The following is a 72,089-nucleotide window of genomic DNA, read 5'->3' on the forward strand; positions in this document are numbered from 1 at the left end:
CGCACACACACACACACACACACACACACACACACACACACACACACACACACACACACACACACACACACACACACACACACACATCTTTATTATTAGTAGAGATTGTTTATTATTAGTAGATATCTGCGAATAATATAACATAATAACTGATCATATTATGTTAATATTTGGTATTTATAACAAAGTTGACAAAATCTGTTTATCTATCAATACGTTCAATGCCTCTGTGCAGGTCGGATTAGATGAAATGCTTCTGAGAGAAGCTGGGAGTTATCAGAAAGTACGATGGGAAAAGTCAGTATTCTGAGAATGTTCTGGTTGAGTCTTGTAGATGATTTTACTAGAAGAATATTAAGAATAAAAGGACGAATCAAAGGCCAAAAACTTTTTTTGAGAAAACTTTTTTTTTGGTTTAAAGGTTAGTTTTTCTCCGTTGATGGACGTAATACCGTTGTGTGATCAAGTTATTTCCACTTTTGTGATTGGACTTATCTCCTACGGGTGTGGTTGCACCGCAATCGATGATAACCATTTAATTGATACTTAATACCAGCCTCTGAGATGTAGCATCAATGATAATTTAACTACCCCAGATCCTTCTACAGGACGGACATCATTTCTTTTTGATTATCAAGAACATAGATTTGACTTTGTACTATTTATAGTTACATTAAGCGAAATTTTAGGATTCCTGAACCAAAATTGTCATTTCGGACCCTAAATTTTTGTAAAGCAAAAGCAAAAATAAATAAATAAATAAAAATAAAAAAATCTTTCTGCATTAGTTTCGCGTGAATTTTTATCTTTCAGCATATTTTTGCGCGTTTCTTCTCTTTTTCTTTCACTTTTCTTTTATCTTCCACTTCCTTTGTTTAACTAATTACTACACTAATACGAGATGGCAATTTACCTCAAATACAGAACAGGGCAGAAACTTATTTTTTAATAAATTAAATAAAAAGAAAATTTGTTCTCAAATTTTGTTCAACACATTTTTTACAAATTTTAATCAATTTCAATCTCGATCGATATTATTCGTTTTAAATTCCTCATGAAAAATCTAGTTAATATTCGAAAAAATATATAAATTAAAACCCATATAATATAATGAAATACTAAACCCCTCTCTTACTCTTCGCCCCCCTCTAGTATTCTATGCTTGATTATTAGATTTATTCCATTGTTAATTTAGTAACAATCATTGGTTAAATTTCAGTTGTTATTGGATACAGAAGGTTTCAACAATCACCCTTATTATTGTTGTTAGCAGAAATACTGTTTAATGTTAAACAAAGGCACAAAATACAAACAATATAATAGATGAAACAATGAATCCATCTTCTGTTGCTCTGTTAAGAATCATTTCTCTTTTTGCAACTGATCGTTGTGTGACTTTTTTTTGCTGAGCTATGCTTGGTGCGTTTTGTGAACATTTCAATGAGGCTACGGCCATCGTTGGATGGATCGTCTTTTGGACGAACTTGGAACTGTTGAAATATTACATGTTCCCTCACTTACCCTCAATCGGAGATTTGTTTTTCGATCCCGATTTGGATCAAGATGTTGATACACCATCTGATCCACCTGCGACTAGAGTAGAATCCGTCCCAGTGGTTCGCTCCTACACAGTATTTAGGATTTGCCAGGCTTTAGAACTTCCAGCGAAACTGGCTCCATCTGCAACCCAGAAGTTAGATATCCCTGTTGTAGAATCCTATACGGTCTACAAGCTGTGCTCTGCTCTGGGTTTGCCTGCACGGATGGCTCCTGTCGGAGTGCCAGTTGTAGAATCCTTTGTGATCTACCAGTTTTGTTTAGCCTTGGATATTCCAGTGAGATACCGGTCGCAGAAGGACGCAGTTTAACATCAAAACTGTCGTCAGCTGCCCGATGCAGTTTTCAGATCAGAACTGTCTTCGGATGCAGCGATGGAGGGTGGGTGGGCGGGGAACAGAAGTAGCCCACCTCCACGTGGTGTTCCCTGGGCAACGGTGCAGTTCTTTGGAACTGCATCGGCTAAGAGGCTACTCAAGTATAAACAAATAATGGACTTTTTATTTAGTTTGACAAAACTACACACTTAATTTTTGATTTTGCGTTTTAATGCAACAAAATTTCATCACAAGCATCAAATTCAGAACATGTATTTACGGTAGCAACAGCTACAATGTTTTTTAGACACACGTAAGAATGATATATTTTTTATCCTAAAAAAATAAAAAAAGAATTTAAAATATGTTTTTGATAAAGAATTGTTGTCGAACTCACACATGCAGAAAATCGGCAGCGTTGACAATCATAAATATGATGGAGGAATTTTAATGATTTAAATTTGAAAAAGTATAGTGACAAAAATTTACAAATTCATAACAGAATTCGTCGCCATATATTTATAGCCAGTTATGACAAAGTAAATTAAAGGTTTTATGATCAGAGCCGGTCTTCTCTTCAAAGGGGCCTGGGTGCAAGAAGTCATTTGGGGCCTTAATTTTTTGTAAAGCAAAAATAAATAAAAAAAAAATACAAATATGAACATATATCATTAATGCATATTTATTTAATGTGTGCTTTTTTTTGCTAATACATCAATTACTTCAGAAAAATTATAATTTTTTGTCATTTCTTTTTAGATGCTTAATAACAGCAAGTGCATTTAAGCGTTCTGAGCACATTCTTGACCGAAGATAATTCTTTATTAATTTGAATTTACTGAAAGAGCGCTCAGCACTTGCTGTAATAACTGGCAACGTAAAGAAAAGTTTTAACACAATTAATTCATTTATTACTCATTATAATTATTATTTAGTATGCATTGCAATATGTCTTGTGCGTTATTTACATCTCTTTCATTCAAAATCAAATCTCGTAACAAACAAATTTCTTGGTTAGGTTTTCATCTACATCTGTGTTATAAAATTTTATAAAGTTCTTGGAACATTTCTATTATTAATATTTTTCTTAAGTTGTTATATCAGTGATTAATTTGAAATTAGAAATTCTATTTTGTACACTTTTAAACCCATCTTCTATTTGTACAATAACAGTATCAATTACAGTGTTAAAAAATAACATCTAAATTCCTCTACTGGTTTATTTTTTTATATAACTTCGGAACATAATGTTTACTTTTTCGTATTCGTTTTTCAGGAAATTGTTCAAATTATGTTCTATCACTTTTGCTTCATCGAAAAATGTGTTAAAGTTTGTTCTTATATTTTGGATTTCAGTTTCAATTTTATTGACTAAATTGATAGCCGAGTCAAGAACAATTGTTTCTGCTTGAAATAGTTTATTGATAGTGTTAAATTTGGAAAATATTGCAAACAATTGAATTAAACATAAAATAGATGACATTTTTTGCACCTAATAAATTTTTAGCTTCGGATACCACTGTATTAATGTTACTTACATCATTTAAACATCAATAAGTTCTTCTAGAGTGTTAGGTATTACAAGTTCGTTCAAACTGTGTATACACTGCTTTAACCTAATCTTAATTGCAGAAAATAAGAAATATAAACGTTGTAATATACGAAGAAATTTTTTTTACTATATATACTGCTGGAAGCGGCATCACAAATTAATAAATTAAAGGAATGTGATAGGCAAGAAACATGAATTGCATGCGGATTTAGAGAAAGTATTCTAGATTGCACTCCTTTATATTTCCCTTTCAATGTTATTACCGTCGTCATATGCTTACCCTCTAAAGTCCAGTAAATCTTTTAAAAAGAGTTTTTGTTAGTCCTTCTCCAGTCACATCAGTTACTTAAATAAACCCTATAAATGATTGACTCATTTATAGTTAACCTTTTATCTTCAAATTTTACATACCTATCAATGATTAAAGTTTGTTCCTCATGAGGAATATCAGAAGTACAATCCCTTTGAATACTATAGTACATGGCTGCTTTTATATCATGTTTCATTTTGTTAAGGACTCCATTTCCTAATGCAGAGATAATTTGTTCTTTTGAACTATGTGCTAAATGATGTACAACTCTATTTTTCGAATTTATTATTTTGTTTATTTGATCCTTTAGCACAGGGTCGAATTTACTTAATAATTCGATGAAACATAAAAAATTTCCATTATTAGGCTATTCTTTTATTTCGAGATTTCCTCGAAGTGGAAGATTAGAAAAATAGAACCATTTAACTTGATTTGTTTTACCAATAGTTGAACTTAAATTTAGTCAATTTAGTAATTCTTCCCAAGGAATAAACGAATTAAAATGACAACTAGAACGCTCATGATCTTGTATTACAGTTGACAGCTTTCTTCAGTTATTATAACCACCTATAAATCGCCTACTTCGGTCTTTTTTAAAAGAGTATACAACAAAAACAAAACACGGAGTCTTGCGTTTTTGAATAAATTAACCATCTGCGAAGTTGGGTTTCACCATTTGGCATTTTTTAAAAGTAGTATGCAGTGGGAAATGATCTACCTTCAGCATTTTTAGCAAAAAATTCCTTGTGTTGTATAGGTCTGCTTTAACACAAAACATTCTAAATTTATCAGTTATAATACTTGGCCATAAACTAAGATCATTTATACTCTGTTGATCGTATTTGTTATTGCCATTTCTGTCATTATTTTCTGATTCGGTCATATTTGTATAAACACGCAGTTCTTCAACAAATTTCACCGTTTCAGCGTTTTTATTGCTAGACTATGTACTTTGCTCGGAACTTTCTTCCCCAGTTGAAGTCTGAATTGTAATTTCTGAAATTGAAACAATTTAATTGCTAGAATTACTTCGTAGCCAAGAAAACAGATCTACTTGTGACTTCTTGAAGTTTAGTTTTTCTTCTTTTTTCCCTTTTCTGCTAATCTTCGTTCTTAACACCCAGAGGGATATTTCCTTGCCGTGGACATGATTAAATCTAACAGTATTAAGGAGTTTATAGAATGAATGATCAAATTACTATATGCTGTGTTATAAGCTGTTACCTAGTAAGTGAGGTAAGTAATTGTAAATCTATTTACCTTATATTAATAATATTTTGCACTCACACTTGCACAAGACTACAATATATGCTATCAACATATATTTCCAAATCCGCCGACTGTTCCATTTAAACATCTTCCTTAATTCTTTTCATTCCGGTCATGGCCGGTGAAGCAGTAATGCAATGTGCATTGCTAGGATTGATCGTTTAATTTATCTTCGTTTTACTTTTTGTTTGAGCAACTTAATATAAACAAACATACATGGATGCACGCATAAAAAATATTGCATTAGATTTAGAAAAAAATAAATAGCTGATGATCCACAAGTCCATTTGAACCTAGCCTCAGCCTGTATACCTCGACTTCTGCCGCCGCTAGCGCCCAGAAGTCGCGCCGCTCTGTCCTAACATGTCTGAAGGGGATTTCTTTATTCATAAATCAACTCCCCCCCCCCCCTTTTGTAGGTGTCACTGCAATTATTGCGCAATAACGGCGTCATTCGAAGCTCAGCCAGCCACGTGGAAACAAACATGTATACCTATATAATAATACCTAATAAACTGTATACCTAATAAACATATAACACTATATTAATTCTTAATCACGGTGGGGCCACCCACAGTCACGGGGCCCGGGTGCTTAGCACCCGCCGCTCCCTCTAGATGGCCAGCAATGGCGGGAACTAAGATCGAGTCCTAAGAGCCATTTTCGGCCACGGTATAACCCCTCCCTAAGGAGGCTCGTCCTTCAAAAGTAAGGGAGTAGCTGACTCCCACACCTTTTCTGTCCCCACCTGGAGGTGGGAATAAATCACAAATTGTTGCATAAATTAATTGAGATACTTTGTAAAAGTAATCCTAAATGGTAAAATGAGATTGTTCAGAAGCGCAGAATTAAATCAATCATAGTTTTTTTTTCCAATTATTCGCTTTTGATGCTTATTATAAGCAAACCGTAAGTAAACGAGGAACCAAAAACAGAGAGAATAAGTTCCCGCCTCAATTCCAAGATTCCTCCAGCCGTCATGGTAGAGAATTTTGTTTCCATCATCATGCCCAAGAGGGTTATTGTTCTTTCATGCACTTTGGACCTTCGAAATAAATTACTGCGAATACTTTGCAGATTAGCCTGGATGCTACCAATTTGTGATGAGATTTTTGACGCGCATAGGTTGATTCCAATCAAGGATGCTGGGATCAAAGTCACTGCCGGGATCCACTGCCACTTGATGCTGATCGGAGCGCTGTTGAAATTAAATAGAACAAAGCTGGCAAGTGCGATGTACATCGATAAAATCTGGCAGAAAAGAAGGATGAGAGCAATTGGAGATAGAGTATTCTCGATATCTCGAGACATTTTGTTGAGAATGTCGTAACATTCCATCAGTTTCAAAGCTAATTCATGTGAGATATTCCCTTTGCCATAAACTCTGATTTTTTCATAGAATCCGGCAAGCACTTCGCTGTAGTGATAATAAGTAGTCCCACAGACAACTGCTACGAACGCTGGAAATCCAAACACAGAAGAATAGCACAGAGCTGCAAGAATAGCCCGGAAGATAAAGGCATTTACTGCATTATCTTTGAAATCAATAAAGAAACTGTAAAACTCTTTGTGTTCGTCTACACTTTCGTGCAGAAAGGCGGCAGATATAATTGCTGAAATAATTGGTATAAATACTGAGAACATTAAGCAAATGTCGATGGTTCTTTTTGGAATGTTCGGAATTATCTTGAAAAAGATTAAAATTCTGAATCCTTGATATAAGAACTGTCCGATAGCGATTCTTCTTCTGTACACTATGTACCATAAAAGTAAGGAACAAGTATTCGTCACAACAAACGATGCATACAAAATAGCGTAAGATGACGGTTGGAAAAGTTTATGTATTGCCATGATAATCAAGGAAATTTGAATGATGAAACAAAGAATGATGGGCAATTTTTTTACAACATTCTTTGCTGTTAGTTTTTTAACATCTAAATCTCTCTCACTTCTGTATTCTGTAATATTTAATCCAGAGATCTTTAGAAAATATAACAAAAGTCCGAATTTCTTTAAGATTGGAAGATTTTCTGCACTTCTTGGAAAATATTTCGATTCCATAGTCAGACTGTTAACAAGGGGAAAAATGACTTGTAAAATTTTCTTGAGTAATAGAATTTGAAGTTGGACAGAAATTTCTATGTTCTTTCATTCAAATGCAATTGATTTCTGCTGTTATGCCAGACTCAACTTTTTTTTCGCCACAGACATTTTTCAAAATTGAGTAAAATTTTGCCTTCAATTTATTAAAAAAAATGACCAAAAGCACGCAAGTCACATATCACTAAAATAATTTATTATTAAGATTTTTTAATACAATACATTAATGTTGCATGACAGTCAGAAAATTTTCAATTTATTGATCTTCTTTTTCTTTTGAAATAATTTATAAACGTTTTATCATGTAAATTCTTATTCTCAATAATTTATTGATAATAGGATGCTATTATTTTCCCATTCGTCTTTATACGCTATGGCAAAGATATCGATAATCAATATCGGACAAAAAATCATACCTTGGATGATGCAATCCAATAATATTTGATAAAAGGGAAATCATTTCAATAACTGGGGCCGTACCTATTATTTCTATGAATGATAACATTATTTTCAATTGCTTTCGTATTTAATAAATGCAATTCTCTCAGAATTCTGTAGCTATACAATATTTGAATTAAATTCGGGGTATACAATCTCTGCTAAATGGAAGGCGATTAGTTTTTTAAAAATTAAATGATAGCTTTATTCTTTTTCATGATGATTAAGAAAAAGTGTAGTTTTTAGATCCGTTAAAAAGTTTTTTTTTCTTCTCAAATTCATGAACATGTAGCCCACATTCTGCACAGTTAGGCAAAAAGTTGGGAAAAGAAAAGGATTTCTGATAGCATTCATTGTTCATATAGTTTCAATAGGGGCTGACTTTATAATCAGAGGAATAACCATTTATTTTAAGTGCATATATTTCACGTGATATTGTGACTTCACATATGACAACTTAAGTTACAAAAGTAAACTCTGTGAAGCCATATATCTGTTCAACTCATAATTTAACCCTTAATTATAATAATTCACCACTCAGGTGATAACAGCGCTTTGTCATTTCTTTCGTACGTTCACGTGGGAAGTAAAAAGACGGAACTCGCTCTCTATGAAATGTTGGCACCATTCCTTATCAGTTAAGCATCAATAACCGAAATCTCTAGTGATGTATCATTGTCTTTTGTACTCAGTTTTGAATATATTGAGCCCAAAAATGAATGAAGAATATTCTATAAATTTCGATAGTGAAAGAGGCAGTGAATGTTTTAAGAGCAGTTCTCAAAGTGATTTTGATTCTAGTAATGAGATTAGCTGTGACATTATAAAATTTTAGACAAACTTTATCCAGAAAATATACTTATGCAAAAATTAATTAATGATATTTCAGAATTATATAACGGAAATTGAATCTAAAGTAAAAATTTCATCTGTAGAATTATCACACACATCTCCAAAATAATATACAAATTACAGGATTCCACCAAATGATAGTGCGTCACAATAACGAGAGTACAAGATAGGGGTATATATAATGGTAAAGAAGTGAAATTGTTCACAAGCGTTCTGTAAGCCGCTCAGCACCATAGCTCAAAAGTTATGAAACAGAAGACACATTTGGGTGATTCTTTTTACGTGTGTCTTAGTATTATCGGCTATCTGGTATGAGGAAATACTCATACAAATTTCATCTGCAGAATTATCACACACATCTTCAAAATAATATACAAATTACAGGATTCCACCAAATGATAGTGCGTCACAATAACGAGAGTACAAGATAGGGGTATATATGATGGTAAAGAAGTGAAATTGTTCACAAGCGTTCTGTAAGCCGCTCAGCACCATAGCTCAAAAGTTATGAAACAGAAGACACATTTGGGTGATTCTTTTTACGTGTGTCTTAGTATTATCGGCTATCTGGTATGAGGGCATACTCATACAAATTTCATCTGTAGAATTATCACACACATCTTCAAAATAATATACAAATTACAGGATTCCACCAAATGATAGTGCGTCACAATAACGAGAGTACAAGATAGGGGTATATATGATGGTAAAGAAGTGAAATTGTTCACAAGCGTTCTGTAAGCCGCTCAGCACCATAGCTCAAAAGTTATGAAACAGAAGACACATTTGGGTGATTCTTTTTACGTGTGTCTTAGTATTATCGGCTATCTGGTATGAGGGCATACTCATACAAATTTCATCTGTAGAATTATCACACACATCTTCAAAATAATATACAAATTACAGGATTCCACCAAATGATAGTGCGTCACAATAACGAGAGTATAAGATAGGGGTATATATGATGGTAAAGAAGTGAAATTGTTCACAAGCGTTCTGTAAGCCGCTCAGCACCATAGCTCAAAAGTTATGAAACAGAAGACACATTTGGGTGATTCTTTTTACGTGTGTCTTAGTATTATCGGCTATCTGGTATGAGGGCATACTCATACAAATTTCATCTGTAGAATTATCACACACATCTTCAAAATAATATACAAATTACAGGATTCCACCAAATGATAGTGCGTCACAATAACGAGAGTACAAGATAGGGGTATATATAATGGTAAAGAAGTGAAATTGTTCACAAGCGTTCTGTAAGCCGCTCAGCACCATAGCTCAAAAGTTATGAAACAGAAGACACATTTGGGTGATTCTTTTTACGTGTGTCTTAGTATTATCGGCTATCTGGTATGAGGGCATACTCATACAAATTTCATCTGTAGAATTATCACACACATCTTCAAAATAATATACAAATTACAGGATTCCACCAAATGATAGTGCGTCACAATAACGAGAGTATAAGATAGGGGTATATATAATGGTAAAGAAGTGAAATTGTTCACAAGCGTTCTGTAAGCCGCTCAGCACCATAGCTCAAAAGTTATGAAACAGAAGACACATTTGGGTGATTCTTTTTACGTGTGTCTTAGTATTATCGGCTATCTGGTATGAGGGCATACTCATACAAATTTCATCTGTAGAATTATCACACACATCTTCAAAATAATATACAAATTACAGGATTCCACCAAATGATAGTGCGTCACAATAACGAGAGTATAAGATAGGGGTATATATAATGGTAAAGAAGTGAAATTGTTCACAAGCGTTCTGTAAGCCGCTCAGCACCATAGCTCAAAAGTTATGAAACAGAAGACACATTTGGGTGATTCTTTTTACGTGTGTCTTAGTATTATCGGCTATCTGGTATGAGGGCATACTCATACAAATTTCATCTGTAGAAATATCACACACATCTTCAAAATAATATACAAATTACAGGATTCCACCAAATGATAGTGCGTCACAATAACGAGAGTACAAGATAGGGGTATATATGATGGTAAAGAAGTGAAATTGTTCACAAGCGTTCTGTAAGCCGCTCAGCACCATAGCTCAAAAGTTATGAAACAGAAGACACATTTGGGTGATTCTTTTTACGTGTGTCTTAGTATTATCGGCTATCTGGTATGAGGGCATACTCATACAAATTTCATCTGTAGAATTATCACACACATCTTCAAAATAATATACAAATTACAGGATTCCACCAAATGATAGTGCGTCACAATAACGAGAGTATAAGATAGGGGTATATATGATGGTAAAGAGGTGAAATTGTTCACAAGCGTTCTGTAAGCCGCTCAGCACCATAGCTCAAAAGTTATGAAACAGAAGACACATTTGGGTGATTCTTTTTACGTGTGTCTTAGTATTATCGGCTATCTGGTATGAGGGCATACTCATACAAATTTCATCTGTAGAATTATCACACACATCTTCAAAATAATATACAAATTACAGGATTCCACCAAATGATAGTGCGTCACAATAACGAGAGTATAAGATAGGGGTATATATGATGGTAAAGAAGTGAAATTGTTCACAAGCGTTCTGTAAGCCGCTCAGCACCATAGCTCAAAAGTTATGAAACAGAAGACACATTTGGGTGATTCTTTTTACGTGTGTTTTAGTATTATCGGCTATCTGGCATGAGGGCATACTCAGAAGGAAGGAACTTGGACTCATTCGAAGTGTCTTATTTGGCAATTTTTCCAAGATGATGGAAATGTCATCAGACATTACAGTATATGATGCCCCTCCCTCGAATTACAACGCCAAATGACGACCCATAATTAGCAGTAGCTGTCCCCCCAAACTTTTTCTTTTGTTTAATAAATGGGCTTTAAGAATAATTCACGCTTGTTTTGCTTTTAAACATTTATTTGCCTGAGCTTAGTTTATGGACTATGTCACTAATTGGGAATCTGCATGAGGGTTCAACTGAGAGATATGGAACACCATCAACAATAGACAATGAAGAAAGTTTTGATGGTAAATGTACATATCTTGCAACTTGATGGTCAAGGAAAACATAAAGATTGCTTTGCATATTCGAAACGTCAGTTGTCTAGAGAAGAAAAACAAAAGTATACTTCTATGAAATGTGTAACAGGAAACCTTTCCTTCATGTTGGAGACTATTTAAAAAATATAATATAGTAAAAACTTATAAATAATTATTTGAAACTCATATATTTGTAATACTCCTTCAATAAATAAATAAATTCTATCAAAAATGCTATTCTTATAATACTGAAAATATTTAATATATTTACCGAAATGAACTGCAATCTAGTGAAAATCACAAATAAAAAGCTAGGTTCCGAAATGGTTAAAATACTTCTTAAACTAATTTTTGAATTTTAAGTGACTGGGAAAGAAGTATTTTTTTGAATGAGGTTAAATTTAATTTATTAGATACATAAAATGTCGTATTGAAGGTCCATATAGAAACTTGCTTAAAAAATAAGCTTCGATATCGTAAAGATTGAAAAAAAAACCTAAGCAAAAATAAAAAGTCAAAACAAAGATATTAAAAATGGAATGATTTCGTTTACGTTTCCTCGTACGTAAAAGTTTTCAATTACCGACGAATAAAAAAATGATGATTTGTAAAAAATAACAGTTATCAGGTTTTTCTGAAATATTTTGTAAGAGATAAATCATTGATATGACTTTTACATGTTTTCTGTTTTGAGATGCAATACAATATTATCCATTAATTTATTCTCTTCACACTTCTAATACTTAAACACAGTCAATTAAAATGAAAAAGTTATGAGCTGAGCATAATAAATGAAATAATAATTTCTAATTTTTTTTACCAGGTGCCCCCAAAATGACTGACGAATTTTGAAAATGAAATGAAAACCAACGGGACTGGTCTCCCCAAAACTTTCCTGCACGCTGTGATGGCATGAAAATACTGCCGCGTGAATAAGCCAAATTTGTCTATTAAATTTGATTATTTATAACATCACAGTCAGATAAAACACACAACATAAAACACATAACATAAAAACATTCTCAAACATATAAACAATAGGAAATTCATACATTGCAATATTTGTAAATCCATTTCCACGACCATTCTCTTAACCCGCGAAGACGCGCGCCTCTGTTGTGACTCGAAGATACGCATCGGGCTTCGCAGGTCCGAAAACGTTTTTCGTGAGAAAAACGCAAATAAAATTACATTTACGTTACCGAAAATCTAAGTTTCACAAAAGCATACTACTGAAAATACAAAATAATGTTTTTCAGATAAATGCCACTTTCAAATTACACAATTACAACTAGTTTAAGTACAAAATATTTAAAATAGTTTAAAGGTTCTTTACTCTTTAAAACTGAAAATTACAAAACATACATGAGACATAAATTATTACTAGTATTTATTAATAAAAATTATTTCTACATTAGTAAATTAAAATAAAACTTACATTTTAGAGACATTTGAAGCAAACAACGCTGCTATGTTCCCAGCATACATTTTTTTTACACGCATTTGGGATTTTTTGTCCTTTGTACTGGGACATACATGGCATCTTTTTCTATAAATTTTTTGCTTTTTTTTGCGGGGGAGTATCACAATTTTCACTGCGGTTACAATTCAATTGGTCACGCAATTGACGGGGAAGAGTAGCCTGCATACTTCTTTCTTGAAGGTGGTCCTTCAATAATTCTAAAGAAAGATCTTTTATGAATAAACTTCTTTTCTTATACTGAACGGGTGGCGTATTTGATGACAGTAATATGATACTAGAATTTACAGTAGCAATATTCAGCATACTGAAAAATATGACCATAGGCCATCTTTTACTTATCCTGGCAGTAGAATATGTAGCTGACATTTCATCCACTACATCAACTGCGCCCTTTGTAAGGATATAAAATGTTATAATCTCTGGTTTCTTTGCTTCTCCTGTAGAAGCGTCAATTGCACCACCATTATGCATTGAGGATAAAAGAACAACACATTTGTTTTTTTTCGGTAAGTAAGAAACCAGTGTCAAATTTTTTTGGAATCCAAATAATGTTGAATATTGTTCTCGTTTTTTTCCAGAAATGAATTCCTTTGGAAGCTCTCTTTTATTTTTTCGGACTGTTCCCACAAGTGTAACTTTTTTCTTCAAGAGGTCTTTTGCTAAATCATAACTTGTGTACTAATTGTCAACAGTTAAGTTGCGTCCTGAATTGAAAATAGGTTCTAGTAATCTCTTTACAATTTTGTCTGGGTCATTTTCAATGTTATATGGTCCTGCTGGTTGAGTTCCTGCATAAATCTCTAGGTTCCATGTATAACATGTTCTCGCATCTACCAAGGCAAAACTTTTTATTCCATACTTGGCTGGTTTATTTGCCATGTACTGTCGAAATGAACACCTTCCTCTGAACGTTTCTAATTTTTCGTCGATTGTCACATATTCTCCAAGAGTTTGAACTTTTTGACAATTTGCGACGAACATTTCAAAAATATTTCTGATGGGAGCAAGTTTATACACTTCTCTTCTAGAAGAACGATCTCTTATATCATCAAATCTGACACACCTCATCAGAAATAAAAAACGTTTATATGACATAGTACAGTGGAATATGTCAATTCCTGTTCCATCAGTAGCCCAGAGGTTCTTTACATTTACATGGGAAGATTTGTGCAGTCCACCAAAATAGAGAAGTCCTATAAATGCCTTTATTTCAGAAATTTTTGTAGGATAAGCGTCTCTTTCTCTTCCAAATTTACATGCAATTGATCGAATATAAATATTCGTGCACTCGACAATAATTGATATCATACTTTCATCAATCAGAAATGTCCAAGAATTTATTGGCGAGGATACATTTTTTGTTTCGCCAATATTTCCAGGCAGTTTTGAAATGATATTGTGAACAGGAGTTCTCACATTTTTCCTTGGCTCCTTTTTATGCCATATCGTTTTACCGTCTTTCCCAACGTAATCATCTGTGGATTCACAAACGTACACTTCACTGTCTGAATCTAGCTCCTCTTCTGAATTCGATTGATGATCACTAATTAATTCTTCATCAACAATTTCTTCATCTTCTTCATTAAGAGATTCTTCATCTGTTGAATTATTAGTGGAATAATAATTTTTGCAATCTTTCGCATTCCTCTTTATAACTCAAGTATCGAGATATTATTGCGACCGTTTCCACTGCTTACAAAAATAGCTATGCGAACGCGCGCATCGGGCTTTCGAGGTTCACGCAGCTGTTTCTGACAGCAGGTGTTCCATTTTCCAAGAAACGAGAGGGTTGAAATTCCTAGAATGACTGGGGTCAGGTGGCAAATGACCTTAGACGCAGCTACTTGGGAACTTGAGTTTCTACGCTGAAAAACCGATTTTCTGCAGAATTTTTTTCAAGTCGCGGGTTAATCCACAAGATAGAACACCATCACAAGGCATCAATGCTTTTTACTTTCAACACAACACAACATCACATAGCACAACACCACGCTGACTTCCGCTGAAAAAATATTCATCTGCCAAACGTACTACCGTCTTCGTCTGCCAAACGTACTACTTCGTACTTCGTCTGACAAACGTACGTGATGTCATCACATTTTTTATCTACATCAATACGTTGCTGCCATCTATCTTCTGGCAGTTTTCCTGTCAAATTCTTTACAATACTCTCTAATAAGTTTCTCACTCCATGCATGGCATTGGAGTACAGTAGTAACGAAATATTAACTTTTGGCGTGAATTTTACATTTTTACTGAATCTGTCCTTGGAAAGTTATTTTTAGATTAATCCTTGGTATGCGTTAACAGTATCCAAAAATCGAATTTGTGTTTTAGATATGTTTTTCCTCAATTGATTGAAACCAAAATTTGACAGAAAAACTGCACTTATAGTCACAAAATCTCATACTAAATTTTACATATTACCTTTTTGAATGATCGCGTTGACATACTTTTGAAAGTACAGACCGACAGACAATAAACCCTTAGTTTGATTTGGCTCAAAATTTGGCAGGTGTCTACACTATATATATTAAATCTGTTTACCGAATTTCATATATCTAGTTCATTTTGTGATTGTCACGTTAACTTGCATTCGAACAATGGAACTTTCTCTGAACAGATTTTACTCACAATTTGACAGAAACCTGCAAATATGGTGTGAAGACCGTATATCAAATAAAGTAGTCATTAAATCCTACACCAAATTTGATATATTTAAATCATCGTGTTAAGATTGAATGATCGCATTTTCATGATTCTGAAAGTATAGACCGATTGACAGTCAATCCATTGTTGGATTTGGCTCAAACTTTGACAGATGTCTACACTATAGACGTTAAATCTCTGTATCGAATTTTATGTATCTTGCTCTCTTTGTTTTGTAATTATCGTGCTCATTTATACTCGAACAACAGGACAGACGGACTTTCACTGAACAGATTTTACTCACAATTTGACAGAAATCTGCAAATTTGGTGTGAAGACTGTATATCAAATAGAGTAGTCACTAAATCCTATACCAAATTTGATATATTTAAATCATCGTGTTAAGATTGAATGATCGCATTTTCATGATTCTGAAAGTATAGACCGATAGACAGTCAATCCATTGTTGGATTTGGCTCAAACTTTGACAGATGTCTACACTATAGACGTTAAATCTCTGTATCGAATTTTATGTATCTTGCTCTCTTTGTTTTGTAATTATCGTGCTCATTTATACTCGAACAACAGGACAGACGGACTTTCACTGAACAGAATTTACTCACAATTTGACAGAAATCTGCAAATTTGGTGTGAAGACTGTATATCAAATAGAGTAGTCACTAAATCCTATACCAAATTTGATATATTTAAATCATCGTGTTAAGATTGAATGATCGCATTTTCATGATTCTGAAAGTATAGACCGATAGACCGTCAATCCATTGTTGGATTTGGCTCAAACTTTGACAGATGTCTACACTATAGACGTTAAGTCTCTGTATCGAATTTTATGTATCTTGCTCTCTTTGTTTTGTAATTATCGTGCTCATTTATACTCTAACAACAGGACAGACGGACTTTCTCTGAACAGATTTTACTTATAATTTGATGGAAATCTGCAAATTTGGTGTAAAGACCGTGTACCACATTTCATCAGTCTGGATCAAAAGTTTTTGAGTTATCTTTGTCACAGACAGAGAGAAATTTTTCAAAAATATGTTTTTAGAACTAAAGGGAGGGGGGGGGGGAGGGGGTCGAAACATGGATCTCGAACAAACATCTCGCCAAAATCTGGAGTTGAATTTTCTGACAATCACTCCACTTTCTCTACATTACGTATACGAGAAAGTAAAAAGCAAATTTTTATTCAACAAATGAGCCGATAAATATTTTTATAAAAAGAAATATTGTAAATCTAGGCTCTTTTCATTCTACAGAATAAAGATATTTGCGTATAAAAATGCAAATTCAAACAATTTTAAAATAACTGCTTCCGTATAAATGAATGCTGTTGTCCCAATAGTTATATTTTATGTCTGCCTATAAATTTTTTTAAATGCCTTGATCGGCCACACGTAAATAGGCAGTTTTTCCTTTTCTCATTACAGAAAATGAGACAGATATTTTCAAGGCGAGGTATCTGTTGATTTCGATTTTTGGATGAAAACGCGCTTTATAAGTTGAAACGAAATACCAGGCCCTCATAAATTTCATATTTTTGGAACTCAGAGTTTGCTTATGGTATACTGAATATTTTAAGGTAAGCTTTTTTGTATTTATAAAAACATTCAACTATTTTTTCGTGCTCTATGCAAGTGACTTTTTTTTCTTCTTAATTTTGTTTATTAAAAGAAAATGAAATAAAAAGATTTTGTTGCTCACGATGATAAAAGTAGATTTAAAAATAATAAAATGTGGTGAAATTCTGCTAATTTACGTGTTTCTAATTAAAATTCGTTTTTAATTCAACTTTTTTGTAGTTTCCTAGTTTTGTAGTTTTTTGTAGTTTAGCATTTTCTATGATTATGATTTTAAAATATCGTCTGTATTTTGAATTTATTTTGGCAGAAATGAAGGAAAATCGAAAAGTAGCAAGAGGTTGCTTTTACTTTTCAATTATTTAAAATCATTTATTAAATTAATGTATAATTATATGTAGAATGAACAATATAATAATTCTATATATAATTAATACACATAATTTTCTATATATAATAAATTGCTTATTGGATATATATTTCTGATTTAAAATAAACAAATAAAATAAAGCGAAAAAAAAAGCGAAATAAAAGCGAAAAATAAGCGAATAAAATAAAGCGAAATAAAATAAGCGAATAAATAAGCTCCATTTATTCGATGTACAATGTATTTAACACAACTCCATAACGTGCGATACAATGTGTTTTGTTCAAAAATGCGATAAAAAATTTCTTTCTGTTTTTTTGAAAAGATTTTGAACGCATTAGATGAGAAATATATTGTTTAGTTTGAAGATTTATTGTGCAATTATTGTACATATTATTGTACATAGTTCAGCATACTGTTTATTTATTTAATTGAAACTAGTTTTCTTTAATTATCCTCATTTTTTGATTATAATTCTATAACTTCATTTATTAATATCATTGTTTATTTGTTAGTTATATGATGCTTATTAAAACTGCCAATATTAAAAATAAAGCTCTACTACCTTTGGTAGCTTTAAAATTGTTACTTTCTCTTACTCTATTTATTGTTAGTAAATGCTCTAATTAAAATTCTACCATATATCTAATTTTTATACTAAAATTTGAATTTTTTAATAAAAAGTAAGATGTATTTGAAATAATAATTTCTCTAGAAAATGATTTATTTAAATAAAGGCTTTTTAATTTTTTTATTCAAAAATATAGGGATTATTTAAGTTTCTGTTAATTTAAAATCTATTCTAAAGCTTGAGATTTTTTTTTCTCATTAGGATATGCTTATATGCACATGTGATAGGAGCATTAAACGAAGAATAGCATCCCGAATTGGATTCTTTATTTAAATTACGAAATAGTTTCAACTTTCAACTTTGTATTCGGAAAAACTAGCTTGTTAGGTGGAAGAAAATATCATGCAATTATAAATTTAGGATTTAAGTTAAGCTATTTTAATAGTTCTAAAATACATGGAGTATCGCTTATCACCATTATTTCATTTCGCATTATTTTGAGGGGAACGGTTTTTATTTTTCATTTTGTTACATAATAATACTTTTCTGGTATTGTTATTTTTCCTGTTTACCTGACTTTTTTATAACTCGAACATTTATGACTTTTTGTATAGTATATTTTCTATGCATTTATTCTGATTAAGGCTGGTGACTACGCTAAAAAGTCCATTTTTCTCGCAAAATTACTAATTTTTTTAATTTAATATTCTTAATGTTTGCAGGTTTCTTTATAAAATCGTTAGAGTTTTGTTTCCGAGTCGATTTTTTGGGAATTTACACTGATTTTTATGTTTGCATTGACATACATTTTAATGCCGTTTTACATCGTTAGATGCTATTTTTTCGAATTATAATTTTTGGAAGAATTTTCGTACGAAAAACTTCATAAATTAAAATCTAATGCATACCTTTTATTCAAATTTGGTATAGTAATTCTTCAATATGTTCTGCAGTTCTTGAACTAGAGAAAAAGCAATCGATTCATTTAGGAATATATTATAGTGTTTTTAGTGCTTCAGAATGTGAGAAAGATTGAAAATTTCCTGTTATCTATCAGTCCAACCTCAGTATTTAAAGAATGGATAGAAATACAGCTTATTTTTTAGTTCAGGAATTAGATAATATATTTCTTGCAATTCTTTTCTATTTGTTAGCAAATCATTTGATAATAATTTTGAATGTATTGAATGAATTTTTCTAGTCCTCTAAACTAGAAGATTTTTGTTTATACATCTTTTTACTCAAAAAAGCCCTTTTTTTCAATTGTTTTTAAATCTGCCATTTAACTCATATATTTTGGTTTCATAGATGTTTTTCAAACGTTTCTAAAATAATAATAATAATAATTTTGAATGTAATCTTATACCTTAATGACCCATTTTCGATTTAGCAAGATTTTCGTATATATTGCTTTGGTTACAATATTTTTTTATGGACTTTATCTTCTCAAAGTTAGTCTTTTCAAATTATGCGACAATTATTACTTTTTAAATAGCACTTTGGTTCAATGGTATGGTTTAATGGTAATGGTTTTTTGGTATGGTTTAATATCCAATGAAAAGAACAAATAAAAGGTTGTTAAAATAACACGGCTTTAATGTCTGTCACAGTTTAATTCTTAAAAAAAATACTTTTTCAGATAATCATGAACATTAAGATATACATACGCGATTTGAATGAAATTAAGCTTTGAAAATGTTTCCGTTGGACCAACTGGCCGCCAAGGGCGGCTATTAACAAGAAACATTATAAAACGACGATTTTATTATTGTATTATAAATGAAGAATAAAAAGACAGCTGGTAACATGTTACATTAATAAAAAGAGGATTTTGTTTATGTGCTGAAATATAAATTTAAAAATGTAGATAAAACAAAATCGCAAAAGCGTGAATTTTCGAAAACAAAACCATTAAGAATAATAGTTTGTTTTATGTGCTTGGAATAATGGTTTGTTTTTTGTTTAAAAGTGCTTAAATCGTCATTGAAAATTAAACTATATTACAAATGAGATTAAAAATTTAATTTGCAGAGTATGTTTTCATAATCATTATATGAAAAACATTTTTCTTTTTGGCTCATTAATAAAAACTTTTTTCAAAAAACGTTTGCATCGCATTAGACATATGATAATCATTCATAATCTCATTCATAAACGATATATCACGAAATCTTAAGAAAAAACACTCCAAGCAACGAATTCTCACCATCGAGATATGGGTAAACATCTTTCCACCTCTAAAGATGCAGTAAATATTCAGATGGAGGACCGCAAATAAAAATGAGGAGAACGAAGCTCCATTCAGACGGAATCATAAATCAAATGAGGAATGCGTGCACTTTCGGTTGAGAATGCCCATGTTTCTGAAACTGCGCGTTTCTTTTTCGAATACCATGCTGTTCGGGGTGTGGTGAGAAATTTTTCCGAGTAAGGTAAGGTTTTCTTTTCATTTCGGTATTCATAAATAAGTAGGTTTACTTCTTCTTTGTCATCTCACTTTTCTTTTCTTTACTTTATTTTTTTTTCAATAATGTTAAAAATAAGCAGAATAAGTTCCTAAATCGGTGCCTCGTTACATATTCTTTACTTATTCTTACTCATTTCCGTCATAAAAATTGTATCAAGATCTGAAACTGGAAAATAAATAAGTGAATGAAAAAAAAAAAATAAATGAAAGAGTGTACTTGTAGCGAAACTTATTTGTTACGTCATTCGCATCACTACATCGCCTTTCCTAACCATCATGTCCAAACCAATAATGTTCATTTCAGTGATGTGATAACAAGTATCTTTATAACATTGTTAATATTCGATGAAATATCGCCTAAAACAATAGAAGTAAATAGTTTTTAACAACTATGATGTACTTTACAATAATTTAATTAGAATTCAGTGTTCATAAGTCTTTATAACGCCGTTGATATTCGATAAACATCGACTATGAATAAAATTGTTTTTGAGGATTGATTTAATGACATTCCAAAATAAACATCAGGCCAATGCAACGAATTTTAATTCCGTTAAATTAAAAAAAGTGGGAGAATGTGGTTTTGGTCATTTATTTTCTTTTATACTGAAAGATTTACAAAAATTGATTGAAGGACTCTGAATATAGTGTTAATAAATAATAGTATTTTTTAATATCTTTGTAAAAGAAGGCCTGAAAATAGTGGCGGAACTTTGACTAGGCAGCTGCTTTGCGTCACTGGGCTGAGAGGGGATGCAGACATCTTTTCTAATAAATGCTATTGGCTGTTTGCAAAATAAATAAATCAGCAAAAACGCAAATTATGTGAATTATAAAATATTAGGACTACAAAGTATGTTTACATTGAATATATAAAATAATTTATTGCAGTTAATTATTTTTTTATAATGTATTGAAATATCAATTATTTAGGGAGGATTAGGTTGAGAAATAGATTTTTGATAAAAACATGATATATATATATATATATATATATATATATATATATATATATATATATATATAAAATTCAATTTCCTTAATTTCTGCTTAATTTAATTAATATTAATTATATTAATTTAATTTAATCTATTTTAATCTACTTTGAGATTAAAATAGATTGTGTCCCCATTCATATTTTGATTCCAAGGATTTCTTATATCTGCACAATCTATCCTTTAATGCTATTTTACATCTTTAAATACTGTTTTCTAAAATTCTGGTTTTAATAAAATTTTTATGCAAAGAAAAAAAAATTCATATATATAATATATATATAGGATAATAATATATATATAATATATATATAGTGAATAGGATTTGTTCATATGATTTCGCATCATGTTCTGCAGTTGCTGAACTGCAGAAAAGTCATTGAATTCTTTCAGTTAGAACAAAAGAATTGTTTTAATTCTTTGCTGTGCGACAGAAATGGAAAATTTCTTATTATTTATTATTCGAAACTCTATACATAAATTTTGGATAGAAATAAAGTTTATTTTTAAGTTTAGGAAATGGGTAATATAATGAAATTCCTTTTATAAACTTCTACACCAGAAAATATTTTCTTTATATTTCTTTTTAACAAAGAAGCCCATATTTTTTCTAATTTTCATAAAGGCTTTACCTTCAGACTGGCATATTTTTTTTCATAGATGTTCAATCTATTTTGTGTAAAATTTTAAAAATATAAGTTTTTGTAATCAGTTTTTTTAAAAAATTAATTCTGGACATAGTCACATACTTTAAATGTTTTTGTTAAATTTCATTTTTCAAGGCACGTGAAATAATAATTTTTAATGTTTTGTTTGTTTGAATTTTATTAATTACTTATAATCAATCATAATAATTAAATGCTTTTATTTGTAAGTAAGGAAAACAATAAATAATAGTTATTTAATGGTTAATATTTCAAAAATTTAATTGCTTTAGTCATTTTATTTATCACATGTACATGATAATAAATAAATAAAACCATATGTATATTTTCATAAAATTACTAAAAAAAATCGAAGTAAAATAAATCATTAATTTATTTATTTAATTAAAATGAAACATTAAAATAAATTTATCAGTTATGAAACGAGCGGAAATAATTTCTCGGAAACTTTTTCTTATATTCCGTAATAAAGTTGTTTCTCCTCACCCCGAGTATGAATACCATAAATACTGAACAAGATTGTGAACGCTACTAATGCTCAGATATCTATTTTCATAGTCCCATACATGAGCTGTTAATGCTTCAATGTATAATGAAGAAAATTATGTATGTATTTTGTATTTCTTTAAAACCAAAATTTGACATGGGACTACATCATAGATGTTACGTAAGCATGTTGCTCCGCCTCTCACTTGTAATGCCCTCTAGCGGTATATGTAAAAAACCATCAGTCTTTGTAACATCATCGACGAAGCAGCACGCCGAAAGGCAAGGCTCAAACCAACTCCCGAAAGCGGAGAAACAATAAAATCTTTAAAAAACAAAAAAAGGTCCGTCATCATTATCGAACCTCTCCAATAGAAAGCTTCCTCAATTTTTGAAAATCAAAAAATGATTTTTTTTACTTGTTCTCTTGTAACTAGTGTATGCTTTTTTTTTTTATTTAGAAAGACTATAAGAGATGTTTACAAAATATTGGGGTGTAAAACACGCGGTAAGTTAAATTTTGTACAGTAAAACTGGTTTTTTCTGGTTAAGTTTTCTTTAAAATTAAAAAAAAATATATTTAAAATTATTGTTAAATAAGGTGGGCATTAAAAATAAGAAATTTAAAAACTAAATGAGCTGAGCTATTTGCCTTAAATATTTTTGAAACAAAATTTTAACAATAGTTGAAAAATCGTCGTAATTGAGGTTGAATTCGCATCAAGAACATCGTCTTGATGCTAATCGTTATCGTCATCGTTTATCATCATCTTTCCTACTTAACTTGTACCATTCATTGATAAATATACTACTGATAGGAGACACAAAGTGGTACCTTTATTAGTGGAGTCGCAAGGATTGATGGCGCCAAATTTTAACTTGTCGCTCTCATGTCCGCTAAAATACAAAATGTTTTAGTTTCAGTTTTGGCTTAAAAAAAAAAAAACACTTCTAATGCGTTGCAACAGAAACACATAAAGTTAAAAGAATTCTGAATGCTTAAGTGAGATTGGATTCCCTTCTCCCATTTTTTTCTCACACACCACACAATAATATTAAATCATTACAGCTTCAGACCGTTCACCTGAGATTTTAAAGGTTCTTGAAAATTATATTACGTTATATAATACAAGGCTGCTTTAATACGAAATCGAGAATTTTTTTGCCAACCCTTCAGAACTGATATCTGATGCGAATTTCAGTTCCTATGCCACTGGTCTTTATTTAATCGATTATTTATGGTGTAACAATCTAATTTGCATCATAAAATAACCTGCGAAAAATGAAGTTAGATAAATAAATAATTTTGGATTCTGTAGCAAGAAGTGATAACATTGCTTATATATATTTTAACAGGCACTTATTATTATATTTATTTTGAAGTTATTATCATGTATAAATAATTAGCGAAATTTTTATTATTTTATTATGGTAATGAGAATCTTAAGAATTTAACAACCAAAATCATTTTTAATCCATGAAAAAAGATGAAAGAGTGGTACAGTAAAAGGCGTGAAGTCTTTTTTTTCCCAGTTTTTCATGTACGAAATATAAAAAGAGAACAAATTATAATCGAAAAAAAAAAAATCAAGATTTTCATGAAAGTTCTAAGTTTTAGACCTCTCTGAATTCGAAAAACCCATTTTTCGAATTATATCTGCTCAAAAACGTTTTGAGCTAAATGTTTGAAATTTGGTACATGGCGTTTACACAAAATTTTTAGATTTCTATCAAATGATCAAACATAATCCTTAAAGATCAAATACGTCTCCCAGGATGCCCGAATACAAGTGAACATGATCGATATAAAACGTAAACAGCTAGACAAATGAAATTTAGAGCATTGATTTTGCATCTAAAATGCAGATTCTTTTTTCTTTTCAAAAGAAAGCAAATCAATTATATTTATGGAGGGTTTATCTTTACCTTCATCAAATTCCTATTAATGATTCTGAAGTCGTTTAATATTTTTTAAAAGCATTTTTACAAAAAAATAATCTTTAATATTTTTTAATTAAATAGATGTATCATATCTAAGCTACTTTATGAATACTTTGTGGAAATATTCTTTAAAAATAATTTTTTTTCTTAACTATTTCATACTTTCAGATGTAAAATTAACAAATCTATAAAAAAATAAAATCAGAAACCATCTTACCCATTACATTTAGTTAATAAATTTTTGCAATTGTAAGATTTAAGCGAACTGTTAGAAGACGAATTCAGGTTAACAACCTTTCACAAATTATAAATCAAAACGATATATATTCTGTGAATAAAATAAAGCTATTATTCCAAACTCTTTGTACTACAGATGATCATTTTTCACTTTACTTACTGTTTCAGGTAGAAACTAGTTTCAGTTGCACTACTTGGAATGTAATATTGTGATCCCTAATATTCCTAAATAAACAATCACGAACAGTTTTAATTCTTTTATAAAATATCTACCGTCTTCTGCCAAATTTATTTTATTAGGGATAAATGTACATGTTTCTAACTGAAAAATTTAACAATAATTCAAAAAGAAAAGCAATAATCTAACTAACATAACATTTTTATTTCAGCTATAGTTATTGTATTTTGATGTTGTACTCATGTGAGTTTTTAATATATGTAGAGAAGTGTGAGTGCAAAAACATATATGACTGTTTTTTTAAATGATAAAATACATAAAATATTTTAAGAAAATTATATATGATTTTATTTGTTTTACTGCATTATTATAATAACATTGTTCATCACGAATTTTGGAGAAAATGTAAGTTTTATAAGGCTTATTACGTTACTTGAACTGGAAGGAAAAATAATAATTTATCCTATCTTTACGGGCTGTAATTTAATAAAATATGTTATATTAAGTATCTCTTGTTAAACATGAACTATGCTTTTAAAATAAATTAAATTGAGTTTACTGAAGATTAGTCGAGGCGATTTTTCAATATTCTGTTAAAATGCTAATATACTATATAATGTAAAGAGTGTCTCAAAATTAACGTAAAATTTGAATTTGCCATCATTTGTCCAGTAAGATGTTGGCAACCTTCTTAAAAAACCACTTGGCAGCTGATAGTTTAGGGTTAGTAAAAAGCGGAGCGTTACACGATAGAACAACGTGCTTTCATTGTTGAACAATATTTTAAAAATAATGAAAGTCTGGCTGCTACAGTTCGAAAATTTGAGAATTTCCCCCCTAGATCGTGTGATTTAACACCATTGGATTAGTTTTTATAGAGTTATTTAAAGTCAAAGATCTATGCCATCAAGCCCACAAGCACACTTGCATGGAAGAAGGAATGTTACATCAATGAAATTCAGCCATTTTCCGTGAACCATTTTGCAAAAGGTTCACGGAAAATTTCGGCTAAAGAGTGCGTATGTGCCGTCAAAGCCGTGAAGGTCATTTGCTCTATGTGTTATTCCATACATAACCCTATCACGTGTACTTTATAATTCAATAAAAATTTAACAATTTAAAGAAAAAAAAACATTTTTTTTTTATTTAATTCAAATCTTGCGTTAATACATTGCTCTATAGTGTAACGTTACATTTTTACTAACCCTAAACTATCAGCTGCCAAATTGTTTTTTTAATAGGGTTGCACGAATGTGGCAAATTTAAATGTTGTGTTTAATTTTGGGACACCCTTTACAAAGGACTCATTTCCTGCTTATGACATACACATAAAACGCATCGTATCAATTTTAATTTAATATTCATTCTGTTTCTTGCTGGAGAAAAAAGAATCACAGAATAGGAGAATGTGCAATGAGAAGTAAGTGATACACGCATTGACATTTATTAAGATTCTTTGACTTCATATGAATTAAATTCAATTAATTTTGAAATGTATTCTCATTTTGAAAAGAAAAATCCGTCTTGCTGTTATGGCACAATGTAAGACAGTTAGTTGATATAAGATAGGTGAAGTTTGTCATGTGATTATGAGGACATCTGAATTGATATTGTCGTCTATTGTCATATAAAACATAATTTGTGGCACACCGATTTTTTTCGAGATGTAATGTTTTATTATCATGTGAGAACATAATGTTGTTTTGGTTTGAGGTTTTTGAAGACACAAAATTCACGGACAGAAAATTGACGATTTATCGTTTTTGTGGCATCAATTTTTCGCTGTTAGATTAATAAAGAAGTTGTCACATTTGGCGACTTATCGCCAACAAAAAGTTACAGCTTGGCGTGAATATCTGCCATATACCTGATTCTCCCGTCTGGACTGTATCGAAAGACTTTAACGTTCGAAAAAGCACATGGTAGAAAATAGGAATGAACACAGTGTATCAAAAATTATATATATATATATATATATATATATATATATATATATATATAGATTTTCCATTTTTCTAGCGTGCAAAAAAAAGTTTTGAAGCTCGAAAAATTTTGAAATTAAAAAAAAAAAAAATAGTTTTCTGAAAGTTGGGGATTGCGCAATATAATAGTCACATGATCATTCTAAACAAGTTTAAACCAAATTTTCGAAAGAAAAAAAAAAAAAGGTTTTGAAATAAAGTTTTAAACGATTTTGAGATGAAAAAAAAAAAAAAATTCGTTTTTTAAACATTGACGCATGTGTAATCTGATAATCTCGTGATTGCTTAAAACTGTTTTAAATTGGTTTTTCACGAAAAAAATTCTGCTCTCGAGAAAAAAAGAAATTAGAACTCGATTGATTTTAAAATGTCAAAAAACATCGCTTTTCTAAATGTTGATAATTGCTAAAAACATGATTTTTTCTGTCGGATTGATATTACGTGACTTAAAAAAGTAATATTCTCACATGATAACTTGAAATTTGCTATAGCCGATTTCAATTTTTATTTATTTTCTTTTTTTCTTTCCAGATGTACAACTCTAGATCAAAACTTCTCATCCTGTTGCTGGTAATCCTTCTGATAGTTCCTGCTGTTTATTGTTTTTCCCTTTTCTCTCTGGTCGACGAAGGTCAAAATGGAGCAACACAAACTACTGTTACTGACATGACTCCAACAACTAAAATGAATGACATCGCAACAGATTCTTCCCTAGATGATGACACCGCAAGTGATTCTAATGAAAATGAAGATGTCTCAACAGAAGGTTCTATGACAGGTGATGATGACACCACAAAAAGTCCCGCCGCAAATGACGATTCGATTTCATGGCCAGTCATCATGATTGTGGAAGATCACAGTAGTCTAATAAATGCCAAGTCAGAGTCTGATTCACGTCGAGTGGATTCGAGCAACAAGTGGTTAGTCATAAACAAGAGAACAAGCATTAGGAAAGTTGAAGAAGATGCTCATGAATTTGGAAAAAATAGAAAAGTTCTCAATGAAGATAAAACCGAGGAGCTGCGCGTGTATCGAGACAATTTCCATACAGTTGTTAAAAATGGAATTGATCTTACCAATATATTAAGACTGTAAAAATATTCTTACCTTTGTGGAATATATATAATGGCTATGAATAAATACTATATTACTTTTTCTCTTTTTTTTTCTGCACAGTATAATTAGTTTCATTAACAGTTTTTCTAAGGTAATCGTGAAGTAAGAATTGTTTTGTTCCACAGATTTTTTAATTTTTAAGAATATGTATAGTGAATTATGAAATGAATATTGAATACTTTTTTCTATTTATAATTTTGGATATGACAAAATAAATAGAAAGCAATCTTGCGCAAGATGGTGTATGGTTTCAATTATTTTCCGATAGAAACTGCTTAATTTTTTTATAAATTTTTTTCTCATATATATGTCAATTCGAAACAAAACTGATATAAATGATTGTTGTAAATGTGTGATCACTTCTCCATGGTAATATATTAGAAAATTTCCTAAAATGTCACGTCTTTAGGGCTCGTAATAAATAAAACCATTGAAAAATATTCGGCTTTGCTCTGAATCTGAAATAGACAGTAAAAACTTCATAAACAGTATTTGTGTTTCAATTTTATAAAGTTTTAAGAATTTGAATTTTCGTTAAAAGTCTTCAGGTTCAAACATAGTTTTTGTTGCCGTGTTTGTGATTTAATTATGTTTTCATAACAAAATATTTTGAAGTATTCTATGCGTTAGAAATAGAGTTAAGGGTTATTTTAATATAACCGATTTAGACCAATCTTTGAACACCCTAGAAGAACAGTTCTAATAAAAGAAAATTCACGATTTCATCAACTCTTTAATTTCTGACGGGGGTACCCTTTATTGCTTTCTTCTTTCTGGGTTTATTCTGTACCAAAACTTAACTAAAGTCCAAAAATAAATTTGAAAAATGGATGCTAAAAGACTTCCGAAAATAAAGGGCTAATGGGAAATACTTGTAATTCCTGGAACAATTATTACTGCTGGTAGTTATTTTAATTAACCCTTTGAGGTATAGTGGGCTTCATTTGAGTCCACTTGTTGTATACCACAATAGGTGAAAAATAAATCCACCCCGAATAAATCCACCTTTATTTTTTTTCCAACCATGTAGGTCGCTAAGATTTGCCACAATTACTTCAAACTAAGCCACTCCTCTAGTTTGTATGAAAATGTACGAAAAAAATTAATAGATTATCATTTTCATTTTCCTTATTTTGTATTTGTTTTAATTTAATCAAATTAAAAAATTCCACCTGAAATTCAGTAGTTTTATCTTTTGTACCTCAAAGGATTAAGACGTAAAATAACAATTCTCAGTTGCTAATCTAAAAATTTTGCCTGAATCAAGATCTAGTATTTGGGAAAAACTGTTTCCCATATCTCTCCGGATTTACAAGGAAGTTTAACTTAAGTATACTTCAGTCATCTAAATTCAATTTTAGATTACATTAATAGAATTAAATGAGAAAACCAACTTTGAAATTAGAGAACAGATAACCAAGAACATTTGAACTTAGAGAATTTTTGAACTTAGAGTACAATTGCCATAATTATAAGAGAGAAATATACTGCTCATTCTGTCTTTCTTTTATCTCTAAAGTTCTGACAATTTGATTTTATTATTTTGGAGTAAACCTATTAATTTTCTAGAATATATTTCATTTACACAACAATTTACCAAATTAACTTATTCATAATCCCCCCTCCCCCAAAAATGATTATCGCAATAAAAAAGCATTAAACTCAATACAAGTCATTATGCTTTCGATGTTCGTTTTCAGTCAAAAATTTTGGACACAAATTTTTGTCCAACAATAGAATATTAGAATAGCATTTCAGAAGTGCAACAATAGAATAGTAATGCATGAAATAGAAATAAAATTACCATGAAAGCATCAACATCATAAAAGAAAAGAAATTATCATCATACATTAAATTTATAATATACGAAAACTGAATGTTATTACTTTTTGCGATATTGAGTTAATGACCATTTTAGATCGATACCATTTTAAATAAATTGAAAAATGCGTAATATTTGAAAAATACTTTCAATTGCAGGGTTATTTCATGGTACAGAGCTTTGAAAATTGCAGTTGTTTAATAAACCGTTTAACGCATAAACGGTATTTCTAGACCGTTGGTTAGAATTATATATTCGGTAACTATTATACTTTTGGTTGGAAGAACTTTAATATTCGGTTCAATTATTATAAAAAGTTTTTTTCCAAGTTTAATTCATGAGAAAAGAGAAAAAAGATAACATCCCGCTAATGTTTTCTGAAAAGAAACCGGTTCCTGTTACATGCCGTCCATATCGATATCTTTGGTCGGTTTTGAAAATAACAAATATAGATGTATGGAAAAGGAAAGAAAAGTTTAGATTTAGGAAAGAAAATAATAATATGAAAAAATGTATCAAACAAATCCAAAGAATATTTCCTTTTACAATGTGTTCTTATTTGATTTACATGGTATTAGGCTCTGCTGCTGTAGCTATCATGGGTGAAGTGCATCCTGAAGTAATTTTCACATATTATGGCATAAATCTTTTAACTTTAGCTTTATGGCTTGCTATCTACAAAAGAAAGATTACCATTAGAAATCTGCTTTATAAATGTGATGAGATAAGTCCCATTTTCCAGAAAAAGAAGAAGGATATTGGCAATGTCGTAAACGCATACTTGATTATTAGCGCACTTATTACTCTACTGACTGCATCAGGTAGTGCAATTGTCTTAAAACACACACCTCCTCCTTACAGGATGTACTACACATTCTTTTTACCACTCGAAGAAGGAACCATTTCCTGCCTTTTGACAAGAACCATTGCAACTCTTTTGGCTTTCATTACAATGTATTTCATTCCTTGCTTGGTGTCAGCTCTTTGCTGCGTTGTCTATTACATGTTCAGTGATGTCTCAGGCAGGTTGAGTTACGAATTTCGAGACATGCATCGCAAAATTTTTCACCCAGATGAAATATCCAAACTGATGAACATTCACTATCTACTTTTACAGTTATTACAAAATGTAGAAAATGAGCTATCTTCAGTATCATTCTTGCTACTTTGTTCCCAAATACTGAATATGTACAAAGCTCTTGCTACCTACATCGCATTATCAAATGACATCATATTTACAGCGTTGTTTTGGGATTGTCTACCACCTGTTACTTTGATTCCTCTAAGTCTAGCAGGTGTTATATGGTACGCTTCAAGAATTTCGTTCCATATATCCAATATGCAAGCTTCTTTGCAGCTGACCTATAATACTTTACTCGATAAAGACTACATTCCGTGGAAAACGAAAAACTTTCTACGAGTGATGTTAGTAACAGAGTTTCCGAAAATAACTTCTGGTGGCATGTTGGAATTAAAACCAGCCCTCATTTTTTCGGTCTTTGGATCGTTATTTACATATGGCTTGTTAATTAGAAGCGTTCAGAAAAACTAACACTACAAAGCAAAAAAAATTGAAAAAAAAAAAAAAAAGAAGACTATTTTCTGAATTCATTTTTGTGCTATTTCAATTAGAGGAAACTAGATAAGAAATACATGCAAATGAAAAAAAAAACATTTTTGTTATTTCCCCCTCTTAAGACAAATACTAGGTATAATTTTAGAAATTTTGAAGTTTGTTGATTGATTGAAATGTAATGAAAATAGGATTTTTGGCAACTAAAGCTGTTATCCTCTCATGTCAAAAAATATGAAGCATTTTTGAAGTGAAAAAGATTCTCTGAATCATTAAGCACCCACCTCTAAGAACATGATCACATCTGTCTTATAATATTTTTAAGATCCTATTGGCGTTAGCGGTGCCTTTATTCATTTTACAACGGGTTTAAGCATTGCAACATGAAGCAGTGCAAATTCTGAAGTCACTTTTTATAGTAACTGGGCAATGTAGTTTCACATTTCAACAAATTTTTAACTTAATCATCATTTTAATGATTTATTTTATTTTAAATTTTCCAGTAACTTAGGGAAAATATGTATATTTTATTTATTTATATTTTAAATATGTGCATTATGGAAAAATGATTAATTTAATAAAATTCTGGGAAAATTAAGCATAATTATTAGTTAATGATTTTATTATATAGTAATAAAGACATTTCTTTGTTATGGTAGATTTTAGAAAATAATAAACTTCTGGTGGCATGTAACGAACATTTTTTAATGTAAAGAAACATTAAAAATTATTATTTTACCAACCAGGCGGAATGTGATATAGTTAATAAAGTAAGAAATAATTAATTATTAAGTTAAAGTCATTATATTAATTATTAAGTTAATCAATAAGTTAAATAAATAATTAATATTCCAAATATATTACAAATAAATAATTAATTATGCATTAATTTGTTTTATATATTTTTTAATATGTAAGTGCAAACATGCATTTCAGCCTTTAAAATTTTATTATTCATCGAATTTAGAGTTTCCGCAAATTTATTTACCTGGCAACGGGACTCAGTTTTGGATTTCCGATATTCACACGAGCCATTCTGGTGGCATGTAACGAACAGTGTAGTATTGCTGGGATGAAGAATTGCAGGCGATCTATCATAAAATAATAGACAAATAAAAAAAAATGTAAAAAAAAAAAAAAAAATACAAATGCCATTTTAGGACTAAAATATGTGCTTACATTCAATTATTAATGGAACGGTGTTCTTTATGAAATATTTTTGCAAATTAGAATTATTAAATTTTTGATTAAATTAGAATATAAACAAATTGAATACATTAAAAAAAACTCTTTAAAACAAAAAGTTGCTTTTAAAAATACATTAATTTTTTTTAGATATTTCAGACTAAGAGATTTTTAATTTCTTCTCTTAACTTTTTAAAAACTTTTTCCACTATCAACTGTACATTGGAAACTGTACATTGCATTGGAAAGTTGATTTTTTTTATGTAAATACATTGAATTTTCATAATAATTCTTAGTTTAACATTTGATTATATAAAAGAAGTTGAAATAGAAAATACTTAACCAATTTTATTTGAAAGTTGAGAAGAAACTAAAGTAACTAAATTAAAAATATATATTTTTTATAAAAACTATTCGTCATGTAAATTTTTTTAAATACGGTTTTTAAATAAAACAAACTTTCATTAAATTTATTTTATGAAATTTTTTTTTTGAAACGAGTTTTTATTTTCTTGTAGAAATTTCTTTTTTGTTTTGTAAAAAGTCTTATTTTATTTGTCTTATTTTCATTAATCCATAAAAACTCTAATGTCTGGAAGACTCTAATGTTAGTTATGAAGCCAAAGTTGACCTGAAATAACTTAAAACACTTCAGAGTTGCTATCCTCTCGTAGTTAATGCAAAATAATGCAATAAAAAAATAAAATAATACAAAATGTAAAAAATGTACCTTGATGAATGATAAACAAGCTGCAAAGGAGTACATAAATTTGTTTTAAATTTTATTTTCTTTCAAGAGAGTATTAAGAATGCGTAATGTTTATAAATGTATCTATCAATAACACTGCTCCTTTTTAAATATTTTGGATGAATGTTTCTCCTTTGTAGATAAATGCTATATTTTATGAGATGATATGCCCACTTAATTATAAAACACAGTGATATGAATATAAAATGATCATCTCATGCATTAAATTACTTTAATTTTCATTATTTTTTCGATACTGCAATATATTATTATTTATATTAATGTCATTAACTACTTGCAACTATAAATTAAATTTCAATAATTCGAATTATAATAATCCATATACATCAACTATACATAAGATTTTGAATATTTATATTGCAAAATACTTCAGATGATTTCAATTTGCTTTTTATTCTTCTTAATAAAATATGTATTCTCACTTTGTGTTGGATATTCAAATAAATCTCTTTGCTTAATGTCTTTGTGCCATTATTCACAATTTTCATATTTAAAATTTTTTTTTAATTCTTATCTTACAAAGTTATATCCTGTTTGGAAAAAATACTTGCGTATATTTGCAAATAATTATATCCGATCACTTAGAATTCTACGCCTTTCTCTTCGTTAGTTATATACAAGCCGAAAATCCATTCTGATGCAAAGATAGCGAACGAAAACGAAAAACATGCAAAATAAAATCTAGATTTCATAACCTGAAAGATTGCATCGATTTTTTGCATCTGTTTATTAAGATATAAAATTAATTAATTAATTAATATTTAAATTTTAATAAAATAAATATAAAAATATTTATAAAGATTTTTTCTTTTTTTTAATATTTTAATTTAGAAAAAGTTCTGAATTTTTAAAATTATTTTATGGTTATACATCTATAAATTTAAAAAAATTGAGCAAATCAAAGAGCCAGCCCCATTTAATAATACAATTTCATCAAATTTTATTTCATACGGAACATTGAAACGTCTAGGTACACCATTAATGTTCTACCCCCTACCGTCCTCTAAGTTCGGGAGCAACATTAAAAGCTATGTTTCACTGCACCTTGTCAAAATCGCCTTATCACAACCGCTGTTATAAATATTAAAAATTATAAAGACTTATGTCGCCAAAATGAGTAATCTACATCCCTTCACCTACCAATTTTGAGCGATGCAGTGCACACCCGAGTATCCGTTTCGCGACTATCCGGCTACCGTACTGTCCGGCCTAGTTTTCTTTTATTGTAATTAATTGAAGAAGGCAAGGCATTGCATTGGCTACATTGCCAAGGCATTGGAAACGGGCGTCTGCTACGATACTCTTACGTGTCGTGTGCAAAATACAAGTTGTGACAGGAAAAGGGCAGCATTCTGCTCATTGTTCATTGTTTCGTCAGTGTAACGGACCTCAGTTGTTGCCGCTGTCCCTTATTATAACTTCACTGTACGTACAGTATTCGTAAATTGTTCTTGGGGTATGCTTACTATTTTTTTTAAGTGTACCAGATTGGAAATTTAAAAATGGGTGATAAACCAAAAAAAAAAAAAGTAACAACATAAAATATAGCTTCGAAGTTAGGAAATATGCGAAATGCGAAAATAAAATGTGAGCAGTTTATATCCTTTAACTTACTTTTTCTCTAATAAATTCTGCAGTATATAAACATATATAAACTACCAGTACAGAGCCTTCGATTTTAACTGGACACGTTACTGGCAACTGTTTCTACGATTCACCGGACCACGGTCATTTTAACATTCTACGTGTTTTAAGATAAATGGAGGCTTAGTACTCAATAAGAAGTAATAAAACAGGTATTATAGCAGTGAGTTTTGGATTTAAAACTTTGTCTTCTGATATTGGCGGGCAAAGAATCGAATTCATAGAACTCCGGCCTATCCGGCTTTATTGTCATCCGAGCAGTCTTTCCTCCACATTAGGCCGGATACTCGGGAGTGTACTGTATAATAAAGTATAACTTTGACAAAGTTTCCAGCCTTAATAACTGTACCAATTCGTTCCGCCAGTTTTATTTATCAGATACAAAGCTTTCAATCTGCTGTAAATTTATTGAACAAGTATAGTTTAAAATACTTACATTTTCAATGATAAGATTTAATGAATGATTTATCAAATATGATTAAATTCATTCCTCATTCGACTAAGTCGCCAAAGACGGCAAGCCATAATTAAGATGTGATCATTATTAAATGTTTAGTTCAAATATTTCTTATTAAAGTGTGAGCATCGATATAATTGTATACAATACAAAATATGTATTTTTCGTGTATCAGCACTTTAACTTTTCTTACTGAAAAGTACAAAAGAGATTAAAGAAAAGAAAAAAAAACAACACAAGAGCATTGGAAACATATATTTGACATAATTCTATAAGTTAACCAACCCATCTTGTATTCCAACATATGAAGGAAGTTTTCTTAGTTAAAAATATGCAAAATACAATACGCTCCCGAGTATCCGGTTCCCGACTATCCGGTCTCAGTACTATCCGATCGAGTTTTCTTTTAGCGTAATGAAATGGGAAAGGCAAGGCATTGCATTGGAACCGAGCACTGCTACGATCCTCCTACGTGTGGTGTGCAAAATAGTCGTGACAGGGAAAGAGCAGCAGTATACTCCATCATTGCTTCGTCAGTGTGTAACGGACTTCAGTTGTGATGCTGCTTCTGATTATAACTGCACAGTATGCATATGATTCGTAAATTGTTCTTGGGTTATGTTTAATGTTTTTTTAAGTCAATGAAGATTACAGAATTTATGTTAAAATGTGAACAATTTATATATTTTAACTTACCTTTTCTCCAATAAATCTTACTTTTTCTCTAATAAATTCTGCAGTATATAAACATATATAAACTACCAGCACAGTGCCTTCTATTTTAACTGGAAACATTACCGGCAACTGCTTCTATGATTCACCGGGCAGCGGCTGCGTTCAGACTGAGATCAATGGAGGGCTTAGTACTCAATAAGAAGTGAGGAAATACGTTTTATGACAATGATTTTTGGAATTAAAACTTTGTTCTCTTGCTTTGGTGGGCAAAGAAATGAGTTCATAGAACTTCGACCTATCCGGCGATTTTGTCATCCGGCTTGCCCTTCCACCATATTAAGTCATATACTCGGAAGTGCACCGTATTTAATTCATCAATGCAGAAACATTTCTTACTTTGATGGTAGCTGAAGTAAGCAACAACTCCAGATTAAAACTATAGGGACTGTTCGTCTGCCAAATCTCATGAAATAGGAATATTTATATTTCGGAGCTCTTATTGACTGATTTGGTTCAAAACAGATCTACGACCCTCATATCCTAAATGTGTGGTCTCATTGTGTTTTGGGTTGTTTTAATCGTGTCCACATCAACGAGCAGACGAACTTCCCAAAATCATGCTACAACCAACATTTTAATCAATAATAATATTTGCATAAAGGTCTGATACCAGAATGTACTGATTGGGAACATAATAAATGTTAAAAGGTACAAATTAGATAAAAAAAAATTCCGAAAGTATATATATATATATATATTTTACAAATTCTCGAAAATTCGTTAAAATCTGGACATTGAATTTTTTAATAATTAGAGTCCTTTCATTTTTAAAGCAAGGAAGCAAAAATCAAAAGAAATGACACGAAAGCTCTTATGGATAATGTAGACAAACATATCATAGACTATCCTCCTCAAGTAAGGAATAACAACTGAGCTTCTACAGAAAAATGGCCTGAAATCCGTACAATATACTTTTTATTTTATTACTATTTTGTGATTATAGTTGATCATATAAGTTTACATAATATTTTTCCTAGTATAATTTATAATTATCTTTTTACTGCTTTAGTCTTCTTGTTGAAAATGATTTTTATATTAATGTAAAGGTAAAATAAACTTAGGTATCACTTTCAATATATATTTAAATTTCCCTTTTACTTTTACAAGAGCTGGTAGAAAGTTAGAGAGATGCATGAGACTTAGAGAGAGAGAGAGAGGATAGAAAAAAAGAAGGGCACGAGGTTTTAATAATAGTACGAGTTATATAACTACTCAATTTTGAAACTTAAAATATTTTGTATCATTAATTATTAAAAGACCAAATGACAGAAAATATTTAATTGAAAATTTTAGCGAGCATTCATCCAGGCAGACCAGATGGCCATCAAAAGCAATTAGTTTAAAAATAATTCCATTAACGGTTTTTTCCCCCAAGTTGGTCTTATTATAAATTTCATTGAATTTGTATTGCTGAAAAAGTTTATGTAGTTATTCATTAGTTCTACATACTGTCTTATTTAGGTATATTAAATATTTTTTGCTGTTTCAATCTCTTATTTTTGACATATTATTAAAAGTAATGGAAAAGTATATTAGCATACAGCCGTGAAAGTAATTGCCATATATGAATAACCATCACTTTATTAAAAAGTTTCTTCCTCTGCAATATCGCAATAGACTGTCATCATACCTTTTCAATTTATTTCTTCTACATTTATCAACTAAAATAAAATAAGAGAATATCACATGGTAGGCTTTGTTTGCCAATCACTTCATTTGATGTTTATCGATTTTGTGCCATTTTTGGAAAGGAAAAATACCAGAAAGAAAATTTTATTACATGTACTTTCTACAGACTGGTAGATCAAGAATTGGCCATTTTGAATCTTAATCAAACCTCTCATGTTGTAGAAAACAAACTATAGGTCATTTAGAAACATAGGTTAATTCTGTAAATGCATTTCTAAGCGAATGTTTGATCCGGTAAATAAGTCTTGTTTTGTATTTAGATGATGGATGTTATTTTGAGCTCGATTGAGATGACGACTGCTGAAATGGATATCAAAAAGGAATATGGATTTTTATGGTTTTTCATGAGGTTAATTGGCTTAAATATTTTAGAAGATGAAAAAGATTCGCATGATTCGCCAGTAAGGAAGTTCAGAAACAAACTAATGAAACTTTTGTTCCCATGCTTTTTACACATAATGCAGATTTATTCTATCACCAGTTGGTCCCTTCTGTTAGCACAAAGTGTAACAACAGTTAAAGAAATGATTTCGTTTTTCGTATCAAATTTGTTTTCACTAGCTTTGTGGCATGACATGAGAAGAAAAAGACATCTGATAAAAAATTTAATGCTGACTCCTTACTATAAACAATTTTGTTTGAAAACTAGGAAAGATTACATTAGCGTCATAATCAATATCTGCTTAATTGTCATTACTTTGATTCAAGTGATGCTAACGGCTTTTTGTATTTCTGTCCTCTTCGAATCTTCGCTTGAATACCAAAAATATTTTAGTTTGCTAATGAGTATTGAAAATCGCAGTGTTGTATCAGTTGTAATTGCAACTGCAATTATATTTATGACATATAATGTCTTACTTGTGCTCCCTGCTCTTATTGCTGTTTTAACTGGAACAATATATTACAAGTGCAGTGGATTTCTTGCAGACATTTGTGAAAATATGGAAGAAATGAAAAACATGGTTCCTCCATACAGAGACATGTTTCAAATATTTCAGAATTATAACCAGCTTTTCAAAATGGTTAATGAAATTGAAATGACGTTTTCATCTACATCCTTTTTGGTACTGAGTTCCCAATGGATAAATTTGTACCTTGTTCTCGTTACGTACTTTAAAACAGAAGACAAAGGATTCTCTACAGCGGTTTCTTGGGAATGTATTTCCAGACTTATTCTGGGTTCTCTTACAGTCGTCTTCATTGTCTTCTGCGCGTCCAGAATCTTATTTCACGTCTGTCGTATTCAAACCAACTTGCAGATGATCCAAAGCTTGTTATTGCAGAATGAAGAAAAGAATAGAAAAGTCATCGAAGTCGTGAAACATATGATGGATATGAAATTTCCACCAATGACAGCTTACTCTTTCTTTGAACTGAAACCGGGGATTATTCTGTCAGCTTTTGGTTCCGTGCTAACTTACGGGCTTTTGGTATTAAATCTAAAAAAAGAATAAATAGTATCGAGGTATAACGAAAAATTATTGAAAACTCGTCTAATATTCCCCAAAAACCAGATGAATAGATAATTTTCTAAATGAAGGCTTGCAGTTTTATGTAATTCACACCTTGAGAAAATATTTCCTGCTTTTGACTCAGTATTAGCTTACCGATAGTTGGCTTTAAATTGCAGTAAATAGTGAGAGATACTCAATGTTTTCTTCTGAATTTCTAACGATTCACAAAAAAGTTATGTGAATTGAGTTAATTCCAGTTTATGTTAACAATTATAATTGGATTTTCTGGGATAAATTTATAAACAATTAACAACAGATAATATATCATTCATTTTAGCTTATATGATTAAAATGGAGCTAGTAAAATTATGACAGATTCTTTATCATGCGCATGAGCAGATTTGTATTATATCTATTATTAATAAAATAGAATGTGCCTGTGGGTGGGTGCATTTTTCTATCTGTGCTTGTGTGTTTGTGTTTTGACTATCAACAGCACAGGTTATTTGATGTAGAGATACCACGTTTGGCACAGATACATTTTGAAAATTGAAAAACAAATCATTAGATGGATAATTTTTTAAAATTTTAATTATATAACCAGATGGAATGGTTTACCCAAAACTTTCTCGCATATTGTTTAATAAAGATGCTATACCAGAGAATGCCTTGCTTAGATTTGGCGTGCAGTCATTATGAAAATTTAACTTTGGTGTGAATTTAATATTTTTACTGAATTTATCGTGTGATCTTTGGTGAATTTTTTGACAATTAATTCCTGGCATGTAGTTAATAGTATCCGAAAATCGAATTTGTGTTTTAGACGCGTTTTCTCCCAATAGATTGTAACAAAAATTTGACAAAAAACTATATCTTGTAGTAAAAAAAAAATCATACCAAATTTTATATATTTAAGTCATTGCATTTTGTAGTTACCTCGCTTACATGTTTCAGAAAGTACAAATCAGCAAATAATGAAATCCTTGCTGGATTTAGGTCAAAATTTGAAAGATGTCTAGACTATAGATGTTAATTCTATACATCGAACTTTTTCTATCCAGCTCTCTTCGTTTTGCTGTTACCGTGCTTTTTATTCGAATAACCGCGCAGAGGAGCTTCCTCTGAATAGATTTTGCTCAAAATTTGATAGAAATCTAAAATTTTGGCGATAAGACCATGTTCCAAATTTCATCTGACTCGTTCAAAATGTTTTTATATTATCTTTGTCACAGACAGACAGATTTTCGATGATTTTGAGGAGAATATTTTCTCTACTCCAAAATATGAGAAAGTAAAAAATTAAAAAAATGCACCCTTTTCATAATAACTTCCAAAAATATTATTGCACAACAAATTTTTAACTATTACACAAAATTTTTCTGTACAATACTTTCATCTTCAGATAACTTGAAAATAGGGTGGATTAATTAAGGGCATTCTGTAAATTTAAAAATATAGATATTTTCCCAAAATGGTTACTACTAGTCCCAGTTTCTCAAACTTATTAGTTGCACTCATTAAATTCGTTATCGAAGCACTTATATTCATGAATAGTTGATGATTGTTTGGTTTGGTTTTTATGATGCAAGGGCCATTGTACAGATCACACTGCACAGAATAAACGGTAAAAAGCAAGTCAAAATATACGTTTTACTGTATGAAAAAAAATTGGTGTGAAAATTTTTATTTAGAACTGAACATTGCTTAGAAAAGAGAATAAAATATAACGAATACTGAAAGATAATAAACATGTAACTTCTTTTTTATGTAATGTAAATAATTGAATCGAAACAATTTTTAAGAGATGAAAAAGTTGAGAATTTAGATTGGCGCATTTTGATAATATACAAAGAATAGGTATTGGGCAATTGCAAAGTAATCTACGTCTGATAGTCTATGACTATTATAGCATTACTTCATCTTTTCGTCTAAAACAAGCATTCTTTACGTCTTAATATAAATATATATTGACAATATTTCATCCTGCATTATTCAAACAAAATGCATTATTTATTTGCTTGCATATATTTTCCTTATTAATATTTACTGTTTATTTTCTTTTTTTACAAGCCTTTTTTTTGACCAGCTGATTTGTCGAAATTAAGTACTGTATTAAAATTCGATTTATCTCTTATACATACTCATTATACATTCATCTCTTATACGAAAGTGCTTTTAAAATCAGATTATGACAAATACTAAAGCCATTATATTTAATAGTCCTACACTTATTCTGTTAAGTGCATGCATGAACCTTCTAATAAGTTAAAACTCTATGACATCATAGTGCCATTAAAAACATAACTGGATGGTTCGTACGTAAGTTTCATAATATCTTGTAATTACAAGTTGTTTTTTAATGGAACAGAGTCTTTCTTCAATAGTTTTCAGTGATAGAAAACAAATGAATGCATTTGATGAAACAATTAAATCTGTTGTTATAATGATTATTAAGTAGTTGGGCAAAAAATAGTGTTTTCTAATCAATTTTCTTTTCTGGTTATGCAAAATGTATATAAGTTTTAATATTACTTGATTCAAGAAATATTTAGATTGCAACAAAATTGGGATTATTAGAAAAATAGTTTTTAAATAATGTAAAAATCAGTTTAGGGCAATAATATCTTCGGGTGTTATCAAAGAAAAACGTCTAAATTTTTGTTTAATTTTTAATTCTTTAAAATTCTGATTAATATCTTCTAAAAATAGCTCTGGTGCCTTGCTACAAATTGCATCTGTGTTTCCAAATTGTATTTAGATCAAACGGCGTAACCAACACTCATACGGATAATCCTTTGTTATCAGTAGGGACATATATCAAACCGTTATGGAATTTTCCAAATAATTGTAAACATACACTTCTTTGTCTTGCCTTTTTTATTTTTAAATTCAATCTAATCACCTTAAAAATTGTTTTTAGATAATTGTGAAATATTTTGCTTCTATTAGGAATAGTTATTCTTATTCAATTCCTACTATTAGTTCTCTCTCTCTCTCTCTCTCTCTCTATATATATATATATATATATATATATATATATATATATATATATATAAATTTGTAGTGGATGACATTTGATGTCAATACAGTTTTTCAAATATTAATTCATTAACTATTAAATTTAATTCGTTTTTAATACTTTAAATAGAGTTTTAGCAGTTTGCAATGAAATTTAGCAGTTTGCAATTTCTCTTCCTCTTCCATTATTTTTCAAAGTGGTGAGTGTTTGCTTTTAAAGATTTTCTTCAACGGATCAAAGGTGTAATGGTCTCCATCATTTCATGCAGTGGGACGAAAACTGTTTTCCAATGTGAATCTATTGCCTTCAATCTTTTCTTTCACAGCGTCATTAAAATAAATTTTAAGATAGTTTGGAGCAGCGGTAAATACAGTACAAGACATTTGCATAAAAGTCTCAGCACATTTTTAACTCTACAGTACCCAATTTCATTGTGACAATTGAATTTTTACCAATTAATGTTATGAACATCCAAACGTATCCATTAATATTTCAAAGCCCAAACTCTGAGTCGATCAGATCACAACGTTTATTCATTATCGTTTTCAATAAACTATCACTACCAGTAGCTATGCAAATGTGTGGCATTTTCATCCATTCTTTCTTCAATTTGGAATAGAAAATTTTTCCTTCTCCTCATAGCTTCTCATTACATCAACAATTTAACTTCTTGCATTTGCAAACAGAAATCTCTGTTTCTAAGTATTCCGCATGCATTCATCCAGATTTCCTACAATCCTTTTGTCATAATAATATTGTAATCGGCATACAACAGACGAGACATGCATGCCTCTTTAAAGAGCATGCAAATGATTGAGACATAGGAATACTACAATTTCAATAATTTAAGGAAAGAACTCGCAAATTATGAAATTCCTTGTTCATTATCACAATTCAGTTGGTTAACAAAAATAGATTGTTAGGATTGTATTTTTAAACGATAAGAAATGATTTCATTTCTATTGAAGTCTAAAATGTTCAATTTAGATACAAGAAAAATGTCTCAAAATATATCAAAGTTCGTTCTTAAAGAAATAGAAAATATATTCCCATTTGAAAATTTATACATTTTTGTATCGGTAAAATACATTTTTTTTTTATCCATGCTATGATTTGGATAATTCTAATAATTTAAAAATTTATTTAAAGGAAAAAAAATGAAAGTCCTCGGTTTTGAGAACATTCTGCAGACGATGTAGCCGTAGGCTCAGAGAAAAAAAGTATTCAGATATTATAACCAAATCTCGAATTCAGTTTTCAAGCTACGAAATACACAGTCATTTTTCAGTGATTTATTTCAGATTTAGTTTCTCTTCAATATAGTTATGAATATAAAAACTTACATTAAAAAAAAAAGGCTTTCTGCCATAAATGTTGTGAAGTTTCCAAGTGTTTCATTGTACAATATCAGATATTTTCATTGAAAGTTAGTTTCTTTCTAAAGTTTTTAGGGCGGATCTTCATTTCAGTAGTGTCAAGAGACTCTTTGTGCCCTCTAAAAGATTTCCAGTTGACACCGTCAGCTATGCTTTCATGTGGCCCTCTGTGGTACACACCATTCAAGTTCGAGTCGTGACACGCATTGTACCACCATCCACCTTTGTATATGCTAGCGCAGTTATTTTTGTGATTATCATTGTCTCTGTCTTTTGTAGAAAATTTCTGATTGTCGTGTTTGTAATTTATTGAGTCACCTAAGGAAAATGAAAGACATCTATGAGAACAAACAAAAGATAAAAATGAAATCTACTATCGCAAATTTCAAGTCATCATGTGAGAACATTATTATTTTTTGTCATTATTTGTCTTAATTAATTTAAATCATTAATCAGTTTTAACCGGTTTGAAACAATCGAGAGACTTCTCAATTAGTCTCTATCCCTCCCACAAACACACTCTCTCTCTCTTTCAATCTATCTATATATATATAATGAAAAAAAATTTTAACTTTCATTTTCAATTTTTCTAGCTGGCAAACAAAGTTTTGGAGCTCGACCGATTTTGAGATGAAATAACAGCTTTGATGTCATAGTTCTACGTCAACCTTTTAAAAACGCATCTGCTGTCAAAGAAGCATACATAATAATAATGCGATGCTGGTAAAAACAGGTAAAAAATATATGCGATCAAAAGATGATGATGATGAAAATTGCCATTTATACTTTATTCATTGCCTACGTGATTTCGAGCTTCAAAACCCTATAACCAAAAACATCATGTTCTCACATGATAATAATAAAGTCGAAATTCTTCATAAAAGATAATGTGGAATAAAATAAACAATTTACTTAATATCAAGACAAGTTGTACTAATCATTGGATCAAGAGTAGTGGTATTAATATTTTAATATATAAATTCTAAAATATTAGAAATAAGTAATGAAAAATGAACTTAATTCTTTCACTACCAACCCAGATGTGAAGTTTTACATTAATGGGCCCTTTTTGGGCTGGTTTTTGTTTCAAACGAGGAGAGCAAGATGTAAAGCAAGTTTAACATTGAGCATGCCCTTTCTTTACATCCTCGATTACTCAGAACTTCTCTCTAAACGACCCATTAGTAAAGAACTCGAACGTCCAGTTTAGGCCGGATAAATAATGGGAGGGTTGAACAAGAGAAAATTCGCAGTTATCATCTCCTTCCTTTAATTTATTATTTATTTGTCGATAGATTAATAACGAAAAAAAATAACAATAAAAATTTAAAAATCTTTGTAAAATATTTAATTACATATAAAAATTTGAAATTGGTTATCAGACCGATTCAATTTAATTAATGTGAAATGTATCCTAATTCATAAAATAAATACAAAACGAAAAAAGTATAGGAATAATGCAAAGAAATCAAAATATGTTTTCCTGAAACTTTATTTATTTGCGGCTGAGATACTAACAAAATTTTTAATAGAGTTTTTTTTTCCAATAAATGACAATCAATTTATAAAAAGAAAAAATCCAGAAAATGCAAAATTAATCGCATTTCCGATCTTTTTCATGTGTAGGATAATGTTATAAACCCATTAACTGACAAATTTTTTTAAAACTTTTTTGTTCGGAAAAATTATATATATGCGCTAAAATTTGAGTAACAGTATCATTATATTCAAATTTGAAACAATTATACTGTTTTATTTAGAAAATATTTTTCTCTATTCGAAAATATTTTTGAAATCTGGTATTATTATAAAATGAATCAATAAAATCATTTAAATAAAAAAACAAAAGACTGTGTAAATAATAGAGCGTTATTATAGCCTCTAAAATGCTTAATTATGTATGGTATTTTATTATAATACAATAACCTGCCAAAACTATAGCACTTCAAATATGAGAATTCTGTTCCCTTCAATTTACAGACGAATTTCAAATTTGTTCGCTTGTTGCAAAGAAACGAAGCACAGAATACTTACTTTCTGCTACACACAATACTGATTGATAAATGCGGAATGAAATTAAACTGTTAGAGATACCAAATATTGGCGCTGTGTGGTGCAAGTAAAATTCCCAAATCCCCAAATGGGGGATCAAGGCAGCTAATGTTAAGTAAAAAGATGTTTTTCCGCAAATGGAAATCAGATAGTTATAGCTCTAATATAAAATGCCACTACAACAGTACATCAACAGGAAATATGCTGACATCGCTGTTGATAATCTCATATAGAATTGGTGCAAAATTAAAAATTAAAATAAGAACACAAAAATTAAAATAACTTAACGTTTCCCATTTTTCCTCACATGGTAATTAGCATTCTGGCCAGATGTAATGTCATCCGTTTTCCCACTCATAATTAAGTGCCTACGGACCGCCAGATGTGGATTCCTTTCACTAGTAGAGTCATTGTGTCTGGAGACGAACGTCAAAACATCCAGATGTTAAACTTTTTTTACCCTATAAAGGGACACCTCAAATCTTCAAGAAACAATCAATCTCCAGCAACCGTTGTCATTAAGTATCGAACTCAGGTGGACTTCAACCGGTGTTAGTTGTGAATTGATTATAATTAACATGTGTTAGGGAGGGGTCAGCTCAAGTTCTCCAATCAGAAACTCTGAGGCGGATATCTGATAAAATGTGATATTTTGGTTTGATTTTAGGGAAGGTAGAGAAAAGAGCGGAGAGCAGTGAGATGTGTCGAATTGGAATTTGGAGAAACGTTGGTGTCCGAAGAAGTTGTTTCTGATTTTTTGAGAAGTTCCGTGTGATTCTGGATTCTGTGTTAGGATCCACTCGATAAAATCGCCCCTGAAGTAGCCGTTTTGAGCTAACAGCCTGTTAGCGTTTTTTAGGGTGACTTATTCTCCGATTTGATCGAGGAACTATTTCCTGATTAAATTTTCAACTGTTGTGTGTTGTGTAAATAACATTAACCTAGATGAGAAGAAGTTGTTTTTTGTATATATATATATATATATATATATATATATATATATAAATTGTTTTGATACGCTATTCTCTTATTTAATCTTTAATCGTTCTAGATGAAGATATTACAGTAGGCTTACAGATGAAAATATAGAATAGTCTATTGATCTCAGAAAGGCAACAATTTTGCATCTTACCTGCTGTGCCACTATAGTCCTTAATGTGCGATGTGTAGTTGTTGACCTCGTCATCGATCCAAAACTTGTCGTAAAGGGCATACCTCTCTTCTCCGTCCACTGCTTTCAGATCGAAGCGAATTGAGTACAAACGTTGATTGGTCAAAGCGAATATGTTGTCATTTCCTGAAATAAACGAACATGACTTATTGCTTTCCTTATTATAGAAGAACATTTAAATTATGAAGGTTTTGCTTTCGATGTGCCATCATGAAAATCTATTTGAATTTATTATTGTTGTTTGATTCAGAGGGGTTGCTGACTTTTGGGTTTAAGCTTTCTTAATAGGAGCTAATTTTGCTTTTCTGAATATACCTCAATAGTTTTACAAATCACAGAATTCCAAAAAATAATGAAATAAGTTCCAGAAGTGAGTTTCAGAAAAAAAAATTATAGTTTTCAGTATTTAAATTCTTAAAAAAAACCTTGACCTTCACTTATGAATGAATAAAAAGTTTTATTCTTCTTAAGTTTATAGAATGACACGTCCTTCTTATAGTAAAACATTTTTTTTTATTATGATGTGGTAATTTCGGGAAGTGCAATCAATTTAGCAAAGTCAAATAAACATTCCACTTTGAAGCAAACAATGAGCTATTTGAACCTTTGTTAGATAGCAAAGATGATACCATATGTAGCACCTCATGTCAAAATTTCTACTCATACTGAAATGTATTAAATCCCGATGGCTCATGTACTCCAGAGATCATTATAAGAACCTAGTTTGGAATTCATAGCTGTTTAATCCTGAAGCCAAAATTCTACAGGTAGGCAATCAAGGCGTACAATATAAGTAGTGACCAAAGCCATGGTAGCTTTCTAGCATATCGTGCAAAATCACGTAAACTGTTCTTAGTTCTCCTTGGATGTTCATACGATAAATCCTTCAATTTTAACTCAGAAAATAAATTCTTGCCACTAGTAGTTTATTAACAAAAGTGGATGAAATATTTGCTTTTTATGTACTAAAATGTACCATTTTATACTGTCATTCATACTACTTGTTTTTTTTTTATTATTTCATACTCTGGTTTTCTCCTTTTTATTTCACTGTAAAAGAAGTTATTATACATTTTTTTTAAATAATGATACTTATCCATTTTTATTAGAATGAAATGACATTTTTAAATTTTTCTTTGTAAATTTCTTTATTTCTTTCATATTTTTCATTTTTTTCGTGGCTTTGATTTTTTCATTTTGTTAGAAATATTTCAAGCCACAAGTGGAGAAATTGTAAGAAATTATGTAAAATGATAGCAATTTCTTAGTAACTGCTCTATACAATATTTTATGTTTACTTTTATATCTAAATTTATTTTTATAAGCGTAATTCTATTTAAGAAATCAATTTGTTTTTATTTCAAAAATGCTTTACATAAATATTTTCTAGGTTAAATCGATTTTCATAACACTCACCTAACCAAAAGTCTTTTTCAATGTCTCCGAAACCATTCTTATAACTTGTCCAACCCTTGTAGAAAAAATGTTTCGATCTGTTGAAATTTCCTCTCCTCTGTATCACCTGCATAAAGTATTAAACTATAAATCGATGTTTACTTAAGCGCTTGTTCTAATAGATTTTTTTATATTATCATCGACAGTAAAGGTAATAGTAATTGTACAAATTCTGACAGAAATTCTTTCGAAACTATATGAATATCATTTGAACTGTGATCCGATTAAGAAAAAGTACCCCGAAATGGGAAAATAAACTTCTTCTTCTGGTGTACAGCCTGATTACACTACTCAACAAAGCAGTGTCGACAGTATTTGTTGTGACCGACTGCTGCCTTTATCATATCCACCCATATCATTGGTCAGTTCTCCGAATCGGCATTCTCTTCGAGGTGGTTGGCTCCCAAACTCTGGCTTGCCACCTCATCTTCCCCTACGTCTATCATCCTGTTTTACGAGGATTAGGCCACCAATTTAAGAAAAATCTCCTCAAAATTATCTGTATTCCTCCAAATGTGTTGTCCACAACAAAAGTAGAACAAACACTTTTAAATATTTAAATAATGAGAAAAAGACCATCAATTTTCATTATCATGCCTTTCAATGTTTTAAGATTTTTTGACACCTTTAGTACAAAGATTAAGTCAAACTTTGCACTTTTTTTAATTCTTACTTAATTCTGAGACTTATATATATATATACCTTTAAATAATCATAAACTGCTCCAATTCTTCCACAGATGCATTTGTATTCCCGAATTATTCAAAATCTTTGAAAGAAAGCGGAAATTTACCATCTTCTAATATAATTTGGATTATTAATGGATGGTATTTTCTTATTTTTATTTCTGAGTTATTAATAAAGTCACAAATTACTCTTCCTTGTTTTGGACATGTACCATCTGTCAAACCATTGAAGCTTTATTTTTTCTCTTAATTCCCATTTTAAGACATTATTTGATTTGGGGACAATTATATCAGTACTCTCCTTTCTGTGCAGCCAACTTTGCACTTTGAATCGCCCTTTCGTTACCATTTCGTTTCAATACGGGCCTTAACTCAATTTAACTCTATCTACTTGTTTCCGTTGTTCATATTTTCCTACGGCAACTGTGAGAATATTGTATGGCTTGTAGAACTGACAGAGAATCTGATAAAAAAAAGTGAAAATATACTGATGAGTAAATAGTATTCATCAAACTTCTACTACAAGGACGTTTGACTCAGAAGGATTCAGTGCTAACCAGGATTACTTGAACAATTTATCTATACTTATAATAAAGCTCAATGTGTGTGTGTGTGTGTTGGCGCTCCACAGGCCAGGTCATTTGACATACAGCTACCAAATTTGGTACATGTATACCTTAGATGTCCGGAATGTGCACCTGGGGTCCCTTTTTTTGAAATTTTAATTAGAATTTTAATTATTAATTAAAAACTAACTTTCCCGCCAAAAAAATCTTCCATTTTCCCCAACGCCAAATGATTTAGGCTTTAGTTCTTTTTTTCTCCCAACAGTAATGAGGCTAGGGTTAAGATATTTCGGCGGATTATTTCAAACGATTCTGTTTATTTTCTTAATGTTTTATGCATTTAAAATTAAACATTGTTAATTAATCCATGTTTCAGATTCATTCTGAAGTACTTTTGAATTAAAATAACACAGAATAAAGGAAATTAAAAATGTCTAATCTGCATAGCGTTACCCCAACTGGCGTAGAAAAATTCACGCATTTGCGTTACCGTAAAAGGCGAAGAAAATTCACGCATGCGCACTGTGTTCTGATTGTTGGCATGGCAACCATTATCAACGGACGATTTAAATTACTTTTAGGTTAGTTGTATGCTTTTGTATGTAAATTGTATTTATGTTAGTTATACATTTTTTGTATATGCTTATAGTTTTAAGTACATCGTTTTTTAAGTAGTTTTTTTTAACCTGTTTTCAATGATTTAAAATATTTTTAGGTTAGTTGCATGCTTTTGTAATTAAATTGTATTTATGTTAGTTATATATATTTTTTATATATGCTTATAGTTTTAAGTAAATCGTTTTTTAAGTAGTTTTTTTAGACCTGTTTTCGACCGATTATTTTAAACGATTCATTTTATTTTCTTAGTGTTTGATGCATTTAAAATGAAACATTGTTAATGAATCGATCCATTCATGATGAATCTGAGAAAATTTTGTTGACAAATTCTTGAGATATTACATAAATTAAGAAAGATATTCTTTAGTGCCCATAAAGTTTAAACGCTCAGTGACTTTATTATCAATAATCATATTATTAAAAAAAATGCTTTGTTTCAGTAAAAAAATATTATTATATTAATTGCAGATTAATTCTTTACACTTTAATTTAAAGCATAAATTCTACGAGGGGTAACAGAAAATGAGAGAGATACATATCACGTTATGACTGAAGGCCTTTATAATATTATGAGTGAATTATATGACTATCAAAATGTGAAGTTTTAAAATATTTTGCTGAAGAATCTATTAAAGTTGGAATTGCATAAAATATTTAATTATTAAAATTTTAACGAACATTCAGATTGGCGTACCGGCTGGTCGCCAAAGGCGGCTAGTAATATATAAAGAAACATATGAATTTCAGAAAAAAATTATTTATTAGTGCCCGAATAAAGAAGAGAACTCGGAGAAATCATAAAGTTTTCTGAGTACAAAGCAAGCCGAAATTTTAACTTTCTTATTATAAGTAAGATCGAGGCTAGTATTGTTAATTTAGATAATGCTTAATTATCTAAATTTATAATTATATATAATTAATAATTATATATTTTTTGAAATTTCCTTTCGTTTATGATGTATAAAATGGACTAATTTCCAGATTTCTTCTTATTGAATAATAAAACAAATTTTATTTAAAAAATGTCATTGTTATAGAAAAATTACACAATAAAACGAAAATAAAAAAATATCAATTATAATGACTAATTATTTAACTACAACAAGTAGGGATGACGATTATCTTTCGAGCTGTTATTACGTAACCAATATCAAAAAGTCACAAATACCAGTGATCAATACTTTTCAAAGAGGGGTGGGATTCAAATTCTTGATACGATCTTACTGGTGATCTTTCGATTACAGGTTTTGGATCACGAAGAAAGTAACAATTGATACGATATCACTGAAATTTACCAGAGCGGTGACTTCACTGGAAAGTAACAATCGATACGATATGTCCAATGAAAGCTCTCGAACGAAAGAAAAAGGGATAAATCTGTGAATGGATTGAAAAGAGAATGGACCGGTTATTGGAAATATCGTATCGTTGAATTGCATATCACTGACATTTATCGGAGCGGTGATTTTATTGGAAAGTGTGAAATCGCCGCTCTACTTCATGAGAGTAACCTTGACTTTCCGATATTCGCATTTGATGATGCACTATTCCATACAAATACTTTTTAATTACTTGTGACTTGATTTTGCATATATTACGTTTACTGCTGGCGCCATCTATTCGTAGAATATAGAACTAAAGTAAACAATTTAAAGAAATAACATATATATTTAATTCAAATTTTTAAGAAAATGGTTTACTCCAATAAAGAAATTAAATAAATAGTTTTGAAAAAAAAATCAAATTTAAGAAGTTAGCTGAAATAGATAAATTAATTCAATCACACGTTACTTAAATTAGCAAATTAAGTATTAATTATAATTAATAAATTTTATATTTAATATTAAGTAATAATTTTTAATTAATAATATGATTGAAATAACAGATATTTGGAACAAATATTTAAAAATAACAATAGCAAAATTATTTGTTATTCAAAAAATCGGGGATTATGCATCTCTAACAACAAGAGAATTACTTACGAAACTTAATCGATACGTAACAAAGACGAAATAATTTCGTAGAAGTATCTTTTATGAGACATGTGACCTTTCACATCATTTATATGATGTACAGAGTATTGAGGCATTTAGGTGACAGACTCCGATGATTAGTATTAGAAATGAAGCGAAGAAAATATCGCATTTTGCTGCAAACGACGTTTTGATATTGAAAATAAGATTGCAGGGGAACATACAGGAGAGTATTCGTAGGTGTCAATTGATCTGTGAATGCTTTCATATATTTGTTCATGATATCTGAAGAAGGAAACTAAACTCTATTTCTCAATCTCCATATTCACTATATGTTAATACATTAATACTATATGTTAATATATTCACTATATGTTAATATATTCACTATATGTTAATACCTTAAAACTACATGTTAATATATTCACTATATGTTAATACATTAAAACTATATGTTAATAATATGTGTTAATATATTCTCTATATGTTAATACATAAAATTAAATGTTAATACTATGTGTTAATATATTCTCTATATGATAATATGTTCACTATATGTTAATACATTAAAACCTGGTAAGCCACTTGTTAATACATTAAAACTATATGTTAATATATTCACTATATGTTAATACATTCAAACCTGATAAGCTATCTGTTAATACATTAAAACTATATGTTAATACTATGTGTTAATATATTCGTTATATGTTAATGCATTAAAACTATATGTTAATATTTTCAGTATATGTTAATACATTAAAACTATATGTTAATACATTAAAACTATATGTTAATACATTAAAACTATATGTTAATACATTCACTGTATGTTAATACATTAAAACCTGGTAAGCTACTTAATAAGCACAACTTTCTTATTAATTTGCAATGAGCCTAATGAACATGGAGAAAATCAGAGGATCATACAAGACGGATCATTGTTGCTCAGATTAGCACCAATATCATATTTCTTATCTTTTAAAGAGGCCAATAGTTATTTTACATCCTTTTTGACTGCATAATCATGACCGGTAGAATAACACGACTATTCATTATGCGCCTATTATACTTATTGTCTTCTTTCCAGCATTGCACAATGCCCTTTGCGGACGAGGAACTTCAAGCACGGGGATGAAAATTTTGACCGAAATTGCATACAGATTACCGTTTTCTTCGGGGAAACAGATATAAAAGTGATACTGATAAATGGTATATATGAAAGGAGGGAGGTTTTTGTATAAACCACTCAGAATGGGAACTATTTTTCATAGTTCAAAGTACTTGAGGTGGTTCGGCATTCAAAATGTAGTGATTGGTCTAGTGCTAAGACGGGGAATTTCATTATGATTACAAAGCAACCTAGTAGTATTGTAAACGCGCCATCAAATAAGTTTACTGCATGTATTATTGTTGCCGTAGAGAGTCATCATAGCATGATTCTAATTTTTGAGTATCTTAGCTTTTAACAATCTGTTTATTTCATCTTTGTTAGTAATTTTCTCACTTAGTCATTGGAGTTCCTGGAAATCTGTTATATTTTAAGTTTAATCGTATAGCAGAAGCAAAGAAAGAAGTCTCACAGTCCATCCTCCTCCCTCTGTGTCCATATCGCAAAACACGTTTAGTGGTCTGTCTTCGGTCACTCGACTCTTTGGCCAGATGGTATAAACGCCACTTTCGTTGTGGCCATTGGCCAACACATCTGCGCAATCCATGGGCTTTGTTTCTTCCTTCGCCAAAACGGGTGCACCTTCAAAAGTAAAATATATAAATTGTAATGCACATGAAAAAAAAATAGATAGTTTTGATTAAATGAAAGTTAGTCATGTGGAAATAAATGCTCATTAATTTATTTGTCATCAGTAAACTTGTATGGAATAATCTAAATAAGGGTGAACATACAATGATTGGGAATTAACGATATACAGTATGATTCAAAACTTATCGTTCGAATTTCGTTTGGTGGTAAGGGATATCTCAGGAAATCGATTTCACATAGGAAAGTATGTCCTCAAACTTCATCCGCATGATCAAAATTGACAAGTGAAGCGAATTCAAGGAAACAGTACAGTTTAGGGTAACGAATGTGGCCAACATGGTAAAGTACATTCGTTACCAGTAATTGCTTCACAGAAGGTGCTCAGAATTGCGACCATTTGCACGAGCACGGGATTCACAGAACCGTTGCATTGACCACCGAACAATTTCAGAAACTCCTGGCATATCACGGACAATGTTTGCGGCATATCCACCGAGATATGTGGTATCAACATGACGGTACTCCAGACCATAGCACAATTGTTGCGCGTGATTACCTGAAACGAATATTCGGAGTTCAATAGATCAGCAGAAGTGGACTGATGACTTGGCCACTTAGGTCACCTGATTTATCGCCCATGGATTTATTTTGGTGTTGGGTCATGAAAGACCATGTGTACGATACCTCCGTTGACAGTGAAATGGACCTTGCTCGAACAGTGTCCGCCGCGGGCATTGTCCGTGATGTACCAGAAGTTTTTGAAAATGTTTTGGCAGTCAATGCAACGGCGCTGTGAATCCCGTGTTCGTTTCAATAGTTGCAATTTTGAGCACCTTCTGTGAAGCAATTACTGGTAACGAATGTACTTTACCTTGTTGGAATAAAGGCCACATTCGTTACCACTTAACTGTACTTTTTCTTTGAACTCACTTCGCTTGCCCATTTTGTCCATACAGATGAAGCTTGCGGAGATACTTCTCTATGTGAAATCAGAAAACCCTACCTCCGTACGAAATTTGAACGATAAGTTTGGAATCACCTTGTAGATATAAACTGCAAATTCAAATAGATTGATTAAAGATTCTAATATGAAAAGTGGGTCTCGTGAAGATCCATATTATACTCGATCCTAATGAACAGTAACTCCGTGCAGTTCCAATGCATTAGATGTGCTGTGGAGCAAAACTTCAGACAATGAAATTCCGTATTTAAAAGAATGGAAAATATTTCAGAAACTCTACACAAGACTCACTGTATTGGGAAAGAAGTATGATGAAAAAAATCAAGCAGGCATAAAGCTTCAAAGCCAAATCGTCCTGGATAATCACAGATAATTGGTCAATTTATATTTAATTCAGTCTATAAAAATGAAAAAAAAAAATCTGGAACTTATTGATATTTCAAAATAAAACGACTGATTCAGTTCATTATAATACCCGTTATTTTACATCTAATCATTCCAGATTTTAACCAAAATTATTATTATTTTTTTCTTTTCGAATCAGAAACTTAATCAAAAACAGAAGAGGTTTCAATCTATTTCTCCTGCAATATCAGAATGATCATAATCTGCGCTGTGAGCAAGCTGGTGTAAAACACCCCTATCAATGTTTTAAAAAATACAATCTTTGCTTCTTAATTAAATCTTGTCCTAAAATTTTGTTAGTTAAAAATAACATTTCAATTCGCTTGAATTCTTTGAAAAGTTGAAGAGAATAGGACCTGTATTTAATGAGAATGTAACTATTGTGATTGGCACAATTTTAGGTGTCAATTTAGGTAGATTTTAGGCCATCTACTGTTTATATGAAAGTTTCTAAGCCATCACATTTTTTTTGAGAGAAGTATAACAAAATATTTTTTATGTAAGTGTAGCTGCTCACTCTTTGATGATTTGTGAGTTTGATTTTACATTCATCAAGGAGATTTAGAGACCCCATTTACCTTTAAATGAGAATTACTTTTGTTTACTTTGGACAATTTTTTTTATTAAAAAATATTATTTTCAAGGTTCTAAAAAATTTATTGCTTATTTGGAAGATTTTGGGATGTTACAAATTAAAGGGAAGATGCATTTTGTAGCTACAAATGACAACAGGTAGAAAGTGTTTCATTCGAATGTTGCAAATAATTTAAAATTTGTGGCTGTCAAATTTGGTAGTGGTTGAAAACTAAATATTTTTAAACTACGTTTTCATTCGTTTGCTTTTACTGAAAACTTTGCTTACTTCAAAATGACCTTTTATCTAAATGGTGTAAAAGTCTTTCCAAATATTAATAAATACTGGCTAAATAAGTCAACAAGAATTTTTTTACGCTAATTTTTATCTTTTTTTCTTCAGTTTTTACCAAATTCTTACCCATTTCCTCAATTTTTACGAAATTTTTAAAAATTTTAGTAAGAGAGAGATTATGATAACGACATATTTATAAAAATATCGCATTATATGAGAGAAAAATACTAATTTCGTACAAATTGTTTTAATATATATATTTTGACATTTTTAATTTTTGGTATTCTGATATTCGGTTTTGATATTTATAATTTTTTAGATTGACGCTTATTTCAATTTACTCGGTTTTTAAAATTGTATCGTGTATTTTAAAATTGTATTGTGTAAAAATGCATCACATTTTAATAAATGTAGCGAGAAAGTTTTTGATATATTCATAAACATATGATTAATTATAAGGTGGTTTATAAAAACTTTGCTTCAAAAAATAAAATGAAATAAAAGGAAACAAAAATTTTTAATGCTTTCCAAAAAATCGAAGCTACTGTTTGAACTAATATTATTCTCAGAAACTATTTGATTTATAAAACTCGGATCCATATTGTTGTAAAAAAATAATCCTTTTTTTATTAAAAGAATGGTTTATTTAAAAGACTGTTATTTTTAATTTGAAATTTTTGATTTCGTAAATGGAAGATATTTTTGAAATTTTTATTTCTATCATAACTACATATAACTATTTCAAAACTAAATATATTTGGCCGAAGTTGTAGAAAAAAATATTTTAAAGACTCAATAAAATGCGGTTATTCTCATTCCAGTATATTTCATTCAAATTAGAGAAAATTCTGGTTTATTGATTTAAACTAAGGCAGAGGGTTAAAAATCAGAATTCTCGTCTAAATTGAGATTTCTACTCTCTTTAGATAATTAGGCTCAAATACCATTCTCATTTATTTAATTATCAAATGATTTATGAGATTTCAAAATTTTTTTTGAAAGAACAAACCGCATATCATATGTGAAACACCTCGTCAGAATAATAATAACAAAAAACACTCTTATTAAAATTAACTAGATGAGTCACAGCATACCATTCTCAATGAAACATAATATAATTCATAAGGAACAGAGTAATTAGAATAAAATATCTTCATTCAAAGTATCATATTTTTACTAATAGCAAGAGAACTGTAAATCGAGAAAAACAATGAGAAACAAACAAAATAAAATTTTAAAATGAAAAAGCTCTAAATCAAGTATTACCACTTTCATTTAGAAATTAAAAACAGCCGTAAGTAAAATATTATTTTTTCTTTGAACCAGCGAAAATGGTTACTCCGTAACTTACTCGCATTCTTTTAAATAGAGGTATTATCCTGACAAAAAATTGTGGACCTTAGGCAGCAAGCGCTAAGAGTGCTCAAAATTTTAATTTTAGAATCCCACATATGAGGATTTTGTGCTACGTAGAAATGAAGAAAACGAATAAACGAATAGATATTTTTTTCCGTCCGACTGAATCCAAAATTTGACGTAGAACTGCATTTGTAGTAACAAGACCATAGACTAAATTCCATATATCCAGATTCTTTTATCTTTGAGTTATCCTGTTGGCTGTAGAGCGCCAACACATACTTTCATCTTTATTATTAGTAAATATATGCATATTAATTGTTTTTTTTTCTAAAATATTAAAAATAAGAATAATTTGATACTCATTTTTATAACATTAATAATTAAGTAAGAATGAAAATCTCACTTACAGACTGGGAAAGCCACCTTCGCTTTTGCAATCATATCCACTGCAGCATCCAAGTAAGATATGGAAGGCTCGCTGTAACTGCAATTCTTCGTCTCAATTCCGACAGCACCGTAAATAAGCAAAGATATGAAAAACAATAATTGATTTGAAATGCTCCTAGAAATATAAGATATGTTTGGAACATATTCTTTTTAATTCGAGATAGATCACTTTTCATTTATTAATTATTTAGAGACAGACTAAATAGTTTGGAATTGGGGCCAAATAACGAGATAACATCTGTACCATTATCCATTCCCTCTAATTTTAACCTTAAACCAGCCAGTGGAAGTTGAACCATTTCCAAATTTAGTGTGTATGAGGGGGCTGGTATTTCTTAAGTATCTCAATTTGCATATTTAAAGTACAAAATTTGCTGGCAAAAAAAAAAAAAATAAATAAAGCCATTAAATCATAGCACACATGCGAGAAGTTTGCTATGTATCTTTATTTTGTGTTTTACTATCTTCAGAATTCATTTATTTTATAGATATAAAAGCTGTCAAAGAAAAAATAAATTAATTCAGCCAAAATAAATGAAACTTGAAATTTTTTGAGTTGACAAAATAAAAAATAAAATAAAAAAATAATTATAATACGTTTGTGTTATTCAGAAAGGTTCCTTTTAATAGCTGATACCTTTCTTAACTTTTAGAATTGAATATTTACTTAGTTTTTATGAAATAGTATTAAGTTTACGCAAGTATTTCAATTCTAAGAATATTTAATAGAATATTTAGGTTCTGGAACAACATTCATTTATATAGTATAAAATTTAAGATGTCATAATAATGCGGAATCAAAATAACTCTGCTTTTGATTTTGATTTTGATTACGGTATAGATGATTTGATTTAATTTTATATTTTGTGCAGTTATTTTTTATTTAATCAAGTGAAATTCATTCATTAATTAATTAATTTTTATTTAATCAGGCGAAATTCATTCATTATTTATTTATTTTTTCTTCACTAGAAAGTTTTCTGTGTCAGTTAAAAAATGTAATAAGCTGATAAATTATTTAAATCAATTATTAAATTATTCTGCTGCAAATATTTACGTATAACAGACAATTGATTAAAACAAGTTCATAAAAAAATAAAGAAAAATGGTCGTGTATGTAAGCAAAACTTTTAAATTGAAAATTTCTTTAAATTATTTTTCTTAAATTCATGACTACCTAAATTTTTAATACAAATTCATATCGCTTAAATTCAAAATTAAATTTATTTTAATTTAAATAATTTATTAAATTATTCATCTTCAAATATTTCCGCATAACAGACAATTGATTAAAAAAAGTTCGCAAATAAATAAAGAAAAAAGAAAAAAAAAAAGAAAGAAAAGTTGCCTTATATGTAAACAAAAATTTTAGATTCAAAATATTCAAAAATTATTTTTTTACATTTCATAACTACCTAAATTTTTTATACAAATTTATATCACTTTGGTTCAATATTAAAGAATATTTCAGGCTAAAACTAGTAAACAAACTTGATATTTGCTGTTCTTTTATGAATTTAAATGAAATTTCTAATATCCGCTGTAAATATAATAAAAAATAAATTCTATCTAAATTAAAATTCTGTAAAATTCTATCCAAATAAATATTTTATAAAATTATTCACAGTTTATAAAATGTATAACAAGAAATAACTTACTTACATTATGGTATCAGCGTATTTGCAAGTATATTAATTTCTTTGAAAGAAAAATCAGCTTCTTATTTGATAGTTTAGTACATTTTTTCTTGACCATGCTAGAATCTTTATGGGGAAAAAAAGAAACCACCCTAATCATAAGAGAAATAACAAAAGAACTTGTGAACAAAAAACTCAGCCAATTAAAATAGGAAGGAAGCGTTCGCTGTTTCAAGCTACTCGAGTCCTAACTTTGTTAATTAAAAGTTCAAAAAGAAGTATTGTGTCAGATCAGGTGAAACACAAGAACGCGTTCACACTGACGACATCCATTCATTATGCTATTTAAGAAGAAGAATTTGTAAAGGTGCTAGATAATTGCTTATGACCTTCAAATCTTTGTGATCGAAATGATGTAATATATTAGAGAACTATAATTAATCATTCATCTTCTATAAAGATAAAATAATTGCGCTTTTATTATTTAAAAGTCGGTAATAATGCTAAAAAAGTTTGTAAAAAGTTGTAAACACGCATTCATTTGTTTTGAGTGTTTGTCTCTTTTGTTATGCTTATCTTTTGTTTAAATATTAGATTTGCGAGACTCAAATTGAACCCAGAAATTTTCTTTCGAAACTGTTAACTTAACTTTCGATCCAAGAAACTGTAAATCAGTCGATAAAAAATTCGTTATTGCCAGAAATATTATCTATTCCAAGAAGCTTGTCGCTGGCATTAAATTAAAAACACATTTATTAAAATTTTTTTGGTATAGTTACCCATGTTTTACGAAAGTTGATTGCAATTTTTGTTATCTATTAACCTTTCCTCTAGGGTAACGGTATTTTAATTATTAAAGGATGAAATGCCTAGCATTTTATGAGAGTTCAAACAGAATCAATCACTTTTAGAGTATATTAATAATACTAATTGAATGCTGTTGCTCAAGTCTCATATTTCCAGTGATTTTACAAATACATTATATTGTAATTGCTCATAACTTGTTTATGTACTTGCTTAAAATCACCATTCAGGAATAATCGTTTTATAATCCTTATGGCAAAAATTTTAGTTCTTTCAATTTTCAATATATTTAGTTCCTTTCAGCGCTTTAAGAAAACCTTCAAATTTATTTCTCATTATCAAAATGATTCAAAGGGCAAAATAAAATTCCTTTTCTATATCCACATTCCTCTTCCCACTACCCTTCAGTCATTGGAAGTATGTAACCTTAAACAGGCTGCTCCGACCCGCCAGTTGGAAAGCGGAAAAATCTGAATGAACAGACCGCCACAGCAGCAACCCTAGCGGGAACACTGGTTAAATCCTCAGGACCATCACCGGCCACGGTACAACCTTTCCCTTGGGAAGTACGTCCCGTCATCCATGGAAGGAACAAGACCCTCACCTTTTTCTGTACCCACCAGGGTGATGAGAGCCAATCATCATGTCCGAAGCTTCTCATCCTCAATTACGAGGTGACCTCGGGGGGGTGGATAGTTGAAGTATGTAAAGTGCAAACATATTTCTTCACTCAACAAACTTGCGTACAACAGAAAAAAGATATAGAGTTGTGTAAATAAAAATAATGGATATGTAGCTTATTATTATGTGCTATCATTTGAGATTAGTCTCAGAACGCCAAGGTTTCAGTTTTAGAAGCAAGAGATTTTCTTTCAGAAACTAAGTTAAATTATAAAAAAAAATCATTTGTAAACTTTTAGAGCGTTAAACCCTAAACTAATATAAATTCTTAGAGCCTATCTAGATGTCACTACAAATGCGTGAAATGAAAAATAGTATAAAAGGAAAATAAAATCTTTTTCAAAATATCTTTCAAACGCTATTTTCAACCTAAAACCATGTTTCTGTGTTTGAAAATTTATATTTATGAGGTGAAAAGGTTGCATTATCTCTACAAATATGGTCTTCAAAAACTTATCGAAGCCTTCTAAAGCATTAGTAAAATATGCGATAAGAAATTTAGAAATGTTTTCATTATGTCCACGATGATTTCAAGGCAAGGTTGTTTTTTTGTCGTTGAGGCTGGGTATGGACCAGATTGCGCCATTTGTTATGTCTGAAAACTCTTATTTTGAAAACATTTTACATTAAAAAAAATTAATATTATCTGCAATGGCTGAAAGTTATTCCAATTTAAAAATTAAATTCAATTAAAGCTCATTTTGTCTGCATCGGTTTACTCAGTTATAAACTCTGAAACACATATTATTATGTACCCAAATCATTATCATTACCAAAATATGAAAAAAGTCAAGAAGTGGGATCAAATTAATAAATAAAACTAATTTTAATGTAAAATATGTTTATAAACAGGATGATATAAAGAAGAAAATGACAAAACAGTTGTTGCAATATTTTCTGGTCAGTAATTATAGTTATGCGAATTCAAAGTGTACTCGAGTCTCCACAATAAGTTAACACCTTGCAAATTTATCGATTTTTTTTTATTACAGATAATACAGTAAAATTTTCAAATAAAACCAAAATATAAGTAAATTGAATAGTATTCTCTATACCGTGAATATAACATAAAAATTCATAACGATGAAACATTTTATTTTATTCTTGTAGATAGAGAGAAAAGTATATGAAAACAATTGTATTTGAACACAAATGATTGAGCAAAATATAATGAAAATTTAATATAAAATATAATTACATTACTCAAGTTTTATTAATTTTGCTATGTTAAATGTTATAGAATAACATAAGAATGAAATTTGTTACCACTTCGTTGGCGCTCTTTGTTAAAAAATGTTGCAACCATGCGCTGACTTGGCATCAGCGATTAAATTTATCATAATCCTGCTGATATGTGATCAACTATTGAAAGAATAAAAGCAGTTTCGTATTGAACTGTTGCGGGGTCGGTTGAACCTCGATCAAATAAAAAGTTGGCATCCGAATTGTCGTTTGATTTTAAATAAGATTACATTCCACTTATTAAAAAATTGAAATGAACCTTATCCTTAAATGCAAATAATTTGCCATATGGAGTAATCTACTCGTAAATCACATGAATTTGATTTTAAAATAAATTTTAGTATGAAATATAGTTAATCAAATCTTATACATAAAATCTTTTGAAAAACAACACTTAATACTTTTAACTGAAAATAATAAATAGAAATCATTTCACATGGACAAGCAAAATTTTAATTATTTTTCTTTCAGATGTTTCTTATTTACATACCATTCATGCTTATGCTTTAATACGATGTATGTATTTAGGTATCATCAAATTAGAAAATAAAATAACTTCGTTAATTGGCATTCGAAATATATATAGGGTGGGGATAATATGATAAAATAAATATTATCTTTAATTTCATTGTTATTTAATTTTGTGGTATGCTGATTTGTTTGACTGGGGAATTGAATTATTGTATTTTTTAATATTTAAATCTGAAATAAAGTCAAAGTATTATTTTATTTAAAAAGCAAAAAATCCTATGAAATGACTATCTCAGTACGAGGTTAAATAAATTTGTAGGGGAAGCGGTTAAGAACGTAGTAAAACTAACGCAAAATAATATCCAAAAAATAAAATTTCATAACATAACACCGATTTAGGATTTTCAGTTTTTGAGAAGAAAGTCTAATAAATTTAATCTAGATGCAGCGTTTATAAAAACAAATTACATTCTATTAAACTGCAAAATGTTAATCTTCGGAGAAAATATCAAAACTAAAAATAAAAAGGATAATAACTGGAACATACATGAATAAATAGTCAAAAATGTTATTTGTAAAATAAACGGCTCAATTAAATTATACTAATCAATTCCAACAGCTTTAATTATTTTTGTAGTTTTATAAAAACAGGATTTTATTTAATTTAATTTTAAAGAAATAAATTCGTTTTAAAACTAAAACCAGTATTACTTTCAACAACAATTCATAAGTATCTAGAGATTCCAAACTCAGTTTCAATTAGATCAAATATTTTTTTTCATGTACTCACAATCAGATAGAGAATTTAAATCGTAGAATTATATAAAAAATATATCTACCTTAACAAGAGTATTAACAAAATAATATTGTGAGTATAAAATTATATTATCAATATTGTTGCAACTAACAGTGGGGTATCCTACACATTTTTGATGGAAAAACATTATGGATTTGGTAATTTAAGATTAAATCCATAAAATCAATTCACAAATATTGGATTATTTTTATCCAATGAATTTCTTTAACCACTCTTAATGTTTATTATAAGCAACCCATACGTAAACAAAGAACCGAAGATGGTGAGAATCAGCCCTCTCTTCAACGTCACAACTCCACCTGCCGTCATGGGAGAGAACTTCATTTCCATCATCAGACTCAAGATAAGCATCGCTTTTTCATCCCTTTCAAAGTTTTTGGCTAAATGATTTCGAACATCTTGTAATGTATTCCGGATGGACTGAACTTGTAAAGGAATTCCTGATGCACACAGACTGACTCCGATCAGAGATGCCGGCAGGAGAGTCATTCCAGGAAGAGATTGGAACCAGACACTGACAGGAACATCGGTGAAGTTGAAAAGAGCAAAGCTTGAAAGAGAGATGTACATGCTTAAAGTCTGGCAACAAAGAAGGATGAGGATGATCGGAGAAAGACTGTGTTCCAAATCACGTGACATTTGAATAAGAAGTTCGTGGTATTCCATTAATTTCAACATTATTTCATAGGAAATTTGCCCTTCGCTATAAGCTTTAACTCTGTCACAAAATCTAATCAACACTAAACCATATTGATAATAAATCGTCCCACATACTATTGCTATTAAAATTGGCAATCCAAATAAAGACGTGAAACAGAATATTACGACAGTAGCCCTGAAGAAAAAGACATTTACATCATTATCGTTCAATTGGATGAAAAGGCTGTAAAATTTTCTGTGTTCTTCAATGGAATCGTTCAGAAATAGGGCACATAGAATACCTGATGACAATAATATTAAAATGGAGGAGATTATACACAGGTTGATGGTAAATGTAAGTATTTTGGGGGATTTCTGCAAAAGAACCAGAATTCTATGACACTGACACATAAATTGCTTGATTTCGCTCTGTTTTCTATGTACAGTGTACCGGAGGAATAAAGAGCAGGAATTTGATATAGCAAACGATGCTAATGAAACAGCAAAAAACGGATGCGGAATCATAGCACAGAATGTCATTAAAGTTATGCAAATTTGAAAGAAGCAAAAGAGAAAAATAGGAAATTTCTTCATAGAGTTCTTAATTGAACATTCTTTGATTTCTGTTTCCATTTCTACACTGCGCCCCTTAGTGTATAATCCTGTAAACTCCATAAAATACAATAAGAATCGGTACCTTCTTAAGTTATCAAAACATTCTGCATTTTCTAGAGAAATTTTGATTGAATTCATATTGTTGCTTCTAATTTTTCCAGTAAAGTATAGCGATTGTTGAGTTACAGAACATTCTAAATATCCATCATTTCCAGATATTTTTCTTATTGGTTTTCAATTATGATTGATTTGAAATATAATTTCTGTTGGAAATGGAAATAGTTATCATTAAGAACTAAATGGATTCTTTTCAAAACATTCTAATTCAATTTCAGTTCGATTTTTCCTTCATTAATGCTACTTGAATTGGAGAATGAATAGGCATATTGTTAGAAATGATATGTTATTAAATTTTTTGTCATTATCCTAATTGAGATTTGAAAGATTGATTGAAAAAAGTAGACCTGAAAAACGCAAAAGATAATGAACGCATTTTTGACTTAACATTTAATTGGAGACTTCCATTTGAATTCAAATGCCTCGTGAATAATTCTATCAATGAAAATGTTTAGACATAATTATTACGTTGAAATAAGCATTAACTTCAATTAAACCTATTATGATATTAAAATTTTTCATTAAATTATCATATTTCGAAATATAAATATTTCGCAAATTAAAGATGTTATATAAAAAATTATTACCAAAGTTTATTATTAATATTAATATTAAAGCTGTTATTTCGGAAAACACTTTTTCTCATCTATCAAAGAATGTTTGAATTTATTAACAGGTTGCTTTCTACATGATTCAAAAAGATTCAAAGATATTTATGATCTATTTTTTACTATTTAAAAAAATAATGTCTGTTATATATGTAAAAAAAACTTTTTCTCGTCTATCCAAGAATGTTTGAATTTATTAACAGGTTGTTTTCTACATGATTCAAAGATATTTTATGATCTACTTTTTATGATTTAAAAAAATCAATGTCTATTATATAAAAAAAATCTTCTTCTCGTCTATCAAAGAATGTTTGAATTTATCAACAAGTAGTTTTCTACAGGATTCAAAGAGTTTTATTATTGGTGAAGACAGTTTTTATTAAAATCTTTAAAATTCTGATGATAACTTTTAAAGGGATCTGTAATCACAGGACATTGGTTAATGAAGAATATCTCTTCTCTACTGATAATAAAGAAGAATCTTTGTACATGTGTGTTTGTTGTCACTCTATAGGTCAGACAGTTTGACAACACTGCCACACCTGCCATGTATTGTAAGGTGGCAATGTGCACCTTGGAGCGATTGTTTGCGACAAATAAAAAAAAGAGAAGTTAGAATATTGCGAAATTTGGAATATAGATGAACTGGATATTACGTCAAATTGTTTTTTAAGAATATAAAGTAATAATAAACTTCAAACAAATGTATCTTAAAATATTTATTTTACAGAGCTTGTTAAATGGAATGTAATATAATCAATTAGTGAATCATTATTAATACTCTTGTATATTGTTACAAGCCTGTAAGCTGCTTCCCAGCACGGTTAATTCTATAACCGGAAAGACTGATTTACAATCATTTGTATTGGATGCTGCTCGGGTGCCGAGTCAGTGATACAGAGCTTGGCGATAAACTTGGCAACCATTTGGCAACTTGGCGAAGAATTTGGAGACTTTGGGGACAAAATTGATTATGCTGGAAACTTCGAGAATTTTAATGATCCGTTCATTAGGAACCGAAATACGCCTGATTGGCTTAGAAGGTTCTCGGCCCACCTCTCGTGAACTATAAAAGGACGGCAATCTCAAGCTGCAAGTCATTGTAGTCGGAGTCGTAGACGAGTAACGAGTCTTCGAAAGGATAGCGAAGCAACGGCGGAGTGATAGCGTTGTGTGGAGCGCAAGCTAATGCTGAACCGAGCTGAGTGCCGAGTCCTGTTGTCCATTGTGGAGGCAGCATCAAGTTGTGTAAGGAGTAGCCAGTCTTGTGGCAGTGAGTCGGCAGTTGGATACAACTAAAGCGAAGAGACAGAGGAGTGTTTCAGCCGTCTGGAGAGACCTTAGAGCGAAGCTCCGAGGATCCCCTCTCCTGCTGAATTCTGTCCGGCCGCTTTGTGTGCTGTGGTCAAATGCTACTTGTAGGCTACTGTGTGTTCATCTCGGCTATTTATAATTGCCATCTTTGTATTTGTCTCGTCTGTGTACTCGTGTTCTTCGTGTAAATAAACGTCGTTGTTTTTTACTGAGGCAGGCTGATTGTGTTTTCACCCACTACAAGCGAATACCCACCCCAAGCGAATTCGGTAATCAGTAACAATATTGAAAAAAAGTAATTTCTTATATTTGATATTTTTAATAATGTGGATATACCCTGTAGTCCTAATAATTTGGAATTTAAAAAAATATACCTTTTTACAAATTTATTTACTTGACAAGTATTCTAATAAAATTTTTTAATTTAACTGTCTGCAGTCTTTGTTAAGTAAAGACAGAAGTCGGCCACAACAATCCTGTCAATACCGTCTCGTTCAGCGGTGGTGGGGTGTGTCAGCTGTGCAGAAGAAGACGAAGTACTCGTTTAGTTAAGCGGTCCTTCTTACTTTTTCAACTCAAACTTTTCATACTAAGTTTCATACTATTCAAACGTTTCATACAAAGTTTCATACTACTCAAACTTTTCATACTAATATCATACTAAGTATACAATGTAGTCAGAATTTATCCCTCCCCACACTCTCTCTCTATATATAGCGTCTCCAAAACTGTTGAACATATTATTCAAGACATAAGGAAACGAACTACGCTAAAAATGTTAGTTCCAGAAACACCTATAGATGGCGCTGTACAACAGAAAATATGCTGAAAAGTTACAATAACCACAAAAAAAAACACACCCCTACATCTTTTGTAAATTTCTATTGTTTATATGAAAAAAAAAAAAAAAAAAGGAGGAGAAACTTACACTGTAATTGTAATCGCAATTTCGAACTGTAAGTACAGGAATTTGCATAAATCCTTGGATTGCGTGGATCTGGATAAAATTTGAATGAAATTGGGAAAATACCATTTCTATTAACAATGACTGTCACGTTTCTAGAACGCGTTTTACTTCTGAAGTTGTTTTATGAAAACAAAGAAAATGTTGCAGCTGCACTTCGAAAGTTTCGTCTACTTAAGAATTTATGCAAAGGACCATTACTTCCATAAGCTCTCGGGAGAATTATCACTCGATTACAAAAAACTGAAGATATCAGAGTTCAATCGGGTGGAGGATTCAAATTGACTCGTTCAGATGTCATTGAAGATGTTGCTACCGCTACTGTTGAATAATCAATGGATAACGTTGTAGACTGTAGTAGTGAATGTGCTGTGTCATGGCACTTGGCTCTGCCCTATAGTACAGTGCAGAATGTACTGTGGAAAATGATGTATTTTTACTCGTACAAAATTTGTTACTATCAGCAGTTGTTGCTCATCGACAAGGAGAAGCAACTGACCTTTGCAATGGTATTTCTAGCTAGAGTTGAAGTGGATGTTCCGTGACCATGGAAGACTCCACCGAGTGATGGAGCACTATTCCATTTAAGTAGAACAATCAACACCCATAAGGAAAAACCCTCGTACCTTCCGAGAGATTCCACTTCACTCACCGAAAGTCACAGTCTGGTGTGGATTCACAGCTACATTCATTCTTGGACCTTTCTTTTTTGAAGAGGCCATCCGCAATGGACCTATGACATGCATTTTGACGACCAGGAGGTACCAAAACATGCTCAAAAATTTTGTTGTACCCTAAATGCAACCGCACCAATGCCTTTGCAAGATGGAGCGCTTCCCCACATTGGAATCTGTGTACAGCAGTTTCTTCGGCAGCATTTTACTAGTGATAGAGTAATAAGTCGTGCGTTTCCAACAACCTGGTCATCTCGTTCCCCAGATCTTATTTCCTGTGAGTTTTCGCCGCGGGGATATTTAAAAAAATCTTATTTTATCTAGGAACGTCTGGTAACCTTGGCAGATTAGAAAGACAGTATCTTTGCATGCGAATAGTATCTCAATCGACCCATTACGATCCGCAGTTGAACAAGCTGTCCACAGAATGCAGATTTTACATCTGGAAGAAGGGAACTATAATGAGCAGTTTTCCAGCATCGATAAGGTCCTTTGGTTGAATATTTGATGCGTTCTAATAAAATGTGTTACAAATGTGTATTTTGAGTCATTTCAGCATATATTCAGCACCATCTATCGGTATTTCTAAAACTAACTTTTTGCCTAAGTCCGTTTTTTTCATGTCTTGAATAATATGTTCAGCAAATTTGGAGCCTTTACACTGACTCGTTGGCTGTAGAGACAGCTCAGAGTAGGGGTGTCTTAATTCATTATTAAAGTGAAGCATTGAATAAAAGGAACTTTTCTTTTGGCTGTTATCTCTTTTGTAATGAACTACAAGGCGAAGGATTTTTTTATCTGCCTTGGTAAGCGTCCAGATGGAAGAACTTGTTGCAAACAACATACTTTTGAAATTTAATATATTTTGCCTTGATCGATCCCCCAGACTGATATTTAAAGCTGGTGCTTTTCAATGCGTATCAAAGATTTTTTTTTTATCATTTAATGCTTCTAGGCAAGAAAACTTATTTAAATAAATGCAGGTTTTCACTCTTATTCTTTCACAAGATTTTCGTTTAATTAATATAAAAATTAAAAATGGAGCCGTGATGTGCATATTTAGAAAATTATTTAGATGCAAAATAATTTATAAACAATAAAAAATATCCTATCGTTTATACTTTATTTATATATTATTGTTACAAATACTCAGAGAATATGAATTTATACTAAAAATCCCGTTTCAAAACAGTAAAGTGGTAGATTAAGACAGAACCGTAATTTTGAATCTGAAATCTCTTTTCCTTTTTGTTGTCCATCCTTTCTGGTCACAACATGCGGACATTTCACTTTTGTATCTAATTTTCTAGGCAGGGCATACATATGCCTTAAATGCATCATTTCACACATCTGAACCATCTATGCTCTCTTGCAACCAGAATAGTTAAAATTCTCAACCAACTGGTATGAACGAACGAGGGAAAAGAAACTGAGTTATACTTGTTTGAGAAAGCATTAGAGAACATCCTCCTCCCTCTCCTACCAACCTTTGACTACTAAAATGTGTTACAAATGACGAACTAAAAATAAGTACAGGTGTATGTAGAATAGTTGTTAAATAATATAACAAATGCACCCCCCCCCTTAAAAATAGCAAAAAAAAAAAAAAAAAAAAAAATCAAACATAGAAATAAAGCAAATATTGAAGAAGAAATATAGGCTTAAATGTGGAAATAGCTGAACATGATGAAATGGAATTTCTTGTCTGGAACTAACAGGTCCCGATGGCGACATTACACAATGCCTCAACACAAATAAGTATTCATGCTGATATCACTATAGAAATCGCTATGTTATTGTAATAATCTCGTGACATAGCTCGTTTTCTTCTAAACTGTGCTGCTGTTTGTTGATGATGTACGAAGGTGGTCCTGGTGATTTTTAATGCTATTCCATTTTAATAATCTTTGAGAGGATTTGAAATTTTAATGAAAACGCCTGCGTAGAATATATGATTTGCTATATCCGAATTGGGTTTTTTTTATGTGGAGTACAATTAAAAGTTTGTATTTTCAAATGAGGTATTCAAAATAATTTTTTAGGAAATGTATTTTCAAACCATATTTGGATTTGTGGAAAATATACTATAATCGACAGGTAATTTTTACAATTATATTATTTATCTTCTGATAATTGTGGTTTTTATTTTATGGATGAAAGCATTTTCAATGCCGTTTGGAACAAAATTTTATTTTCAAACATCAATTACTCACACTGTGTTTTCATCTGAAAACACAAAAGAACGATTCTTTCAAACCAAAGTATTTATTGTTGATTGTGTGTTAAGTGTGGAACAATGTTATTTCCGAAATTAGTATATAAACACTCATTACTAGTTGAAATCAATATCATCATTTCATGTATTTCAAACAAACAGCAAAATAACGTTATACTTTCAGAACTTACCTTCTTCACTAGTATGAATATTTTGAAAGACTGCTTGACAGAAATTCTGGAGTTTTCTTTTATCGATTTCAAACTAATATATTTATTATTCAAAATATTATTTCCCCAAATTTAATACTATAATCTCATAGAAATTCAGACACTCTACACACAATCCTTGCATACCAGTCATATATTTTTTTTGCAAATTTGCAAGCAATTGCTCCATTGTTCAGTAATTATTCAAATGGAGCGATCAAAAGTTGATTTTGTAAAAAAATCGAGATACCTTTCAGAAACGTTTAAAGCACAGAATTCATCGCTATTTTATTTGAGTGCGAATGTTATTTCAGATAAGGTGAAAGAAATGGGTTCTGAGTTTAGAAATATGTTACTAAAGACGAAAATATTGTTCAAGAGAAATTCTGGATTTACATTATGGCATAAGATAGGAATGCTCCGATTTATTTTTCAAGTATTTGGTATCGAATTATATGAAGAAAAATCATCTGTTTACAAAATTTTATCAAAAGTGCATACTGGGTTTGTATATTTCACAGCGGTTTACATATTATATGCATCTATTATTCCTTATCTTAGCAAGAATTCTTATTTAGATGTTTTACTTGGATTTACCATAGCCGCTCTTTTTCCATTAGCTATAAATCATGCTACAAGATGTAAGAAGATTTCAATACAAAAATTATTGGAAAAATTTCAAGGAATTAAATTTTTTAGATGCAAACCTAACAATAATCATTTCAACATGATTAACTTGATTATCGCGTCTGTCGCTGTTAGTACTTGTACTTTATCTACGATTTCAGCACTATATCTATCTCAGGATTCTGCTATGAAACTTTATTTTACTTTCCATTTAAATATTGATAACGATACCATTGATTTTGCGATTCGATTTTGTATGACACA

General features: G+C 30.3%; 2 protein-coding genes across 4 annotated transcripts; one reads left to right on the forward strand and one right to left on the reverse strand.

Annotated features, from left to right (window-relative positions):
* The first annotated feature begins 16,984 nt into the window (after nt 1-16,984).
* Nucleotides 16,985-28,185, forward strand: LOC129984450 (uncharacterized). Of its 2 annotated transcripts, XM_056094336.1 has the most exons (3): nt 17,070-17,142; nt 23,153-23,199; nt 27,561-28,185. In XM_056094336.1, exons 2-3 carry the CDS (start codon nt 23,167-23,169, stop codon nt 28,122-28,124), a joined length of 597 nt encoding a protein of 198 aa, XP_055950311.1. In that variant the 5' UTR covers nt 17,070-17,142; nt 23,153-23,166; the 3' UTR covers nt 28,125-28,185. The 2 variants fall into 2 exon arrangements, with proteins under 2 accessions (XP_055950312.1, XP_055950311.1); XM_056094337.1 differs by lacking the exon at nt 23,153-23,199 and having other exon boundaries at nt 16,985-17,142.
* Nucleotides 28,186-43,880: 15,695 nt separating this feature from the next.
* LOC129984442 (techylectin-5A-like) lies at nt 43,881-59,930 on the reverse strand. 2 transcript variants are annotated; one of them, XM_056094324.1, is made up of 6 exons: nt 59,854-59,930; nt 58,152-58,306; nt 53,973-54,142; nt 48,508-48,613; nt 47,053-47,217; nt 43,881-44,186 (listed from the first exon to the last, which is right to left on the reverse strand). In XM_056094324.1, coding segments are annotated over exons 1-6 (885 nt in total). In that variant the 5' UTR covers nt 59,856-59,930; the 3' UTR covers nt 43,881-43,899. The 2 variants fall into 2 exon arrangements, with proteins under 2 accessions (XP_055950299.1, XP_055950300.1); XM_056094325.1 differs by having other exon boundaries at nt 59,850-59,867.
* Nucleotides 59,931-72,089: the final 12,159 nt, after the last annotated feature.

Source organism: Argiope bruennichi, chromosome 9 (genome assembly GCF_947563725.1).
Source record: "Argiope bruennichi chromosome 9, qqArgBrue1.1, whole genome shotgun sequence".
NCBI lineage: Eukaryota > Metazoa > Arthropoda > Arachnida > Araneae > Araneidae > Argiope > Argiope bruennichi.

What these genes read in the sequence shown, in the direction of transcription:
- LOC129984442 (XM_056094324.1), bottom strand. An exon ending in GAAGGTGGCTTTCCCAGTCT is followed by an intron (nt 54,143 to 58,151) that starts GTAAGTGAGATT and finishes TTACTTTTGAAG; the next exon opens with GTGCACCCGTTTTGGCGAAG. An exon ending in TGAAAAAGACTTTTGGTTAG is followed by an intron (nt 47,218 to 48,507) that starts GTGAGTGTTATG and finishes CGTTTATTTCAG; the next exon opens with GAAATGACAACATATTCGCT.
- LOC129984450 (XM_056094336.1), top strand. Translation starts at nt 23,167, where the DNA reads ATGTTTACAAAATATTGGGGTGTAAAACACGCG. An exon ending in ATTGGGGTGTAAAACACGCG is followed by an intron (nt 23,200 to 27,560) that starts GTAAGTTAAATT and finishes TTTTCTTTCCAG; the next exon opens with ATGTACAACTCTAGATCAAA.